Source organism: Lampris incognitus, chromosome 8, assembly GCF_029633865.1.
Source record: "Lampris incognitus isolate fLamInc1 chromosome 8, fLamInc1.hap2, whole genome shotgun sequence".
Classification (NCBI taxonomy): Eukaryota; Metazoa; Chordata; class Actinopteri; order Lampriformes; family Lampridae; genus Lampris; species Lampris incognitus.
This window is the reverse complement of record NC_079218.1, coordinates 43,130,084-43,201,970: the sequence shown is the minus strand read 5'-3', so window position 1 is coordinate 43,201,970 and position 71,887 is coordinate 43,130,084. Positions and strand designations below refer to the sequence as shown.

The following is a 71,887-nucleotide window of genomic DNA, read 5'->3' as shown; positions in this document are numbered from 1 at the left end:
ACCCTATTTTTCGGACAAGCTGCAGCGCTGGAATTTAATATGATAAGGCATGGATGAAATTAACAGCATTTCCCATGTTTTCACTTCAATGAATAATTTACCAGCCTAAAGCACAGACAAAGTTATGCTTGTCCCGAGGTGAAAGCCTGCCATTGTCTGTTTCTCTCAGGTTTCCTGCCATTAGACTGAACGGTGCATTTCTGATGTGGGTTTCAGCAAGAAGACCATCCCTGGGCCTGGTGCCCGAGCTCATCTGTGTGTACATGTGCAAGTGTATTTCAATGCATGCGGGTTTGTGCTGTTTATAGGTGAGAGTTAAAAGGGTTTGCAGAGTCAAGTCAAGTCAATTTTGTTTGTATAGCCCATTATCACGTGCACGTGTGTGTGTTTGCATGCATTTTTTTCAGATGTTTGCTGGCATCAAGTGTGGTATTGACCTCATCATTCCACTTACTAAAGAGAGCATTTGTAATTGTAGTTGCTGCAGTGGACACACACACACATACATATAGTATATACATATAGTATATACATATTATATATATATATATATATATATATATATATATATATATACACTACCGTTCAAAAGTTTGGGATCACCCAAACAATTTCGTGTTTTCCATGAAAAGTCACACTTATTCACCACCATATGTTGTGAAATGAATAGAAAATAGAGTCAAGACATTGACAAGGTTAGAAATAATGATTTGTATTTGAAATAAGATTTTTTTTACATCAAACTTTGCTTTCGTCAAAGAATCCTCCATTTGCAGCAATTACAGCATTGCAGACCTTTGGCATTCTAGCTGTTAATTTGTTGAGGTAATCTGGAGAAATTGCACCCCACGCTTCCAGAAGCAGCTCCCACAAGTTGGATTGGTTGGATGGGCACTTCTTTGAGCAGATTGAGTTTCTGGAGCATCACATTTGTGGGGTCAATTAAACGCTCAAAATGGCCAGAAAAAGAGAACTTTCATCTGAAACTCGACAGTCTATTCTTGTTCTTAGAAATGAAGGCTATTCCATGCGAGAAATTGCTAAGAAATTGAAGATTTCCTACACCGGTGTGTACTACTCCCTTCAGAGGACAGCACAAACAGGCTCTAACAGGTACTATTTAATGAAGATGCCAGTTGGGGACCTGTGAGGCGTCTGTTTCTCAAACTAGAGACTCTAATGTACTTATCTTCTTGCTCAGTTGTGCAACGCGGCCTCCCACTTCTTTTTCTACTCTGGTTAGAGCCTGTTTGTGCTGTCCTCTGAAGGGAGTAGTACACACCGGTGTAGGAAATCTTCAATTTCTTAGCAATTTCTCGCATGGAATAGCCTTCATTTCTAAGAACAAGAATAGACTGTCGAGTTTCAGATGAAAGTTCTCTTTTTCTGGCCATTTTGAGCGTTTAATTGACCCCACAAATGTGATGCTCCAGAAACTCAATCTGCTCAAAGAAGTGCCCATCCAACCAATCCAACTTGTGGGAGCTGCTTCTGGAAGCGTGGGGTGCAATTTCTCCAGATTACCTCAACAAATTAACAGCTAGAATGCCAAAGGTCTGCAATGCTGTAATTGCTGCAAATGGAGGATTCTTTGACGAAAGCAAAGTTTGATGTAAAAAAAATCTTAATTCAAATACAAATCATTATTTCTAACCTTGTCAATGTCTTGACTCTATTTTCTATTCATTTCACAACATATGGTGGTGAATAAGTGTGACTTTTCATGGAAAACACAAAATTGTTTGGGTGATCCCAAACTTTTGAACGGTAGTGTATATATATATATATATATACTATATGTGCACCCATCCCATCATGGAAATTAGGCTGTCTAGTTTGCCGCTTCTGGCGTGGGAAGATGGTGGGGTGAATTCACGTTTGCAGAGGCCTCACTCAGCACCGGTGTTGGAAAATGATGGCATGAACTTGCATTTGCAGCGGTCTCACCCAGTGCCATCCATGCGGTGTCTGTCCATGTCTGCGTCTACGTTTGTTTTGTCTTTGTTTGATGGCTGGGAGAGCTTGGTCTGCTGCCACCTGTGGGCCCAGGGACCACGGCCCTGACCAGAGCTGGGGCGGTCTGATGGGACGCAGAAGCGGGGCAGGCTAAGCTAACTGCTAGCCCATGCAGATCGGCACTTCCAATAACACCGAGGGCGGTCTGGTGGCTGCCTCGCCTAGCCTTGACTGTGTTTTTAGTGTCGTCGTGTGGAGTGCGGGGAGGTGTGTCGAAAGTGTTTGGCTGGAGGAGCTGGCGTTGGATCGGGAGCCTGGTCTGATGTGTCCGGTGGGCCCAAGGACCACGGCCCTGCCGGAGCTGCGCCCTAGGAGGAAACACCAAGGGCGGTGTGACAGGACAGGCTAAGCTAACTGCTAGCCCATGCAGACCGGCAGTTCCGACAGTCATCCTGGCCGGCATTCGTTCTCTGGACAGTAGAATTTTTTTGGACTGTGTTGCACTGGGTAGACTGTGTTGTTAATTGTTTGTGTGTGTGTTTTGTTTTGTTTTTTTTGCTTTGTTCTCTCTGTTTTGTATGTTTTTTGGTGGTGTCAATTTTGGGAATTTTGGATGTGTGTTTTTGTCTTTTGTGTCCGCACTGCTGTGGGCTGCGGGAAACGACGTTTTGGTTCTTTTGTGTATACATGAAATTAACGTCAATAAATTGTCCCAGATTCCTGATTCCTGCCCTCGTATCCGTAATCACACCTCCGACATCACAGAGGAATGAGCCTATGATTTATTCTGACTCCGCTGGCTTGTTGAAAATTACGTGTGAATTTGTCATTCAGGTTCACTCACTTTCCACCTCTTGCTTAGGGGAGTTCTTTTTAAGTGTCTGGGAGCAACCAAGACTTCCTTTGCAGTCCCCTCACACTCCCAGACCCCCTCTCTCACCTCTCCCACTCACAAACACACACACACACACACGCAGAGGCAAACAAAACACAGGGAAATAAATGACATGCACGCGTGTACGTACTACGTGTGTACACATGTGCATACATACATGCACACATCATTTGGACTCCTGATTTCTCCCTTTCTTCCTGATGGCACCAAGCCAACGGTTTCCCTCATCCTTCACTTCTCTTTGTTCCCCCTGCTGAACAGTTTGATGGACGGCCCTCGCTGTACTGTACAGTACTGTACTGTTTATTTAGGGTCCCGCTCTTGTTTTGGTGTTATTTCGGCCCCCTGGGAGGACGAGCCTCACCCCTCCGGCCCTTTGGCCGTTATGAGTCATGGGAAGGGGCCCACTAGTAACAGGCTCCATCACACCGCATAACTTATCTGATGTCACTCTGCTCAAGCTGGGTTCTGTGATACAGTGTGTGTGTGTACATGTGCATGCTTTTGTCATTTGTCATTTGTCATTGCATGCAGTATGTGTGTGTGTGTGTGTGTGTGTGTGTATGTGTGTGTGGATGCATGCTTTTTTTCATTTTTGCATTCAGTGTGTGTGTGTGTGTATGTGTACATGCTTTGGTAATTTTTGCATTGTGTGTATGTGTGTGTGTGTGTGTGTGTGAATGCTTTTGTCATTTTTGCATGACGTGTGTGTGTGTGTGTTTGCATGTATGTGTGTGTATGTATGCTTTTGTCATTTTTGCATGCAGTGTATGTGTGTGTTTGCGTTTTGTGTGTGTTTGTGTGTGTGTGTGTGTGTGTGTGTGTGTGTGTGTGTGTGTGTGTGCGCACGTGGTGTGTGTGTGTGTGTGAGAGAGCGAGTCTCTCAGTCTCTCATGAGGGTTGTGTTTGCTCACTGCTATAATGGAATTCCAGTGCTGCTTCATGAATTAATTGAGCCACTTAGCCAAATAGCTATGGCCACTCTAAACGTTCAGTCACAGATAGATTTAGCGGTGTGATGGAGGAATCCTATAAAGTATCCTCGGAGAGAAGAGGAGCAATGGGGCAGAGTGCAAAACAGACTTATGTGTACTGTAACGGTGTAATATATAGGGTAGGAAGGCAGAAGGATTAATAACGTTCTATGTAGTAATTTATAATACCATAATATGATAATACTATGTTATTTCCATTCACTTTTTGATAATCAGTTTTCTTTTCTTACGGCACATCCCACAGCTACATATATAGTTTGTGTGTGCAGGCTTTCCCAGACTGTGTGATCAGTGTTGTTGCAGCGGTAGGGAGTCAGACAAAGGGGCAGTTCTCACATACTATATCCCCCATGGCAGCATGGTAACTCTGCTCGCAGGATGGCCTGTGTTAGCAGACCTCATTTGACGGCCCAGTTAAGGATGCAACAGGATGGCTGACAGTAGACACTAGAACAGGTTGGGTGGTGTTTGGGAGGGGGGGGCAGTGGGCCAGAGGGCAATTAACAAATATTGGTTTGTTCATTGTTGGTGTGTCGAAGGTGTCTGGCAGGGAGGGCTGGCGTTGGATCGGCTGAGGGAGCTTGGTCTGCTGCGTCCTGTGGGCCTAGGGACCACGGCCCTGACCGGAGCTGCGCCCGAACAGGAAACACCGAGACCAACAGCTGCTAGCCCATGCAGACCAGCGGTTCCGACGGTCAACCTGGCTGACGTTTGTTGGGCAGTGATTTTATTTTATTTTGTTTTTTGTTTAGTTTAGATATATGTGTTAGTTTAGATATATGTGTTCTTGTAGTTTTTGGATATATGTGTTTTTGTCTTTGTGTTGCACTGCTGTGGGTGGGGGGGAAATGATGTTTCATTTCGTTTCATGTGCGCAAGTGCATTAAATGAAACGACAAATAAAGGGGTTCTGGTTCTGATTCTGATTCTGGTTGCCATTCAGACCAATAGGAGGATGATTACCTGTTGGATGTGTTTCGCGTCATCATCAAGTGGTGCACAATAGTTTTCACCACAACCTTTATTCTCACAGCTGCACCTGCCTGATGGGGGCGAGGGGTAGATGTAGGACGTGTGTGTGTGTGTGTGGGGGGGTGTTAGTAGAAGTGTTTGGGGTTTAGTCTGGGCGCTTGCCGTTTGAAGTGTAGGTGTAACGCCTTGGCACAAATTAGCGATAAAAGGCGATCCTACCCAGACCTCCAGCTTGACGTAGACCAGCACCGAGGCAGCTTTATCAAGCCCAGCAAGTATTCGTCTGAATATGGATTCCTGTCTGTCCGTCTGTCTGTCCTCTATGCTACTTGTCTACCTGTCCGGTAGCCGGGGTCTCTCTCTCTCTCTCCATCACCCAGGGCGGTAATTTGACAGCCTGGAGGGGGGTAAACTGCCACCAAGTTCACACACACACACACAGACACACACACACCCATATATAGGCAGCAGACATTAGGTAAACGCTAGGTAGACATTAGGTAAACTCAAAACAAGCACGACTCCGTCAGCAACTTTACTCATAACACCGATACGCTTCTGTGAGCTGGCATGGTGCTGGGCACGGGTCACCAGGCAGGGGGCTGTGTGTGCGTGGGGGTGGGAATTGAATGGCAGGTGCATTAGAAACTCTCTGTTGGTCCATCTTGCGTTAGCATTGATATTTGCAGTTATGTTGCAACGGCGGGATATGTGATTCAGACTATTTAATCACGTGCACGCGCATGTGGTTGAATTTAATTTTTTGCACGTGTGTCTGGTTCTTTTTCTGTGCAGGTGTGTGTGTGTGTGTGTGTGTGTGTGTGTGTGCACAATTTACATGTGTGCGTACGTGTGGTTGTAATCTTGGACAGGTTTGCATTAACAGGTTAGGGTAGGGTCTTTCGGGGTCTCTCTCTCTCTCTCTCTCTCTCTCTCTCTCTCTCTCTCTCTCTCTCAGAAAGACAATCCACTAATCCACTACACAGTACATATTTCATACGCACGTTGGCTCTATTTTGACAAGAATAAGAATCAGAAGGACCCAAAAAGAGAAGGATCTGGTCCGAGATAGCAGGGTTGCACACGTGGTCGCTGAGATGGACGTTAAAAAACCATCTGTGGACGCAGAGAGCATGAGTTATTAATGGAAGTTTTTCTCATATGCAACAGTTTGTTATAGCGTGTCTTGGCCCTTGTGGACGGGCACATTATGCTGGATCTTAATGTTAGGTCACCGAGCTGTCCAAACTGGCTCTGCAGTCTGACAAATAAATCACCCTGTTGCCGGTTCCCTTTATGCTATGTTTAGTCTCTGTGTCTCTCACCTTTACTGCATGCCTGCATTCATCACTCCGAGACTGAAAAATGCATGTGGCTCAAAGCGTATAGTTTTCTGTTTTTGTCTCTCCCCCCCCCCGCCTTCACTGTTATTTCACTGCATAACTATGTAGTTTAATCAAACCCATACACTAAGATTGGTGCGTTTGACAAAAGAGCTATAAAGCAAGGATTTATAAGACCAATTATGGATGATCAGGTGGCATTTACCCTTTCTCTCTGACACACACACACACATGCCCACATGCACATGTGCACGCACACTTGCACAAATCAGACACATAGACGTGCGATACATCTTTTGCTCACGTTGTTTCGGGGCAGAACTCGGAGCTAACAGTGTCCAGATGATCACATCTAAGGCATATTTGCAACACTGCAGACAGATCAAGCAAATGCTTCTGTTTCAGCCTGTCAAGAAGTCCTTGGTTACTGAGAAACAGGTTAACTTAATGATGAAGTGAGGCGCACTGGCCTCTGCTGTCCTGACAGCACCGTCTGGGTTAACCACATGGCCGCCGACTGTAGCTCACCGGGTTACGGCAGCAGGTGAAACCGACATACGGAATAATTTGTTTGACCCGAGCCTTGACGCGCTGCGATTCTCCCCTCCCGGCCAGCAAATTACTTGTCTAATTTCCATTCATCAACTGTGGCGCTCGATGCCTCCTGCCAGAGGGTGAGCTTATCGCTTTCTATTATTAGGTTCAGAATATATCTCGCTCTCTTCCTTTGTGTTTAGGTGCAACCGTCTCTTTGGCTCATTCACCCCCAGACGCGGAAAGCGTTCCAGCACCACAGCCAGACACGGGCCCTCTGGAAGTGGAGCTGGACCAGCCGGCCCAAACAAGGAGAAAAAGACTTGAATCAACACTTATACCGATGGAATTAAAAAAAATGCTTTCCAAGAAACACCCTTTGTATGCTTTTATATAAACTGAAGGAAAATGAGGGAAAGCAGGACTCTAAATATGACTGTGCATGTGAGGCTTTGCTGATGAGCGCCATTCGTGTCATGGGGACTGGCACCGTTTTTGGATCTCTGTATGTGGCTGCATGGTATCGCTGCCAGGGTTAAAGGTGTCACTTTAACAGGGTCACCGCTACTTAATAATCCATGGACCTTTGTAATACTTTGGGTAAAAGTGTGCCCTAAATTATTCTAAAGGAGCCCTCAATGTTTTGCAGCTATTTATTGTTTGTTGGTGTTGTTGCAACTGCTGCTGCTCTCCATCATCAGAAATCAGAAAGAAAGAAATCAATAACACTTTAGCATCGTTTCCCCCAGCAGTGCAACACAAAGACAGAAACACATATATGTAAACTAAAAAAAAAAAAAAATCACTGTCCAGGAGAACGAACCCCAGCCAGGGTGGCTGTTGGAACTGCCGGTCTGCGTAGGCTAGCGGTTAGCTTAGCCTATCCCGTTCCGCGTCCTGTCAGACCGCCCTCAGCCGATCCAACGCCAGCTCTCCCAGCCAGACACCTCCGACACACCTCCCGCAGTCCACACGACACTAAAAGCACAGTCAAGGCTAGGCGAGGCCGCCGCCAGACCGCCCTCGGTGTTATCGGAACTGCCGGTCTGCATGGGCTAGCGGTTAGCTTAGCCTGCCCCGCTTCCGCTTCGGTAGAGGCTAGTTCCCATCGATGCAGTGAACGGAAATGGAGTAGAGAACGGTCAACTGAGCATGCGCGAAATGCCTCTACCACGCCTCCACACGCCCCGCGTAGCATCCAGGCGCTTGGATTCTAGGAAGACCCACCCCTACTCTGCGTCTGATTAGCTAACTTTAACCCTAACCCTAAACTTAACCTACCCAAACAACGGAGGCGACGAGTACTTGCGCATGCTCAGTTGACCGTTCTCTGCATCGATGGGAACTAGCCTCTACCCTTTCCGCATCCTGGCAGACCGCCCTCGGTCTTACCTCTTTCGGGCACAGCTCCAGGAAGGGCCGTGGTCCCTGGGCCCACAGGACACAGCAGACCAAGCTCTCCCAGCCGATCCAGCGCCAGCTCTCCCAGCCATCAAACGAAGACGAGCTTAGACGCAGACGTGGACTAAGATACTGCATGGACGGTACTGGGTGAGGCCACCGCAAACGTGAATTCACGCCGACATCTTCCCACACCGGTATTGGGTGAGGCCGCTGCCGACGTGAAATTGCGCCGCCGCCATCATCATCATCATCATCATCATCATCATCATCATCATCATCATCATCATCACACACCAAAACAACATAATTCATTTTAATTGGCAGGATGTCCTCTGCAACTTTACCGTTAGACCAGCCATGTCTGCCACATTAGATTTTAAACTATTAAGACTATTTCTACTTTTGTTTTTTTAAATGAAAAAAAAATTGCACTGATTTTGTATTTTGTTTGTTTTGTCTTGCCCCCCCCCCGAAGCGCTTTATCAGCTTTTCATGTAATAACACCATAATTGGTATACAAACTAAAATAGTTTACCTTCATCTTACATTTCCAATCTTTTTCATATTTATCTCTTTCTAAATTTGGGAGCAACAACAAATAACAAGTGTATTGCACTGGATGCAGTGTGAGTAAATCTTGTGAATGACAAATACATTTGGAACTTGAACTTGATAACTTATGTAGACAAGGAAAAACCACATGACAGGTGTTGATGCTGGATACCATTGCACACACATGCTTGCTGGACCTGAAGTCATCAAGGTCTCGGAGGTGAATCGGTTGCAGACAAAATTCATCTCCGCAAACTCCAAGTCGTAAACTAGCGCTGGGTCTGTCCATCCAGGTGGGCCACACAAACCACACCAGCATGGAAGAGGAGAGAATAGACACGAAAATAACTGTAGAATTGGGTGACTATGATCTTCCATCCATCTATCCATCTATCCATCCATCCATCCATCCATCCATCCATCTAGCCATCTATCCATCCATCAACTTGCTTAGACCACGTCAACTTGCCGGAGCTCTTCTGTCCATCAGAAGGGCCTCATCTTGGATTCACTATCTCATTTTTTTCAGGTGACTACTACCTGGCCGGAACAAAGATTGACCTGCAATCAAGAGTTTCACTTTGAGACCTCTTTGATTTTTGAGTTAAAGTTTTCCTTCCACTTGAGGTCTTTAAGCTAATCTGACTCTACCCACCAACTTTTAGTGGGAAGTTTTTTTTTTGTTTTGGCTTCTTTTCTCCTTTCCCCTGATCTGCTTCCTCAGACGTTCCCACAGCGAAGGTCAGAGGTGTTCATTTCTGTCTCGCTGATACACAGCAGATCCTTCAATCAGGCCGGTCTATGAATACCAGGTTTATGTTTCAGTTTCAATCCATGTCATTGACATGAATTCATGTTCTCTTGGAAGGGGCTCTGTGATGTGTGGACATCTGCCAACCCCCCCCTGCTCACACAGAGACATGCAACCAGTTAGATCGATAGATAGATAGATAGACACGTGCGTGCATGCACACACACACCATCCAAACTTTGTTGGGGTGTTGTACTGTAAATGGGTTTCTGTACGACATGATTATTTTTACTATGCATGTCAGAACTAACCACTGTAATTTACAAACTAGTCCTAGTCAAGCTCAGTTACGTCCTTCCCTGACTAATATAAATCCATAAGCCTTTCTGGCAGATTGTCCCAATTCTTTTCTTTTTGAGGCATGGTGCTTACAGGAGACGGAGAGCGGGAGGCCCCCCGATTTTCTGCAATCCCCCCCCCACTCTCTCTCTCTCCCTCCCTCTCTCGCTCTCTCTCTCTCAGTCATTGTGGGGGGTGTAGGACAAACCACTTCATCCAGTGAAGTGATCAGCTGAAAATCAAGTGTGGACTCTCTCTCCCTCCCTCCCTCTCTCTCTCTCTCTCTCTCTCTCTCTCTCTCTCTCTCTCTCTCTCTCTCTCTCTCTCTCTCTCTCTCTCTCTCTCTCTCTCTCTCTCTCTCTCTCTCTCTCTCTCTCTCTCTCTCTGTCTGTCTTATCCAATTACAAAGTGTCCTGTCTTGCACCCTGTTCCTTTTTTTTCCTCTTTTCTGTCTCACTCTTTTTATTCGCCCTCCTTCTTTTTCAGGGCCTGGTTGAGCCCTGATAGGCTTGCCGGGGATAAAACCTGGGGATCGGGAGAGGAAAGGGACATTTGGGAGAAAGATGGCAAGAGGGACGGTCGCCGCTTACCTACATGCAGTCCTTCTCTTGGTTCTGTGGAAGCCCTCTCTGCAAGGAGGTAGGCCCCCTTCCTCTGCATGCATGCCATGTGTGTAACAGCAAGGCACCTGTTGGCTCAGGTGTGTCCGTAGCAAGGTGAAACAAGAGGGGGGGGGGATCTCATCATTATTGTATTTTGTAGTGATGTGTTGTCTTTGTGATTTGGAAGTTTTTAGCCTGAGGTACAATTTGGTGCAGCTATGAACGATGAAACATGCCACGGGCGTTATAATGATAGATATGGAGATGCAGGTTACATGTATATGATGTATAACTATGTGTTTTGAAAAGTACTCATTCAAGTCAAATCATTTGCAGATAGAGTAATAAATAGTAATTGTATGATGATTGACGAACATTATCATTACCTGCAACCAGTGTGTGCCGAAATCGCCATATTTGCTGAAAGAATTTATCCCATCATGTAATTCAATTTTGTGTTCAGAGTTAAAAATTTGCAGAAATTGTTTTTTGTTTGTTTTGTTGGATAAGATATTCACCCCCTCCCCTGCTTGTGATGTCATATGTTCGGATTTCAAATGCAATTACATCGTGTGTTGCTGAAACGAAGCGGTGGTCCTTTGCAGAAAGCCAACTCGTAATCATAGCCATCATCACCGCCCCCCCCCCGCCCCCCCGTGCAGTTAGTTGTTTACCTGGACGTGTGTGAACGGCTTGGCGGGTAGAGTGTGTGAATGGTCTGGGTGTTGAGCCCACCCTGCTGTAGGCACCACGGCAAAGGGGGCATCCCCCTCCTCAGCTCGGGTGCCATGCCGAGGGTCAGACTGTAGGGATGCTGGCAGCAATAAGGGATCATATTGATTGACGGGCACATGTTCCTGTCTCTTCTTCTGCATCATTTGCCCTCTTGCTGAGTTTTGTCGAGACCGAAAGTGACGTATTTTAGAGGCCAGCATAACTCAGCCGTTCAGACTAAAACTGTAAATTCCACTTAAATTGTAAAAATATGGAGGCATGGAGCTGTATAGTCCTCGAATATACCGTAGTGTTTTTTAACGACCCAGTCAGCCAGCGGTGTTTTGGTTCACGTAAAGCTGTTACGGGCTGTTGTACGACTGGAAACCATCCAGCATTACGTCACTCTGTAACACACATAGCAGGGAGAGTTTCTCTGCTTTTACTTCAGTAGAAACGCACCGGCGGGATATTTCACCCATGCCTCGAGACGTTGCAGGGGTGTCGCAGGTATATATCGACGTGATTGGTGTAACTTCTCAGGTTACGCAAAAAAGGCACACATCCAAATTATCCAATAATTAAGGGGAAGCGTTGGTAACCACAACACTGTCTTGTGAAAACGACATTTCAGACTGTTTAGCTGTAGATTTACAGCTTTTTATGGCAGTTGTTGTGATTTTATTAGTTACTAACAGGGTTGTCATTTATTAGTTTCAGTCCCAAATGTGGGAATACACGCTTCAACAGAGTATAACCAAGTAGGAAACGATCGTCTTTAGAGGTTCGGAAATAAATTAAACTGGCCATGACTTGGAACTTTTCAGTCTTCATAACCATGCCATGCCTCTCTTTCTTTCTTTTTTGGTTCTTTTTGGGTTGCGTTTTTAAAAACGGCGCCCATCTAACCTTTACCATACAGCATGTGAACGGTTGTATTTTCAAGGTAAGAAAAAAAGGGATTTACTCCATGAAAAATTCAGAGTAATAGCAGTTTATTTAGATTGATATGGCGCACAGTCCATGGGTATTACTTGGAACGATACGAAAACTGTAAGCCCGGGTATCAGTGCAGGTCTGTGCTTTCCAGACGCCGGGCCCTGGATAATATCTAAAGCTCACCATGATTTACATTTGGATTCACGTCCGTGTCTGCCTGCCGTTTTATTTCATGTTGTGTAAGCCATCCCTGGCGGTAAGTATAGCTCTCGGACAATAGATTATTCTCGTGTTTCGGTGAAGATTCCTCTTCAGATCTACTAAATCCTGCAAGGGAAGAGGTAAAATACATGCAAAATCCACATGGTGGGGATGCATGACTAAACAGCTCAACTATTTACTGTGAATTTACTCTGGGATTACAAACTGCCGTTCTTTAGGAATCCCCTTGGACTTTTCCTTTTCACATATGGGTCACGGGATTTTAAACATCTTTCCTTTTATAGCTGTTCACGCTCCGAGTCTATTTTTGGCCATCTTGTCTCGTGAAACGTAACATAGGTGCAGAAAAGTGTGAGAATTACGACCGAACGAGCATGCCTTTCAGATGAATGAGTGTCTCTTATCAGCTGCAGAGGACCCTAGACCGAGCACATATGGTCTAATTCTCTCTCCCCCGCTCGCTCTCCCTCTCTCTCTCTCTCTCTCTCTCTCTCTCTCTCTCTCTCTCTCTCTCTCTCTCTCTCTCTCTCTCTCTCTCTCTCTCTCTCTCTCTCTCTCTCTCTCTCTCACACACACACACACACATACACACACACACACACAAACACACACACACACACACACAAGTTAACATACTCTCTCGCTCTCTCTCTTGCTCTCTCTCTCTCTCTCTCGCTCACACACACACACACATACACACATATGTTAACATGCTCTCTCTCTCTTGCTCTCTCTCTCCCACTCTCTCTTTCTCTCTCTATCACTCACTCTCTCTCACTCTCTCTCACACACACACACACATATGTTTCATACTCTCTCTCTTGCTCTCTCCCGCTCTCTCTATCACTCACTCTCTCTCACTCTCTCTCACACACACACACACACACACACACACACACACACACACACACACACACACACACACACACACACACACACACACACACACATGTTAAAATACTCTCTCTCTCACTCTCTCTCACACACACACATTAACATACTTTAATACATACACAAACTGACTTTTTGACAATCAGTCACAAACACAAGCACACACACACACAGTCAAAGTCAAAGGGGGGGGGTGGATGGATGGATGGATGCACGGATGGATGGATGGGTGGATGGATAGAAGAACATTCACTTTATCGCTTCAAGCAATCATGTATTTATTTAATTTTGCACATCGAGTGTGTGTTTTTGCCGCTGAAGTGGTAACCATGCTTTATTCCAGGTGTATACATACCTGCAGCAGGTGGAGCTGGATCTGGACTAGCAGGGGGTGCTGGTGCTGGTGCAGGGCCTGGAACAGGTTTTGGACCAGGCGGAGCAGGAACAGGGTTCGTCCCTGGTGGAGCCGGGACCGGCTTTGGGCCGGGAGGGGCAGGAACCGGGCTTGGGCCAGGAGCCGGAGTCACAACCGGTGCAGGCGCTGGTTTAGCAGGCTTCGGACCAGGAGGTGGTGGAGGTGGGTGCCTTTTGTGTGTGTTTTTTTTAATATGTAGCAAAGCACTCTGTTGGGATTTAATGTTTCATGCTTCATTTCAAGTTGATTAAATGACTGGAAAGAGCTTTACTCAGGAGAACATACTGAATTGTAGCATTACAACACTAAATTATAGCAATTATAGTCAAAAGCAGGCAGTGGTATTTCTTTCAGATGAATTCTTTATGCTTGGGAAAGCCGATCTTTACACTGTTAGAACTGTGTCATCACTCACCAAGTAGACAAACTTCTGTTTTTCAGTAAATTGGCTGAAATGACATCAGCTACTGGAAGGTTTCCAGGTAGCAATCGCGCCAAGGCATAAAATGTACTGTTCTTAATGTCTTACAGATGATGAATTCCTCATGTAGTTTTCTACCCCAGGAATCCTACCCCGCTATAAATATCAGAATGATGCATTAGTGCTCTCAGCCCATGTTTGGCCCATGTTCACCCACATGGATGTTTGTGTGCGTTTTGTACTGGTGTCCTCCTGACCGTTGTGTCTGACAGCAGGTTACGGGGGTCAGGGACCAGGGGGCTTTGGAACAGGTGGTGTTGGAGGTTTAAGACCAGGCACCTATGGGCCAGGTGGTGGACTGGGAGTTGGACCTGGAGGTGTCGGGGCTGGTAAGAGGAGGATGGCTGGTCGATATTCTCATTCAGTCTCCCAGTTATTCATACACCCCAACCCAGACTTCTACTGTGATGGTTAATCTAAGTTGTTGATGCTTTTGTTTTTCCCAACAGGGGCTGGGGGGAAGCCTCCTAAGACAGGTGAGACACTTGGTGACCAGAACCAGTTTATGTGGAGCCATGACTTTGCTGATCAATAATTAGAGTACTGATCTAAAACCCTGTGTCTGGATAAGGGCCCGCATTCATGAAGTGTTGTGAAACTTATCTGTTCTGATGCGATTGTACATCTTGAAAAATGAGGGAGTCACTGTCGTCATTTGACTCAGAAAGTGATGTTAGATTGAGAACTTTATGTATACACAGACCTGCAACCCCACACTTTGTCCAGTAGTTATAACAGTATGGAAACAATATCATTTAGTATCATTATTGTTTTGATCGCCAAGTTTTTCATACCTTTCAATGAAATTAATACGCTCGTCTCATGGTGTCTTCCTAGGTGTTGGCTATGGTGGTCATGGTGGAGGGCCTGGAGGCCTGGGCGCTGGACTGGGAACTGGCGGTCTGGGGACAGGAGGGCTGGGAACTGGAGGTCTAGGAGGTGGAGCACTGGGAACTGGAGGACTGGGACCTGGAGGTCTAGGAGGAGGAGGACTGGGAACAGGAGGAGCACAGCCTGGTGGTTTTGGACTGGGTGGTATTGGTCCCGGAGGATATGGAACCGGGCCTGGAGGTTTTGGCACTGGCAGCGCTGGTCCAGGTGGCCAGAAGACAGGTGGGGAGTTTTTCTTTTGGTTTTTATAACTCAAAAGCCCACAGTATAATAATGATAACAGTTTATTTTAATTTTAATAATTATATGATGAAAAAGTCTAGCTGGCTGGTAAAACTTTGAAAATGGCTTGCACATTTTCCCTTTATTAGACAGTGAAGAGAGCAGACAGGAAATGGGGCAGAAACAGAGGGGTATGACATGCAGCAAAGGTCGTCGGCTGGAATTGAACCGGTGATGGTTGTGACCACGTGGCCATGTGGAATATACTGTAACCATTCGGTGCCCAGTGGCTTGCAAGTTTTGCCCTTTTCTGCAACTGCCTATGAGCGTGATTAGCCTGTTTCATGACCCGGTCGTTCGCCGGGTCATGAATAACAGACGAGCTGCTCTGTTAATCTTCATCCATCGCCTGCCCCTCACAATGACTGGAAGTCCTCTTTGACCACCCTCGCTGGTCAAACCCCACACACCGTATGGAAAATATTGTTCCCCTGGCCAGCCAGCACAGCAGGATAAGGCTTGCATGCATTTACTGTTATTTTGTTTCCTCACTACTGTACGAACATATGTCACGGTCGAGGGGCCAAACCCAAACACACCTCCACATGCATGGTGATAATGGCTAAAGCAGTAAGGCGAGGCAGATCTCTGATAAAGAGTGGACGTCATCACGCCAGTCGGAGAGACTGATTCGCTTTGGGATTTGGTGCCTCTCTGTTTTTTCAAATCCCCTCAAACACAAAGCTTGCTCATAAAGAATGAGGAATGCTGGTGACATTATCCAAATGATTTTCAGAATGAGAATCAGAGGTTAAGCCCTGGCTTTGCGAAACCTTTTGAATCCGCTCCAGGCGGCTTTGAGGGTAGAAAGTGGGTCAGTGTAAGAACCCACACAGATGCACAGAAGACAAACCCACAGTTCACACTTTCCAGTTTTTTTAAAAAAAATTTTTAAATTTTCCCATTTTTCTCCCCAATTGTATCCGTCCAGTTATCCCACTCTTCCGAGCCGTCCCGGTCGCTGCTCCACCCCCTCTGCAAATCTGGGGAGGGCTGCAGACTACCAAATGCCTCCTCCGATACATGTGGAGTCCCCAGCTGCTTCTTTTCACCTGACAGTGAGGAGTTTCCTCACTGGGATGTAGCATGTGGGAGGCTCATGCTATCCCCCTAGTTCCTCCTCACCCTGAACAGGCAACCCGACCAACCAGAGGAGGCGCTAGTGCAGCGACCAGGACACATACCCACATCCAGCTTCCCACCTGCAGACACGACCAATTGTGTCTGTAGAGACGCCCAACCAAGCCGGAGGTAACGCAGGGATTCGAACAGGCGATCCCCGTGTTGGTAGGCAACGGAATAGACTGCCACGCTACCCGGACACCCCGGGAACATATTTTCAAATGCCATTATACTGAAAATTAGACAGACATTCGTGATAATGCATTACAATTATGAAGCTCTTTGTCCACTGTTCAATGTACCTCACATTTCCTTTCAGACATAGTTGACAGTCTTACCCAGAGACAAAAGTTCTTCAATGTGGATGAACTTTTAGGATTACCTTTCAGAGGAAAAAAGATTCACGAGGTTGGAATTGATGAACAAACTACTGTGAAATATTCAAGACAAGCTTAAAAACTCAAACTGAGCCAGTAAAACATCTTAAATTTCAACTATAACTCCCCGTGTGTATCGAGTGAACCGAACAGTGAGATTCATTGGTTGATACTTAAATAGTCATTTATTTGACAGGAATTGGCGCCCTGACCTCCACTGGTTCCCTAAGTCTTCTTCCTGGGCAGGATTTGGTTCCATCTCTCTGGTCCTGTAAATGTTCACCGACCCCCCTCCACAGCCCTATACCCTTCAAGAGTTTTAAGATGTTTTAACGTCAGACATCCACACTTCTAATGTGCTCGCAAAATCTTTGCGGGGAACAAGTTAATCCTTGTGAGGTAGCTTTTTGGCAGCAGGCATAGATCTATAACATTTCTAAAGGGAAGAGACACAGAGGGACAGTCTGAACTCATCAAGGTATGATGGTATTATAATCACCACATTGAGGAAAAGAAGTACTAGGCACTGTTTCTTTCCTGTTTTCTCATTAGGGTATGGAGGCCTTGGTGGAGGAGGCTTGGCTGGAGGCGTACTAGGAGCAGGTGGCCCAGTCACTGGACGAGCCGGGACTGGATACGGACCAGGAGGTTGGTACCTTGTGAACTGAAAATTTACATGACACTTAATTTTGATCAGCATCAGTACATAGATCTATTCTGTTTACAGTCAAACAACATCACATAAATATACTTCACATTTTCTTTTAACAGCCCCAAAGCAGTTTTTTTCTTAAAAACTTTTGAGGGCTGTGGGATGGTAACGATTAAGCATAGCTGTGTCCTGTCCCAGGTGGTTATGGAGGCTATGGAGGGGGTTATGGTCCAGGTGGTGGCCAGTACCCAGGAGCCGGTGGACCCAAACCCCCTAAGTCAGGTATCTGCTATAGTACTGTGTCTTTTTCACTGTGATTACTTAGTAAAACAGTGCAATTCAGTTAATGTTCTTTTCACCCCAGGTGGGGCTGGAACAGCACTTGGAGGAACAGGATATGGGCCTGGAGGTGCGGGAGTTGGGCCTGGTGGTGCAGGAGGATTTGGACCTGGTGGTGCAGGGAGATTTGGACCTGGTGGCGCTGGAGTTGGGCCTGGTGGAGCAGGTGGATTTGGACCTGGTGGCGCTGGAGTTGGGCCTGGTGGAGCAGGTGGATTTGGACCTGGTGGCGCTGGAGTTGGGCCTGGTGGTGCAGGAGGATTTGGGCCTGGTGGTGCAGGAGTTAGGCCTGGTGGTGCAGGAGGATTTGGGCCTGGTGGAGCAGGAGGAGTTATCCCTATTGGTGCTGGAGGTTTTGGTCCAGGAGGAGCTGCTGGGCCAGCAGGGAGTGAGTAAAACCACTGTACACTACATATAGGACAAAGAGTACATGTTACAGATAAAAAAATTCCATTTAGAATAAAATATAGAGAACTTTATTATTATCTGTGAATATTGATGTCTATATAGTTTAAATGCAGTTATGAATGTCGTATTGTGACTTATTTCTATGTGCAAAGCAGATGCGGTTTGTGAAAGAGTAACTGAACATTAGGCCTTTGTAGTGAGTTTGCTGACATCTACACGTTAAAAAACATGTAAAGGTTAAAAATATGTCAGGCTGGTCTTGGTAGTCTGTGACGTAAGCATAGCAGGATGAAAACGCCACTGCAGATAATAACATTAATAATGACTATTTGATTGAGGCCTGCCAAAAATCGAGCATTGACAGACAGACAGACAGACAGACAGACAGACAGACTCAGCACTAACAATTTTCAATAGTACTGTCAATGCTGCTTCTTTGGCAGGTCTATCATATCAGGCGTTATAACCTTTATATGGGTTTAAACACGTAGATGTCAGCTAACTCACTAAATGGTCCAGGGTTTAGTTACTCTTCAAGGACATAGAAAAATATGGAAAGACTGAGATGTAATTTTTCCTGGCTGAAAGCTCATCGTGAATATTAAACATGCATGTAGAACTATTATGAAATTTATGTATAGCTTAGTTTGCGGTCTACATTTCTTGAGTTATGTAGTTTCAAAAAGCAAATTTCAACAATTATATTCTGTAGATAGATCGAAATTTTGAAATGTGAGATTTTTGCCACTTTAGTAGGTTTCACAAATGTGAGGTTTGGATCAAAGCCTACTTTGAGTTTTCTATTTGTTTATCTAACATTTTTATATACTCAAGAGACTCAATATATTTCCTATTTCAGCACCAGTGCTGCCACAGACTGGAGTTCCTGGCGGAGGAACCGGGGGAAAGAGTGGTAGTAAAGCATCTAAACAAGTGCCAGGTAAACTGCACAAGATGTCAACACATCAGTCACTAAAAGAGACATAAAAATTCAAGTAGTAGTTCATTACAGATCAGTATGTTTGACCTTTATGTTGATCTCGTTTCATTCATGTAGGTATTGGGTTGCCAGGACTCTACCAGGGTGGGCTTGTGCCGGGTCAAGGTATTAAAAAAAGTGAACTCATTCTGAGGCTTTTTTCATTACACCCATGTTCCTTTTACTGTCTAATTCTTTTACCTAATTCTTTTATTCTTTTACCTTTTATATTAAGTGATACTTCACGTTATACATTTAACATACCAAACAACACATTGTGCAATACAGCGTGTAGCGTGTAGTCTTACAAATGGTGGCTCATTCATTTCTTCCCCTATCACATATTGTCTTCTGGTTAGGTTTTGGAGGTCGAGGTGTTCTCCCTGGTGTTGCTACAGGATCTGGACTTGCGCCTCAGACTGGTGGGTCGATCACTGTTTTGATAAAGGAATCATCACATTCTTGTTAATATCTCTTGTACTTCCCTTACAATCAATCTGTTGCCCTCTTTCTCACAGGAAATGGCGTTTTAGGCCAGGGCGGCACTGGGCCTGGTGTTGGCAGTGAGTATTAAACATTTAGGAACTGAGATACTGAATCTCACATTACAAGTAATCTCAGGGCGTCCGGGTGGCGTAGCGGTCTATTCCGTTGCCTACCAACATGGGGATCGTCGGTTCGAATCCCCATGTTACCCCCGGCTTGGTCGGGCGTCCCAACAGACACAGTTGGCCGGTTCTGCGGGTGGGAAGCTGGATGTGAGTATATGTGCCCTGGTTGCTGCACTAGCGCCTCCTCTGGTCGGTCGAGGCGCCTGTCAGGTGAAAAGAAGCAGCTGGCGACACCACATGGTAACAGAGGAGACATGTGGTAGTCTGCAGCCCTCCCCAGACGGCTCGAAAGAGTGGGGTAATTGGCCGGATACAACTGGGGCGAAAAAGGCGGACGGGGGGGATAATGTAATCTCAACATCGATCTGAAAAGTTAATTTATCCGACACAGTTGGGTAAATTTACACACTGGTCTGCAGTGAGGCTTTTTTCTGATGTGCATCTTCCTCATCAGCTGGTAACGGAGGTTTTGGGGGACAGCAGTTGCCTGGAGTGTTCCGTGGTTACCCTCTAATTTCACCCAAATCAGGTACACAGCAAATAGCCAAGCAATTTGCTCAGTAGTCTTTTCAAGATGCAGATACAGCAATGAAGGAAAAAAGACAGTAAACACTGCAAGGTTTTTTTTGTTATTTTTCAGGAGCTGGCAAATCCAAGAACCCAGCCAAAGCTGCAGCTAAATATGGTAAGAGCATGTAAGCCAAGGTGTCTGCTTTATGTGGCTCTCCTTCTCTGGGTGGCGCAACTTCAAAAACTAACAAGGTGTTTAGAAGTAAGAAGGTCTGCGAGAAAAAATAGCTCCAGCATCTCTTGCTGTTAAATTGAGAACAGAAACCTTTTCCAAGAACAAACTTTATTTCTGCATATGATCCTTCATCAGGGTCATCGTGTGCTTTATGTTGTGTGATGTAATATTGTGAGTTGATAAATCTAATTAGTAATGATGACATAGTACAGGAACTCTTACATTTTCTGTAGTTTTGACCACTTGTGTGGTCTACAATGTGTTCACTCTGCCAGGCAGGGCTGGAGCTGGAACTGGAGGAGGTGTACTTGGTCAAGGAGGGTTGGCTGGCACAGGCGGGGGTGGAGCAGGAGGACTTCCTGGAGGAGGGGCCGGAGGAGTACCTGGATTTGGAGTTGGGGCCGGGATAGGAGGTGTGCCTGGTGGCGTGCCTGGATTTGGAGGAATAGGAGGTGGGCCTGGAGGAAGTGTAGGTGGAGTACCAGGAATAACCAGCGGGATACCTGGCTCAGGCAAGTGTGAATACCAAAGTGGGCAAACCTTTTTTTCTAAGGGACTGGCCAAAGACAGGTGATTTGGAATGAAAATTAAATGAATGAAAATTAAAACAAAAACAGGAAAATCTAAATAAAGATACAATACTGAATTTGGGCGGCACGGCGGCTTAGTGTTTAACACTGTCACGTTACAGAACGAGGGTCCTTGGGTTTGATCCCTGCCCATCTGAATGGAGTTTGCATGTTCACCCCATGTTTGTGTGGGTTTCCTCCCACAGTCCAAAGACATGCATGCTATATTACTTGGGGTCTATAAACTGTGCATAGGTGTACATTTTGTGTGTGGGTCCAGCACCCCATGACCCTGAATTGGACTGATAATTGGATTATTTTGCATCTTCACCATAGTAATCAAATGCGGTAGAAGAGGGCAGTTGGAGGCGAGTTTGAATAAAAAGGGGAAATGTTTTGGCTTGTATTTGCCCTTATTTTCAAGTTGCATATTGTCTTATCATCTCTGTTGTTCCTCATGTTTGTTTCCACCACTTGTATCCTTGTGTGTACAGAATATTTGAAATATTTCACGTACAGCATGGTTATACCGGTTGAGATGTTGTTTTGTGTTATAGGTTATGGTCCTGGCTCAGCCAAAGCACGCAAATATGGTGAGTATTTACTCGTACATCCTTAATATATATAGCAAGCAACACAAGAGTATTTACTGTGTGCTTTCCTAAATTCACTTTAACAGTTATTAAACACTGGAGCAAAAATGATGCTTTTTCTATCCCTCCAGGTCAGCCAGGTGGTGCAGGAACCGGTGTAGCTAGTGGGCAAGGAGGTGGAGTACTGGGAGGAGGAACTGGAATCGCCCAGGGAGGAGTACCTGCCTCTGGGGTTGGGAGTGGTGTGACAGGGGGTGGCTATGGGCCTGGGAGTGGTTTGGGACTGGGTGGGGTGGCTGGTGTTGGTCCTGGTGGCCTTGGATATGGACCTGGCAGCACAGGTTTTGGTCCAGGAGGAGCTGGCTCTGGGCCAGGTGGTCTTGGTTTTGGACCTGGTGGTGCTGGAACCGGTGGATTTAGAGGTAGTTATAGATCAATAAATTTAAGGATTGATGAAGTTTTATATGAATATATACGTCCATGTTAGTTTCATTCATGAAATTATGATACACTACTACTAAAGAAGCAAATGTTTACACTAAAAAAGCAAATTATTGTAATGTGATTTGTATTTTAGGGTATGATGCTAATGCCAAGGCTCGTAAATATGGTAAGTGTAGTTTTGTTTTTCAAGTGAGAAGCTACAATAACAGTTTAAGATGTTAGTAATGTATTGTCATTATTGCATAATTCCATTTATAATTCCATTTACAATTTGAGAAAATGCTCTGCCGATAGGTATGTTAAGTGGAGCGCTTGGAGGTCCAGGTGCAGGTGCTGGTGGAGTTGGGCCTGGTGGTACTGGCATTGGTTATGGAATTGGACCTGGTGGTACTGGTACTGGCTATGGACCAGTTGGAGGAGTTGGAACTGGTGGTACTGGCACTGGCTATGGACCAGGTGGTGGAGTTGGGCCTGGTGGTACTGGTACTGGTACTGGCTATGGACCTGGTGGTACTGGTACTGGCTATGGACCTGGTGGTGCTGGTATTGGCTATGGACCAGGTGGAGTTGGGCCTGGTGGTACTGGTACTGGCTATGGACCTGGTGGTGCTGGTATTGGCTATGGTCCTGGTGGTGGAGTTGGACCTGGTGGTATTGGTTATGGACCGGGAGGTAAGTTAAGACATATAAATAAAAAGGCATGTCTATGTTTATAATACACGGTATATCAAGTTATAGACTGTACATTAGTCTCAAATGTTCCTCTTATTGCATTTGACAGGGTATGCTGGTGCTAAAGCACGAAAATATGGTGAGAGGAAAAAACCTAAATTCATTTATCAAATGCTTTTAACTTTAGGGAGCTACTTCTTCAATTAGCGTTGCATCGTTTTATGCGCCTGCATTGACATGCAATTTGCTATCAACCAACTGTAAACATAAAGTGGAAATGATTAGTGTGATGCTGTATGCTAACTCCTCAGTTTATTAAGTTTATTTAGTTATTATTTCTAATGAAATTATACCCTCTGTAGGTCAGCCAGGTGGTGCAGGGGGTGCCTTGGGTACAGGAGGGCTGGGTGGCGGGCCAGGAGGAGCAGCAGGTGCTGGCTTCGGGCAGGGGGCAGGGCCTGGCTCTGGATTGGGGGTAGGAGTAGGGGTCCCTGGACGAGGTGTTGGGCTAGGAACCGGTGGTGGACTTGGACTTGGACAGGGGACAGGTGTAATACCTGGATCTGGAGTTGGAACTGGAACCGGTGCTTTTGGAGGTATTCGCCCACAACAGCACATTTAATGTACTTTTTCATGTCTCATATCATCTCAAAAATGGTTCTGATCATGAGGCAATTCTCTGACTTTTGCTGAACAGGATATCCTGGCGGGGCCAAGTCCCTTAAATATGGTATGTAAGTTGAAACATGCTTTAAAGAGCCAGTCCAATCAAAATCCTGCACCTCATTTTTTAGGTATTTTTTGACAGAGGTTTTGTAAATGTGGAATAACCCAAAATATTAGAACTGTTATTGTGAAAATATGACTAAAGCTCCTTGAGAAACTGTCTTCCTGATTGTCAACATAATTAAACCATTTGAGAAAGCCAGTCTACTTCTGGTAATAAATTGTATCATTTAATACTATGATTTGATTGGACAGACAATAAATTGACATCATCAGTCTGTCGGCCTTTTTGAATAGTTGTCTTTCAACATGTTACAAATTAGCATGCTAGCTAGCTAGCAACAGTCTTGCGAACTCAACCTTCTGACAATTGTTGTTAAGAGAGGAGCTGCTAAAACAGTTACAACAAGTCAAATGATACTTTTGAAGCTAAAAAAATTACATTCCTAACATTAATGTTCTACAATAGAACTTGTCTGACTTACTTAAAATAATTGGACTTGATCTTTAAGCTTTGAATGGTGCATCTTATATAGTCCGATGTTAAGCACAAACATTATGTAAACTATGTACTGGAATATTAGTAGTGTATTGTACAGCAAAAAACAAAACACACAAAACTCACTGCTTTCCTATTTGATCCTACCCCAGGCTCTGCTGGAGGTGGGGGAGCTCCTGGATCTGGCCTGGGTGGCAGATTTGGTACCCCAGCAGCAGGTGCTGGTGGTGGCTATGTACCAGGGTCAGGGGGAAGCTTTGGCACTGGCGGAACAGGTTCCATCCCTGGTGCTGGCTATGGGCCTGGAAGTGGAGTTGGACTGGGGACTGTGCCAGGTTATGGCCCAGGAGGTGGCGCTGGAGGCATTGCACAACCAGGGGCTGGATATGGGCCTGGTTCAGGAGGTAAATCAGCAGAAATTGAAGTGAGGGCATGTCAGACCGGTCAAAGTGCTTGTGGAATCGATAAACCAAATGATTTATCTTTCAATTCTCTCTGACAGGTTATGGACCTGGATCAAAAGCTGCTAAATATGGTAAGAAAATTTTGACATTTTTTTCCATCAACATAATGATGGAAGTACTCTTTAAAACTCAGCATGGGTCTATTTAATTTTATCTATATCTGATCCTGGTACAGCCCAAGGTGTGGCAGGTGCTGGTGGGGTGCTTGGAGGTGGAGCAGGACGGGGAGGTGAGTCTGATGCATGTATTTTGGAGTCACATTGAAAAGTACATCAATCGCAACCAGGTGAAGAATTACACAACTTAAATTATTGTTATTTTGTGCTAATGTTGTTTTTGTTCCCCCTCTTAGCTGGAACTGGACCGGGTGGGTATGGTGCAGGGCAAAGTAAGATGACACTTTCTTCAGTGATAGACTTACACATTACTATTGATGTGCCTCTTTTGTGTCTCAAATAGGTGATAAAACAGTCAGAAAGGGATTTTAAAAGGTTGTTTCTTTAATAGGTGGTTATGGACCAGGCAGTTATATACCAGCAGGAGGCTTTGGACCAGGAGTGACAGGTGGGCTTCCAGGAGGACTGTGGAGATTCTCTAGCCTAGAGAAACCTCAGATGAAATTCTGAGGGTTGGAGGGTTGGTCGCAGAAGTTGCCAGTGTTCAGATACAGATAGGTGACAAATTAAAGGAAAAACCTGAATGCTTGACCCCTTCAGGGAGGGGGTCCGGGGGCTCTGCTATGCTGTGGGAGCATTTTCCTGGCATGGTTTGTCTCCACTTGGTCCCTTAGAGGGAAGAGTCCCTGCAGATCAATACAAGGTTATTCTGAGTGATCATCTTTAACCTGTGATAAGACATTTCTATCCTGAGGGGAGTGGTCTCTTCCAGGATAACAACGCCCCCATCCACAGGGCACGAGGGGTCACTGAATGGTTTGATGAGGATGAAAATGATGTAAATCATATGCTATGGCCTTCACAGTCACCAGATCTCAACCCATATGAACAAATATGGGAGAATTTGGACTGACATGTTAGGCAGCACCCTCCACCACCATCATCAAAACACCAGATGGAATATCTTTTGGAAGAATGGTGTCCATCCCTCCAGCAGAGTTCAAAGACTTGTAGAATCTATGACAAGGAGCACTGAAGCTGTTCTGGAGGCTTGTGGTGGACCAACACCTTACTAAGACACTTTATGCTGTGTTTCTCTTTAATTTGTCACCTGTCTATACACAATTTACAATATAAACCTCCTGCAATTTGTATTTTAATGTGAAGGTGTATTTTATTTCATCCGTCGAAATTTGTCATTAAGTTATTGTGATTTTTATCATTGTAGGTAAGGGCAGTATTTTTATCCATTCAGTTCTGTTTTATCACTGTCCAATATGTCCACTGAAACTAAACTAAACTAAACTAAACTAACCTAATATAAAAAATATTAGTTAATCTTTATACTGTGTTTGAGGGATGGGAATGTGATAAGACTAAGTTCGGTATATTGTATTGTCTCTGTGTCTGTGATGTAACTGTTTGTCTTCTTGGTATCTAACACCAGGCACAGGAGCTGCATCCAAAGCTGCTAAATATGGTAGGAATGGGTGTAGTTTGAAATTATTTCATGTTTCATGTTCAGTTTTACGTCATTTTATATTGATACTATGAGAATGAATTTCAAGTTAAATACAAAGACTAGATGAGCTTATCGCCCTGTTTTTCCATCTGTGTCTTTGAACTATGGGACAACCCACTGGATCAGGACCAGGAACTGGTGCTGAAACTGGATCAGCTAGTGCGGTGCCTGGTAGAGAAGCTGGAACTGGGACTGGAACCAGTGGTAAGATTCAGTTTGGGCAGGTATGGCAATGGGTCGATTACATGTAACGACAAATGCTCCAGTTTTAAGTTTAAGGGTGTTCCACACTTTGCTCTTAAAAAGACAGTTTCGCAATATGCAACGCCAGATTCATGACGCCACCGGAGCCCTGCCACTTTTGTATATTGCAGTCTGGACCAGGTCAGACTGGAACTACTCTGAAGTTCTAGAGTTGGTGTTGAGGCTCATGAAGCACCACAAGAGTAGCTTTTATCAAACTGAGACCTTTAAATTTTGACCGGAGTCAAATTCCATGTTTGTGCAAACCTACATGGCCGGTAAACATGATTCTGATTCTGATTCTGAAAAGTTTACTAAGTTGGTATTCAATTTCCTTGCAGTCTTGTCACCTCAGACAAATAGTGTGTGTCTCGAACTAGTAATGTAATAGCAGGAATGCACACAAAAAAAGCTGAAACTCAAAAGATCTTTTTTTTTGTGGGAGCAACAGTTGTGTAATTTGTGGAAAGTGAGGATTTCTAATATGAGACAATAATATACATTACAGCTGTACCTTGCAGATGAATGTGCATTGTTGGTGCTTGTGTGTCTGTTCTATCTGAACAGAGCACTAAAGACTTGGTGCAAACTGACGTTTTCATCCTGACATCTTTGACAAAATCTCAGTATTAACACTGCAGAAGAAGTTTTGACCAAAAGAAAAAAATAAATAGCATTTTTTATGTATATTATATATATAGGGTCACTATTCGTTACTTAGAGAAGAGAGAGTGATAATTATAACAATAGTCATGAGCAAGGGAGGGATGATATGCAGAACGGTAAAAGAGAAATAGAAGAAGAATAAAACCTACTTGACTTGAATGAAGATTAATCTGAATTTGTCTTCTTCTTCTTCTTCTTCTTCTTCTTCTTCTTCTTCTTCTTCTTCTTCTTCTTCTCCTCTTCCTCCTCTTGTGGAACTAAAGGAGGGGGAGGACTTGCAGCAGCAGGAGCGACAGCAGCTCCGGGATCAGCAGGAGGTTCCAGGACAGGCACGGCAGCAGGAGGTAGGCAAGGTTGGCTCTGTGTTTTAACACTTTTTAACATTCTGCAGTATTCTATTCTTTTTTTTTTAATGAAATATGTGGCTAGTATTTGCCAACATTCACAGTATGTTCACACTTAGCTTTTTAGGCATTTAACTGACACAGGTATCAATGGGTTGAAACCATTACAATATGCATATGAGCTGCATGTTGCAGATCTCCTCTGATGCATTTTCGGTACGTTGGTTTTCATGTATGGGTGGTCTTCATTTTGTACGTGTCCTCCTATTCATTGGTGTTAGCAGCTGGATAGCTCAGTAGGTAAGAATGCTGGCTTTCTCACTGGAGATTGGGGTTCAAACCCTGGTTGGGACAAGTCTCCAGTACGAGTCTGTGGCTTAGACTCCTAATGCTTTGCAAGTTAGCTACCTGTCCCTTTGGATAAAAGCGTCTGCTAAATGAAACTAAACTGATGTCCAGGTAGTCCTTCTGGAGCCGGAGTCAGTAAGGATGGAAAAGATGGTGATGGAGCTGGTATACCAGGTAAGTGACCATGTTAAAGCTCACAACAGGAAACCCAGCTTACAGTCCCGATCTGTGATTTATTCGCCCATCTAAGATTGAGGTATACTTATACATAACTAAATAGAGGCGGCACGGGCATGGTAGCACCGTGGTTAGCGTGGTTGCCTCACAGAAAAAAGGTCCTGGTTCGAACCCCAAGCTTGTCCAATCTTGGGGGTCACCCCAGGTCATCCTCTGTGTGGAGTTTGCATGTTCTCCCTGTATCTACGTGGGTTTCCTCCGGGTGCTCCGGTTTCCTTCCAAAGACATGTAGGTCAGGTGACTCAGCTGCACTAAATTGTCCCTAGGTGTGTGTGTATGTGTGTGTGTGTGTGTGTGTGTCTGCCCTGTGATGGACTGGCGGCCTGTCCAGGGTGTCTCCCCACCTGCTGCCCAATGACTGCTGAGATAGGCTCCAGCATCCCGCACCCCGACTTCGGATAAGCGGCTTGGATAATGGATGGATGGATAACTGAACAGTTTGAGTCATAGATGGAAAATAAAAATTTCGTGTCCGTCTCAGCTGATCATGTGGGCCTGTTTGTAATGCTTACATATATTACCAGTGTAAACAGACCTTTTAGAGCATCACAAAACATTAGAACTTCAGATGTAGTTGTTTGTTGTTAATCCTTGTATTAAGACCTCCGTCAATCAGTTTGCAAGTGATAACAGGTTCCAAACCTGTTTTGTATTTATTTTGGCAGCAGGGATACCCTTTTGCTTACATTGTAATTTAGGATTGTAGCTTTAAATAAACAAAACTTTGTGTTGTTGTACTTGGCTCATATGGGCAACCTGGCCCCCGACTTGACAATGGTTTCTTTACTTTTGCACAGAGCTGTTTGTGGTTTTTCAGTGTTTCTGATTGCGGACTACCATATTGCAGTGTTTTTTTGTGTTTATGATATGCCTGATGATAGACTAGTTATGATTTTTCATGTTCCTCACCTTTTCCCTGTCCGATCTTTTCCAAAGTTCATATTCTGGATTCCAACAGGTGAGCCTGGAGCTGGCAGTGTCCTGGAAGGGTCTGGAAGCCCCACAGGTGATGGTGGGTGATAAATCCTCCATGTTATATACATGTTATACTGTATATCCAAAACTCTCTGGCGGAGGACAGACTCTCCTGCCATCTGGTCTTACCTCGAGATGGCACGTAGCTTAACAAAACGTGCTACATGCTGAACAAATGTAGCAGCTGACCCACGGGAATGCCGGAAGTTTTATTTGATCTGATTTGAAGCGTGTGTGAATTCAGATCTTAAAACTCCAATTGGGTGTTCGGGTAGCATAGCAGTCTATTCGGTTGCCTACCAACACGTGGCTCACTGGTTCGAATCCCTGTGTTACCTCTGGTTTGGTCGGGCATCCCTACAGACACAATTGGCCGTGTCTGCGAGTGGGAAGCCGGATGTGGTTGTGTATCCTGGTCACTGCACTAGCGCTCCCTCTGGTCGGTCGCGGGGCCTGTTCGGAGGGGAGGGGGAACTGGGGGGAATAGCATGATCCTCTCATGCGCTACGTCCCCCTGGCAAAACTCCTCACTGTCAGGTGAAAAGAAGTGGCTGGCGACCCCACATGTATCGGAGGAGGCATATGGCAGTCTGCAGCCCTCCCTGGATTGGTAGAGGGGGTGCAGCAGCATCCGGGACGGCTCGGAAGAGTGGGGTAATTGGCCAAGTACAATTGGGGAGAAAAAGGGGGGGGTCTTAAACTCCAGTGATCAGAATAATGATGATGGTCTGCAGACTTAGAATAGGATTCAAAAACTAAAAAATGACCAACAGTTTTCTTGATCAGAGTATCATCTTTTTCCTGCCTATCAGAAGAACTGGATTATTTTACTTAATATTTTAGTGTGTGACAGAATTCAGCTGATATGTAGGTCTACCTAAGTGACCATTGTTCTGCCACCAATGTTGTTACAGGAGGCACTGGTATCTCTGGTAGACCGGTAGGAACAGGAGGCGATGGCGACGGCCTGAGTGGGACAGGGATTCCTATCATTGGTGCAAAGCCGGGTAAGAGTGACTGTAACATGCTTTGTCGTCAGGCTGATCCAGGTGAAACAACTCTACATCTCAGTAATTAACACTGGATGAATAGTAGATATTCATGGTTTTAAAATACAGGTTGGCATGCGAAGTACACAGTGTCATTCACAATGCATCATTAGCATTTTTATCCATGTTCATATTTTGATTCTGTCTCTCAATCCCCTTAGTGCGTTGTCTATTCTGACTTTGTGCCTCTTGTGAGCCCCATTCATAAGCTTTGTTATTCACAAACAGTCGCCATCTTTTACCTATTTTCTTTTTCTTATACAAAACAGGACTCGGTGGGACTCCAGTTCCTGGTGAGGATTCATTTTTATAGCTGTAGTCTTTCCATGTTTGCCCACAGACAGTGACCTATAGTATTATCACTTCTGCTTTCCCATGGTTCTGGCTGTCACAGTACAACTGAGCAGACCTCAGGTGGTCCTGGGTTCGAACCCCGGGGTTGTCCAACCTTGGGGGTCATCCCGGGTCATTCTCTGTGTGAAGTTCGCATGTTCTCCCCGTGTCCACGTGGGTTTCCTCCGGGTGCTCCAGTTTCCTCCCACAGTCCAAAGACATGTAGGTCAGGTGAATTGGCCGTACTAAATTGTCCCGTGGTGTGAATGTATCAGCCCTGTGATGGACTGGCGGCCTATCCAGGGTGTCTCCCTGCCTGCTGCCCAATGACTGCTTGGATAGGCTCCAGCATCCCGTGACCCTGATTGGGATAAGCGGCTTGAATAATGAATGGATGGAACTGAGCAGAGCTGTTTGATTTGCTGCATTCTGTTAAAATTCAGTGATTCTCAGTTACTGACCTTGGCTGTCTCTCTCATTGGGGAGCACTGCACCTGTAACTAGTGGCACAGTCCCTTATGTACTCAGCAGACAGTGCTATTCTACACTCTGCACCTTCTCCTCTCGCCTCCTACCGCTCCTCTGAGCACACCATCTCGGCCTCATCTCCTCCTCTCCCTACCAAGCCACTTGTTCAATTCCATCATGCCTGCCATCTTTGTTCTCTGCAATTTATAGGAAACGCCTTTACATGGCCTCTTTGATTTGAGTAAATGAGACACAATCTCCTTTTTTTGCACCCCACAGGCTCCACAGGTGCATCCCCCGGTAGGTTTTCCTACAACCTAAATATCATACTACACTGAGTACATGGCTCACTAAGATATCGTTTGATAGGAATATATTCAGTAGCTTGATAGAAAATGAGGCTCACTTGAGGCTGTTTACTTATACTTATGCAGGCATGCAATTCCACAAATGTATACACTGTAGATTTAGGCTACGCACAACAAAATATGCCTGAGAGTATACAATGGCTTGTCACACTGTCACGATACCTGTTATTTTCATGCAAATCACCAAATATCTCTACTTAAATGCTTTTGCAGTTATCACTGGTTTACCTGTGCAAGAAAGTGAGTGTTTCTCTGGCACCTCTCACCACAAACTATCGGCACAACATTCTGCAGGCCCACTGCATGCTTCTCTAAAATTAGCTCGCTAGATGGCTTTAAACACGCTTTTCAATTTGCCACCTTCTTTGTAGCATAGTCTTCTTTTTTTTAATGTGTTTTTCACTGACAATTGATAATGTCATTTGTGTTTATTTTACGATCACAGTTGGTGGTGGAGCTGTTCAGCCAAGCGGTAAGTGAACGTCAAGATGCTGTCCAGGGAGCTTCTGATATAACGTCCATGCTTAGTTTAAAATCTGACTTTTTTTTTTAAAACTTTTTTTCCATCTTTTCTTCTTTCAAACAGATAGAACAGGTGTGGGTGAGTGTTTGCTCTTCACACATTACACGTTGACACATAAAACAACTACAGGGGGCTGGGGTTGCATTCACACTTGAAAGCTTTTGACCTGGTCTCTCTCTCTCTCTCTCTCTCTCTCTCTCTCTCTCTCTCTCTCTCTCTCTCTCTCTCTCTCTCTCTCTCTCTCTCTCTCTCTCTCTCTCTCTCTCTCTCTCTGCCTCTCTATCATTCCCTCTCTATCATTCTCTCTCTCTATCATTCTGTCTCTATCATTATTCTCTCTCATTTTCTCTCTATCACCCTCTCTCTCTATCATTCCCTCTCTGTTCTCACTCTCTCACTCTATCATTCGCTCTATCATCCTCTTTCTATCATTCGTTCTATCATTCTCTCTATCATTCTCGCTCTCTTGCTCTGTCATTCTCTTGCTCTGTCATCCTCTCTCTATCATTCGCTCTATCATGCTCTCTCTCTATTATTCTCTCTCATTTTCTCTCTATCACCCCCTCTCTCTATCATTCTCTCTCTGTCATTCTCTCTATCATTCTCGCTCTCTTGCTCTGTCATTCTCTCGCTCTGTCATCCTCTCTCTATCATTCGCTCTATCATGCTCTCTCTCTATTATTCTCTCTCATTTTCTCTCTATCACCCCCTCTCTCTATCATTGTCTCTCTATCATTCCCTCTCTATCACCCTCTGTCTCTCTATCATTCTCGCTCTCTTGCTCTATCATTCTCTCTCTCTATCATCCTCTCCACCATTCACTCTATCATTCTCGTAATATAATTCTCTTTCATTCACTCTCTCTCTCTGTCTCTCTCTCTCTGTCTCTCTCTCTCTCGTTCTGTTCCTCAGCTGGCACAGGACTGCCCTCTGGAGGTAAAGTTTACATACCCTTGCATCTGACTAGATCAGAGGGTGTTTTGTCTGTCTGAAACTTCTTTTGCTTGTTGGAGTTGTAAGGCCTCAGTGGTGTGACGTATATACGTATGCATTATGTACACATAGATATGAAAAACTAATTCATTACAAGCACATCTGTGACAAGTGCACAACGTATGCAGCATTGTGATGAAGTTGAGTATAAGTGATTATATAAAGATGGAAATGCACAGCTGTTGCAGAGTAAAACACATCAGCGTCAAAGAAACAGTGTGCACCGTTGGCCCAAAGTATTTCTAAAGAGAGGCTAATGGTTGGCCGTTCATGAATGTGATGGTATGTGGAAGGAAACTGTTCTGGTGTCTGGTCATTTTGGCAGGAGGTTTCACTGTACAATTATTTCAAAAGAACATGAAAAAAAAAACCCAACAAATTATCTTTAATAAACAAATGAAAAAAGAGTTCATGATACATTTGATATAATTAAAAAAAACAACAAAAAGACAAATCAATAAACAAAAACAAATAAACAAAACAATGTAAAACAAGTAACATCAAAATGACTCATGAAATCAAAATGTTGGCTTGGGTTCGATCATAGCATTTTTAATGACCTTCCACTTTCCTCCGTGCTATAGTCTGCTGCTAAATCAGAACAACTCAAACTGGAGAACCAGGTTATGGTTTCATGGTGATGATGATGATGATGATGACGATGATGACAGTAAACATGATTATGATGATTAGGAATATTTCAGGGGCAAGCCTCTCAACACAGTACATCTAAATACCAGCTTGTGTTTCGGTATACAGTCAAGATAAGGCGGTTAGACTCACTCAGTTGAAACGTTCAACAGTGTGGAAACCGTCTCTTTCTGCATTCTGTTATTTCACTGACTTGCAGGTACGGGTGGAGATGCCACAGGTGGGGCACTACCTGGAGCCAAACCTCTCAAACCCCCAGGTGACCTAAACAGCCAGATTAAAATTCTGTTGTTCAAATGATTACAGACCAGGAATGGCATTTATCAGGTAGCATTTCTATTATGTCTACTGATGATGAGGTGATAATCTGTTAGTGAGACATGTTAGCTGCAACACATATGTGGATTCAGGACTTAAAGGATTGTGTTTCCCTGAATTTAGTTGAACTGACATTCCTCCACATGTCTCCAGGCATCCCCAGAGGAGATACACCGGGTGAGGGAGATGGTCACATTGGTTTTGATGGAGATGGAGCTAGCACAGGGGTTACAGCTGGAAGACCAGGAGGGGTAGCAGGAGGCCCGGGTGGTGTAGCAGGACGAGGAGATGGAGTTGGAGCTGGTTCAGGTGGTGCAGCTGTTGGAGTGGGTGGGACGAGCAAACCACCCAAAGGTGCCTATTTTCACGAGATTTTCTATTTTGCTGAGTGTACAGTATTATACGTAGCTGCATCAGAATCTCACTTGTTAAAATGTGAGACTTCCAAAGTATTCATGCACAAGTTGGCCAGTGAAATATGCATAAATATGGGATATATATATATATATATATATATATATATATATATATATATATATATATATATATATATATATATATATATATAATGCATGAGATGGTAGGGGTTTCCCTGTTTGTACCAATGCTAACAAGTTTTTCAGCTGGAAATTTCTCTGTACATTACTACAAGCACAGACATGTGTCAAGACACTATTTTGGTGCATTTTATTCATCTGAAAATCCCCAAATAAACGTTTATGATTAGTGAGGTCTTATTTTACTTTCAGAATTGTATGATCATGATGATGTTTGTACCAAAGTCCCTGCTCACCTAAGATCTTTTTCTATTTCGTGATCCGTTTACAGGCTATGGACCTGGTGGAACCATAACTGGAGATTTAAGTGGGGGGCCTGGTGGAGTAGGGGGGGTCCCATCAGGAGTAGGAACTGGTCCAGGAGGGGTAGGAGGAGGTCCTGGAGGGGTAGGAGGAGGTCCTGGAGGAGTAGGAGTGGGTACCGGAGGAGTAAGAGGTGGTACCGGAGGAGTAGGAGGTGGTCCTGGAGGAGTAGGAGGAACTGGAGGAACAGGTGGAGTTGGAACAGGGACTGCTAAACCAGGAAAAAGTGAGCTATTGGGTTTTTTTGATCTCCTACCTATCTTTTTATTCTCCTAGAGCTTCTAGTCCATGTAATCTGTAGTCCCACCATAGAGTGTCTTTTAATAGGTTTTGTGTATTATCTGTCATAGGCTATGGTATTGGTGGAGCTGGTGGAGTTTTACCAGGTGGAGGTATGCTAACTGCCTGAGATTAACCTGCCCAAGTTGCAGCAAACATACCTGTTATACAGATCCTATCATTCAATGACATTTGTCTTCTTTACTTTTCAGGTATACGTTATCCAACTGGAGCTGGAGCTGGACAAGGACCAGGAAAGCCAGGGAAAGGTACCTCACACCGCCACACTATTGGCATTTCTCTATTCAAAAGATTCGATTTGGCTTAGAAGATGACAGCTCCTACATGGTTCCTATTTCTATTCTTCCTTGCAGTTTCGTATATTCACCAGTTGTGGCAGCTCTAAAGATTTCTTAATCAAATGGACAGATATTTGGTATTTGGCAGAATAGAAAACCAGCAGTACTGGGATTATTGATGAGTTTGTCTTTTCTCCAGGATATGGGACTCTGGGAGCAGGCGGGGCCGGGCCTGGAGGTTATGGCCTTGGTCCTGGGGGCTATGGTGCAGGACCAGGAGGCTATGGTGCTGGGCCTGGTGGTTTTGGCGCAGGACCCGGAGGTTACGGAGCTGTACCAGGTGGCATTGGTGGCCCAGGTGGATTTGGAGGGGTTGGAACTGGGCCTGGAGGAGTGGGTGGAGGCCTTGGAGGGGGTGTAGGTGGAGGTCCCGGTGGGGTTGGTGGGGGACTGGGGGGATACGGTGGTGGAGTAGGACCTGGTGGTGAGTTGACTCTCTTGTCCCTTTAACTGAATAATCAAATACACCAAAAAACAAGATTAAGTGAGACTGCAAAAGATGTGTCACCAAACATTGCGCTGGTTGAATATTGTTCAGCTACTGTTTTTGTTATGCTTCAGGTTCCATATATCCATCAGGTGCAGGATCAGGCACCAGCAAACCGTCTAAAAGTATGAAAAACATACAGACTTTGACTACAGCCACAGTCAGTGATATGCAAAATACATTTTGCATATCACACAAATTGCATCTTCCTTTCTACCTGTTTTCAGGTTATGGTGGAGTAGCTGGTGGTGGTGTGGGATTTGGACCTGGTGGCTATGGAACTAGACCAGGAACTGGTGCTGGACCAGGAGGATACATACCAGGTAGCTATGGGCCTGGTGGTACTGGTGCTGGACTAGGGGGGGCCGGAGCTGGACCTGGTGGCTATGGTCCTGGAGGCACTGGATTAGGTGGATATGGGCCAGGTAGTGCTGGTACAGTTGGTGTCAGAAGCAGGCCAGGAGGTTTTGGACCAGGTGGTGCTGGTACTGGACCAGGTGGCTATGGACCTGGTGGCGTAGGGATCACTCCTGGTGGCTACACTACTGGTGGTCAAGGACTGGGAGCAAGAAAGCCTCCCAAATCAGGTGAGGTTGTTGTTTGTTGTAACAAATTAAGGCTGGGTTCAAACAGAATCGAGTAATGTGGTGCCTTGCCACAGCAGCTTGTGGCAGTGTGGGTGTGTCACTACATGGGCCATTGCGATCGGTGATTGCCGCAATGGGCCATTGCAGTGATCATGGCCCACGCGGGCATCTTCAGTATGATTGCTGGCTTACATGATTGGCCAATGTAGCGTGACATCTCGTTGTTTTGCAGCAAAAGTTGAATCTGGCTCAACTTTCTTGCCAGATGCTGCTGTATTTTTTTGCAGAACCCCTTGCGGCAAGCACTGCCACACCGTAAATGCACTACCCTCATTCAAAATGAATGGGAGGACTGGGTTTTTGATGCATTGCCTGATTCTGTCTGAATTCAGCCTATGGGGAGATGGGGTTGTATTGAAATGTGTTTGAGCACAGTCTAATGATTAAATCCTCTTTACAGGGTATGGCTTATCCTCACTGGGTGCTGGCGGGTATGGACCAGGTGAGACAGGCTAGACCATTGCTTCATGAATACACCCCAACTTACTAATCACTTCAACCATCTTCTCTCTTCATGTTTTTGGTTATGGTTATTTTATGCTAGGTTCCTCAGTATTTAGGGTGTTTGAATTACATCAGCAAGTTCAGCAGTGCTGTAACACATCTGTGCCTAATCCCCAGGTGGAGCAGGTACTGGGCCCAGCAGTATAGGGCCTGGTGGTTTTGGGCAAACAGGTGTTGGACCAGGTGGTGCTGGAACAGGAGCAGGTGGCATTGGACCAGGTGGTGTTGGTACAGGCACAGGTAGCTTTGGACCAGGTGGCCAAGGACTAAGTCGAAAGGCACCTAAATTGGGTCAGTAATAATCTGTATTTAAGCATATAGAATGGAAATGTCCTCAGTACCAATGGAGACATTTGTTGTGCTCCATGTTACATGAGAAACGTGACTAGTTATAAATTGTCTGACTTCAATGTCCATCATTTGACAGGTTATAATAGAATAGCATTCCTTTATTGTCATTGCACAGAGTACAATGAAATTGAGTAGCGATCTTCACAGTGCATTCACAAATAACAAACAGCAATTGAAAATAGAAGAGTTCAAACAAGCTAAATATATAAAAATGAAATATATATATTTGCTGTACCCTATAAAACAATATGATAAAAAAGGAAAAATTATTAGCTGCTGTGATATTGCTCTTCAGGATATTGCACTTTCGCTGAACTGCAGTGGCCTAATAGCCCTTGGCCCTATGGCCCTTCAGGAATATATACATGCAAAGGTGCAGTTAGAATGCAGACATCTGTGCAGTGTTCTATAAATGTAACTGTAAGTATTGTAGTACTAATAGTGTTCAGTTCTCGTATGGCTCTGTGGTAGAAGCTGTTCTTAAGTCTGTTCATGAGTTGATGGACCCGAAGCGTCCACCAGAGGGCAGCAGGTCAAACAGATGATGTCCTTGGTGGGATGGGTCTTTCGGTATGTTGGCTGCTCTACTGAGGCAGTGAGAGCTGAGTAAGTCTTCCAAAGAGGGCAGTGAGCAGCCGATGATCTTCTGGGTGGTACTGATGACCCTCTGAAGGGCTCTCTTGTCCGCTGCTGAGCAGCTGACATACCACGCAGAGATACAATATGCCAGCACACTCTCGATGGAGCAGTAGTAGGAGGACACCAACAGCTTCTCCTACAGGTTAGTTATATTGAGGATCCCCAGGAAGTGGAATCGCTGCTGTGCCTTCTTCATTACCTTGGTGGTGTTGGTAGTCCAGGAGAGATCTTCAGCATGTATGTACCCAGGAACCTGAAAACAGGAACTCTTTCCATATAGTCCCTGTTGATGTTTAGTGGATCAGGGTCTGCACTGTTCTTCCAAAAGTCTATTATGAGTTCTTTTGTTTTTCAGGAGTTCAGGACAAGATTATTCTCTAAACACCACACTTTCAGTCTTTGGACTTCATCCCTATCTTGTCTCCTACTGAGATAAGCCCAACCACAGTCGTGTCGTCCATGAACTTGATGATGGTGTTGGTGGAATGGGTGGGGGCACAGTCATGAGAGTAGAGGGCATAGAGAATGGGGCTCAACACACAGCCCTGTGGGGAGCCAGTACTGAGGGCAAGGGTGGAGGAGAGGTGGGGGTATAGTCTAGCAGTTTGGAGTGGTTGGTCAGAAAGTCCTTGATCCAGTGGCAGGTGGACTGGGAAAATCCTAAGCCAGTAAGTTTAGTGACCAGTCTGCTCAGGACGATGGTGTTAAAGGCAGCAGTGAAGTCTATGAAACGCGTCCTCACGTAGCTCTCCTCGTGTTCAAGGTGGGTCAGTGCAATGTGAAGAGCAGTAGCGATGACATCCTCTGTACACCTGTTCACTCTGTAGGCAAACTGGTGTGGGTCAAAGGTGATGACCGGTGTGAGTGCGACTGCACTGTAGTCGTTTAGGCCACTGATGACAGTCTTTTTGGCAGTGGAAAGATTGTGGCAGACTTAAGGCAAAGTGGGATGATGGATATAGACAGGGACATGTTGAAGATCTTTGAGTCTTCCTTTTTGGAGGGAGCAGGCTATACACCAGGTGATATTTCTCTCTGAGAGATTTTAGTGTCTTTGGTTAAAAAATAAAGTTTTATGTGGTATACTGTTACATGTTAACATTTACATACTGTACCTGTTTTCCAGGAGGGGGACTGGGAGGCCGTGCTGGAACTGGTCCAGGGGGAATTGGGACTGGAACAGGTGGATATTGGCCTGGTGGAATTGGAACCAGCCCAGGTGGTTATGGACCTGGAGGTGTTGGACCAGGGGGCTTTGTGCCAGGCGGTGCAGGAACTGGGCCAGGGGGCACTGGAGTTGGACCAGGGGGCTTTGTGCCAGGCGGTGCAGGAACTGGGCCAGGGAGCACTGGAGTTGGACCAGGGGGCTTTGCTCCTGGTGGTACTGGTGGATATGGACCTGCTGGTCAAGGCTTGGGGGCAAGGAAGCCTCCTAAATCGGGTTATGGGTCAACGCTGGGTGGAACTGGCTACGGACCAGGTAACACTCCAGTGGTTCTTTTACATTTTCTAACAAAAGGAAAAAATATAGTTTATATTGGAACTGTATAGTAGTAGTCTGTGAAACCCATGTCAGTTGAAGTGGCTTCTCCAGGAAAAATGTTCAAATTCATCTAATTTATTTCACATGTAAAAGTTGATCATAGTCCACAATTCCTTGCAAATATTGTAAGAATGGTTACTATTTAAGAAGTCATTCTGTGACTTCTGTGAAAGGAAATTTGACATATAAATAACTTTTCAATAACATTTATAAAAATGTTACTGATTGCTTTATCACATTACTTCATTGATAATGAAATATTTAACTTTTTATATCATTTACCGAATCACATCTGTAAATAAAGATGACATCACATCTATGGACATCATACACATAAATGAAGCTGACTTAAAGTGAATTAACATCTTTACTTTAATGAATTAACATCATTACGGCTTTACGAGTCTAACAAAGCACAAATCATATTAACAGAGGACTTGCAGGATTTTTCTTGTTACTCCACTGTAAAAAGTAATGTGCTGTATGTGCATAATCAAATGTATGCCAATCTGTTAAGGAGGCGGTGTAGGAGGGATTCCTGGAGCAGGAGCAGCAGGAGGTGTGGGTGGAAGCCAAGGAGGGGTCCCAGGTGGGTTTTCATCCCTCAAGGGGTCAAAAGGCATTGGTTTTTATATTTATGCAGTAGTTCCCGAACCGTGTGCTGGTGAGGCCCATGTGTGACCAGGGTTTTGTTCTAACCACACAAATACAGTTGGGAGCCACTGCAAAAATGTTTGTTTTGAATCTGCTCTCTTTCCAGGTGTGTTTGGTGGCGCTGGCTACAGACCAGGTGAGAGGGGTCCCAAACCTGCTCTCTGGTTGTCTCCAGCACATTGCTATAGTCGTGGGAAAATCTTATATCTCCAAAATAACATTAGGAATAAAACAATATAATTTTAAATGGACAACTATTCCTTTTGGGCGGCACGGTGGCACAGTGGTTAGCGCGGTCGCCTCACAGCAAGAAGGTCCTGGGTTCGAACCCTGGGGTTATCCATCCTTGGGGGTCGTACCGGGGTGTCCTCTGTGTGGAGTTTGCATGTTCTCCCCGTGTCTGCGTGGGTTTCCCCCGGGTGCTCCAGTTTCCCCCTACAGTCCAAAGACATGTAGGTCAGGTGACTCGGCCATACTAAATTGTCCCTAGGTGTGAATGTCTGTGTGTATGTGTTGGCCTTGTGATGGCCTGGTGGCCTGTCCAGGGTGTCTCCTCACCTGTCACCCAATGACTGCTGGGATAGGCTCCAGCGTCCCCGTGACCTTGATTGGGATAAGCGGCTTGGAGAATGGATGGATGGAGCTATTTCTTTTAGAACTAATTCAAATGTGTTATAAATGGCTTCATAAGCCCAATTAACACTTGGTGTACTAGAATAATATGGAGTCATGCTATGCTCAATGTAAAAAAAAAAAAAAAGAAAAGAAAAAGAAAACAAAAAGAAGAGTATTGGAGTTATGCGATTTTCACCTGACAACAGCCGTATTTATGCTAACACTAACACACATCCACATGGCTGTAAAAGCCAAAGCATCCAAATCACTCCTGTCTGACAGAGGATGAAAAACACATCAAATTCATCACTTTTCACCCCCCTGCCTGCTTCTGAGTATGCTGCCATGCTACTTAACATGTGATTTCTATACGTAAGAGAAAATATTCTCATTTTGTGAAATTGTTAGTTTTTCACTGTCTCAATCCCTTTATATCCATGCCAACATAGATATCCATAGACATGTTGATGTTCTTCGATTCGTAGGTCCCGCTTTCTCGACATTCTCTGAGATGTTCTGAATAAGCGCATTGTGTTATGTACAGACTTATTTGAAAACTAAAGCAGTTTTTGGAGGATTGTGAGCCTTCAGTTTGCTCAAATGAGACAAGTCCTCGGTTGTGACCAGTAGCACTCCTAATGTTGTGAGTTCTCTGTTTGATTTCCAAACCTGTACCTGTCCAGGTGGCGGAGTAGGAGGGGCAGGAACAGGCGTGGGGGGAGTAGGAGCTGGACAAGGTGCATTACCAGGTCAGTTCAAACAAGTAGTATACCAATACAACACAGACTATGAGCAAGATGTTTTGCTTTTCCTGAAATGAACCAGATTTTGACTGTAGTGTGTAAATTCTCTCTACCCCCACACGTTTATAGAGATTTCTGTTGATTGGAGAGCTAATTAAAATCATTATGTCCAAAATGATGTAGAACTGCAGGGGAACGGCAGGGCTCATACAGTCAGGCAGGTGCCCATCAGTGTCCAGCGCAGGCTGTGATGTGTCTGTTTTACCCTACAGGGGGCGCTGGCCTGGGCTATGGGGGTGGTGGTGTCGCTGGTGGGGGCTATCCAGGTAAGAGCTAACCTCTAATCTCTGATATTTTTCTCTCTCTTACTCTATCTCTCTCTTTTCATGCTACTTCTACACACAACAGTGTAAAATATTTGAAAGAAAACCCAACATGCATGCATGGGTGAATGTAGTACGTACCCATGCAACACAGGATGTGTCAAAAAAATTATCAAATTGTCCTTCAGGTCACCATGATTTGAGGTCTTATTTTGGTGATTGCTGCTTTGACCTGTTTGCAGTCATTTCTTTACAACGATAACAAAAGAGTGAAGGAAAATGGACATTGTGGAGATTATCAGGTGTTTATTATGACTGATCTGCCTGTTTCCTGTTATTGTTCCCTAGGATATGCTGGGGCCGGGCAGAAATGTAAGAAAACTCTCTGTCCTCCGGATTAAACATGTTTCAAATAATAACAAGCTCTTTAACCACGTGGCATGCATGCACATATACAGCCATATACAGTGCACAGCGTTGGCACATTTTTATCCTGTTGAGAAAATATATTCCAGCTCTCCTTGTTTCTGGGTCAGTTTTTTTTTTTTTTTTGCATTTTGAATAAGCTTTACAGAAAGAGAACAATGGTAATAACTGTTAGATTAAAAAAAAAAAGCTCTTTAGTAGTCAGACCAGGCGGCACAGTGGCACAGTGGTTAGCATGGTTGCCTCACAGCAAGAAGGTCCTGGGTTCGAACCCCGGGGTAGTCCAACCTTGGGGTCATCCCGAGTCGTCCTCTGTGTAGAGTTTGCATGTTGTCTGCGTGGGTTTCCTCCGGGTGCGCCGGTTTCCTCACACAGTCCAAAGACATGTAGGTTAGGTGAATTGGCCATACAAAATTGTCTGTGTGTGTGTGTGTGTGTGTGTGTGTGTGTGTGTGTGTGTTTGTGTGCGCGCGCCCGCCCTGTGATGGACTGGCGGCCTGTCCAGGGTGTCTCCCTGCCTGCCGCCCAATGACTACTGGGATAGGCTCCAGCATCCTTCGACCCTGAGAGCAGGATAAGCGGTTTGGATAATGGATGGATGGATAGATGTCAGATCCTCAAGAAAATGATTTAAGCAGTATCATCATCCTGACATAAGGCTGGGAAAGAGCAAGTCGTGTATGCATGCATTTCTTCCAGGTCTTGTTGTTACAGTAGTCTGTGTGATGGTTTTTGTGGTTCAGATGTGTAAAATACCTGCACGCTAACTGTCCTCCACTTCCTTGTTCTCCAGCTAAAGCACAGAAGGCAGCCAAGTATGCAGCCATGCAGGCCTTACTGGGGACTGGTGGTTACAGAGGTATGTATAAACGCAGGCATAATCCAAATATACTGCCAATCAGATCTACAAGTTGCAACCATACAGCACAAAACGGTTAAGAACATATTGTCTTGATGCATGCTCAATAATCCAGGTAAGAATATAAAAGAAGGTTGAATCAGTTCATCTGGATACAATGTTTATTGACATTTGTAAGTCAATTAAACATTGTATCCAGATGAAATGATTCAACCTTCTCAAAGGAATCAGTTCATCTGGATACAATGTTTATTGAAATATGTATGTCAATAAACATTGTATCCAGATGAACTGATTCAACCCTCTTTGATTAAGAACATCTTCTTCCCTCAATGTACGTGGTGTAAGCATAAAAGTCGTAGGTAGTTTGTTGTTGTGGTTTTTCATTATTGCAAGCAATCTGGAACGTGGACGGTACGATTGCCATTCATTCTGACAGAATGTAAAAGAGTGTCATGGGTCAAGCGACCAATGTTTTTTGCATCTCTAATTGATCATCAGGCGCTGGATGCCAGGGTAAATACTGTGGCAGAAGAAGGAAGTGAGAGTCCAACTGAAAGGAACTGACCTCATTAAAGACAGTGGTGCTATTGAGTGATTCAAGAATGTACCGTTTTTGGTTTGTTTTGGTTTGCTACCCACCATAGTGGTATTGATGTTTCTTCACATTTCACGGCGGGGGGGGGGGGGGTCTCTTTCAACTTGAAGAGCAAGAATTAAGAAAGGAAGAATGTGGTGGATACTAAGCTAAAGAGTTTGACTCTACTGTAATACACCTTTCATTTTATCGTTTCACAACATCATTTGTGTGTGTGTGTGTGTGTGTGTGTGTGTGTGTTTTTCGTGCAACAATCAGCCACAACCATGAATCGCGCTGGTGAACACTGATACCCAGGACTCCCACAGGACAGCTGCTTTACACCCATCTGCATGCTTACACACACATTGGCGGGGGGGGGGGCTTCTTCAAGGCCACACTTTGCCCGACTGGGCTGAATTTTTTCCACGAGTCGGTAGCATGTGCAGTTGTGCAGCGCCTGGTCATAGCTAACATTTTAAGGGAACGCAACTCGGAGAATCTGTCCGGTGGCATCTGCAAGGGACGGAGAGGAGGGAAAGATTGACCACTGCTTTTCAGGGCAACTGTGAAAGACAGAGAATCCGTGAGGCGGGGGCAGGGGTGGGGGGCGTTTCTGTGCAGATCAGCCACCATTCTCTGATCCCTGTACGGAAGCATCCTGGCTTTGCTTGTGTTTTATATTTCCACCTGGCCTGAGCATCCTGCAAACCTCCTCAGACGTCAGCACTTGGTTTTTGTAGGTTCACCTGTCTACGTTAATGGCACTCGTCTATGGCTTCCTGCAGTAACACAAATTGGTGTGGGCTGATGTTAGTAGGGATGCCTGAGACCTTTGTTTTGTTGGGATAATTTTTTTTCATTCAACAGCACTGTGTACTTGCAATGAAGACATGGTTTGGTTTTGCATCTGGCATGTGCATTTGCTGTTCATGAACATTTTCGACAATCTTAATGTGAGTTAGTATAATTATGATACTAGGATATTGTGAGTTAAATTTACTTGCTCTGATAAGCATTGTATTACTGTGTTGTTGTTTTTATTTTTTAATATTTTTTTTTGGATGTACCTCCTTTAAACACTGATGCAAATTTGTTCACGTTTTCTCAGCTTTTGTAAATTATGTTGTTCATTTATATTGAAAGCAGGAAAAAAAGCTTTAGTTATTTGGTTTCATTGTAGGAGTGTAAGTGCATTGAGACAACTTTAATTATATCTGTTGATTTGTGTAGTGCGTGTGTGGGGAAGGGGGGGGTGTCCTCGTTAACCTGGTCTGCTACTCTTGTTAAGTGATATCTAGTGCTTTATTTTCTACATTTTGCCTTGAATATGGCCGGACACGATGGTGATCTGTGATGATCTGAGATATAAACCATGTTTAACTGTAACTGAACGATATATTTCATTTGAGCTTCTGTGTTTACATCAGTTTGGCCAAGTTGTGTTTTTAACAGCTTCCCCTTGTTATCTGGCCCATGAAGAAAATGATGCACTTTTGCACACAATACTCTATTTCACAACATTTTCTAAAATAAAATGAAGGAAACAAAGCCTGATGAACATCTTTGAGACATCTTTTTTTGAGTGTCATTTATTCATAGTTATCATTGTCATTATTTTTTATTAACATCAGTAAATACACTCACCGGCCACTTTATTAGGCACACCTGTCCAACTGCTCGTTAACGCAAATTTCTAATCAGCCAATCACATGGCAGCAACTCAATGCATTTAGGTATGTAGACTAGGTCAAGACGATCTGCTGCAGTTCAAACCGAGCATCAGAATGGGGAAGAAAGGTGATTTAAGTGACTTTGAACGTGGCATGGTTGTTGGTGCCAGACGGGCTGGTCTGAGTATTTCAGAAACTGCTGATCTACTGGGATTTTCACGCACAACCATCTCTAGGGTTTACAGAGAATGGTCCGAAAAAGAGAAAATATCCAGTGAGCGGCAGTTCTGTGGGCGAAAATGCCTTGTTGATGCCAGAGGTCAGAGGAGAATGGCCAGACTGGTTCGAGCTGATAGAAAGGCAACAGTAACTCAAATAACCACTCATTACAACCGAGGTATGCAGAAGAGCATCTCTGAACGCACAACACATCGAACCTTGAGGCAGATGGGCTACAGCAGCAGAAGACCACACCGGGTGCCACACCTGTCAGCTAAGAACAGGAAACTGAGGCTACAATTCGCACAGGCTCACCAAAATTGGACAATAGAAGATTGGAAAAACGTTGCCTGGTCTGATGAGTCTCGATTTCTGCTGCGACACTCGGATGGTAGGTTCAGAATTTGGCGTCAACAACATGCAAGCATGGATCCATCCTGCCTTGTATCAACAGTTCAGGCTGGTGGTGGTGGTGTAATGGTGTGGGGGATATTTTCTTGGCACACTTTGGGCCCCTTAGTACCAATTGAGCATCGTGTCAACGCCACAGCCTACCTGAGTATTGTTGCTGACCATGTCCATCCCTTTATGACCACAGTGTTCCCATCTTCTGATGGCTACTTCCAGCAGGATAACGCGCCATGTCATAAAGCTCGAATCATCTCAGACTGGTTTCTTGAACATGACAATGAGTTCACTGTACTCAAATGGCCTCCACAGTCACCAGATCTCAATCCAATAGAGCACCTTTGGGATGTGGTGGACCGGGAGATTCGCATCATGGATGTGCAGCCGACAAATCTGCAGCAACTGCGTGATGCTATCATGTCAATATGGACCAAACTCTCTGAGGAATGTTTCCAGTACCTTGTTGAATCTATGCCACGAGGGATTAAGGCAGTTCTGAACGCAAAAGGGGGTCCAACCCGGTACTAGCAAGGTGTACCTAATAAAGTGGCCAGTGAGTGTACGTGTGTGGGTCCATTTCCTTCTAAGCAGGGTGATAATACAGACAATCTTTCTCGCTTTCTCTCTCTCTCGTTCTCTCGCTCTCTCTCCTCTCTCTCTCGCTCTGTCTTTCTTCTCTCTCCTCTCTGTCTCTCTCTCTCTCTTGCTCTCTTTTTTCTCACTTCTGTCGCTCATCTCTCTCTCTGTCTCCCTCTCTTTCTTCTCTCCTCTCTCTCTCTCTCTTTCTCCCCGGCTGTCTCTCTCTTCTCTCTGTCTCTCTGTCTTTCTTTCTTCTCACTTCTGTCGCTCATCTCTCTGTCCCCCCTTTTTCTTCTCTCCTCTCTTTCTCTCTCTCTTTTTCCCCAGCTGTCTCTCTCTCTCTCTCTCTCTCCTCTCTGTCTCTCTTGCTCTCTTTCTTCTCACTTCTGTCGCTCATATCGCTCTCTGTCTCCCTCTCTTTCTTCTCTCCCCTCTCTCTCTCTCTGTCTCTCTTGCTCTCTTTCTTCTCACTTCTGTTGCTCATCTCTCTCTCTCTCCATCTCTTTCTTCTCTCCTCTCTCTCTTTCTCCCCGGCTGTCTCTCTTTTCTCTCTCTCTCCTCTCTGTCTCTCTTGCTCTCTTTCTTCTCACTTCTGTCGCTCATCTCTCTGTCTCCCTCTCTTTCTTCTCTCCTCTCTCTCTCTCTTGCTCTTTCTCCCCGGCTGTCTGTCTCTTCTCTCTCTCCCCCGCTGTCTCTCTCTCTTTCTTCTCTCTCACTCTCTTTCTCTCTCCCCTCCTGCTCTCTCTCTCTCTCTCTCTCTCTCTCTCTCTCTGTCTCCCTCTCTCTCAATCACCCTGTCTCGCCAACGACCCTCTGGCTCTCAGGTTGCCATGCCAGCAATGTGCAATACCAGAAGTTCATCTGGTGACAGGGCGTCCCACTCCCACAAATTACAGTCTGGTGCTATTCATAGATTTATTGGGCAACGCGTGAACTAATTCTGGAAAATGCCGTTGAGCCACAGCACACACTTATAAGAAATCTTGACACCTTCCACTGTGAGCACGTTAGCCTTCTCGCTGGTCATGTGACCGCCTCTTCTCTCTGGTCTGGTTTCTCACTCTGTCTGAAATGAAATAACCGGGCAGCACAGGCTCGCCCACGTACACAACGACGAGGCATCGACTGCACACAGTCTGCTTCCAGTCATCCGTGGCTGCACGGTGGATGTCGTCAATGGTCTTCAGTTGTCCAAGTGGGAGCTGTTTCCCATAATCCTTTGTTAAACCCCAGTTTTTCTTGAATTTCCCTCATTGTGCCTCAGGCGGGATGAATAGAGTGCGTTGGGATCAGGACTCGGGGACAGTGCAGTAATTGGGGCATTCCTAAAGCGATTACGCCTGTGCTGATTGGGACATAACGGATATCTGTTTTGTTGCCTGGCTTTGCTTATATACACACATACGTGCACGCACACACACACACACACACACACACACACACACACACACACACACACACACACACACACACACATGCACTGCAGCAGAGGTGCCACGCTTTCACATGCCTTAATCTTTGTACCCAGAAAACGACACTCTTCACAACCCCCTGGACACGGTGCAGAGGAGTGTAACCTTATCTGCCGCTTGTAGAGGTCTGTACATGCTAGAGGTGACGGGAGGAGGAAGAAGGGAGGGGGAGGAAGTAAGAGCTTCTATATCGGGGTAGGTCTGTTTGACGGCAGCCAGCGGAGGGAGGCTGGTCGGTTAGCTGGTGTCACTGGGTCAGAGTTTCTCTCTCGCACATGCTGCACAGAGGCGAAGGGGAGCTCTTCTGCACAGGAAGCGTCTGCATGCACTGAGGAAAAACCCAAAACGCAGACCCCCCCACCGCCTGCTACCTGGCATACGTGTGTGTGTGATTTCGAGAGGACTCACGACTACAGATACCACGGACCGCTCTTTACTGGACGTTTTCTTCCTGAATGCGGAGAGGGTGGAGTCGTTTTGACAGGGGGCAGCTCTCCGTTGGCCAGCCGAGGGGAGAAAATGTCACGCAGGGACCAGCGGTTCAGGAGAGGAATGAAGGGGAGGTGAGTGACTGTTGTCAGCTGTCAAAGTGTGCGACTGTATGAGTGTGTGATGTGTGTGTTTATGTGTGTGTGTGTTTACGTGCACATGTATTTCAGAAAGACAGAAAAAGGGGAGAGAGAAAAACGAGAACATATTTACACAACATCTACAGTGGTTCCTGGAACAGGAAGAGGTGTTGCCTCAGATGTAGTGTGAGCCCTACTGTAGGTGTTGTAGTATTCTCTCTAAGTTCGGGTGAAGTATGGGAGCCAGCACACTGCAGCCAGTCTAAGGCTGACAGCGGTGTTAGTTGTAATAGTGTCACAGTACAGTCTGCGACGATTGTTTTGAAAAGGAAGTCCAGCGGGGAGGTCGCCGCCGAACTGGGAGGTGACCACGGATGGAGAATGCCGTCATTAGAACCTGACCTTTGACCCAGGCTGTGACATCATCGCACACGCCTTCTCGCTTTTTTTCCTTTGGAAGAGCAAGTTGCATTGTGTGCGCCGCGCTTGTCAGGGTCACCGGAAGAGGGGTTCGAGAGAAGGGTTTGAGGAAGGGTTTGGGTTTGGAAAGAGTGAGAGGTTACCGTCTAACGTCTCATTGTCCTGGTGAGCTCCAGCGTTTGCGCTGGTCCAGATGTTTCAGAGGGATCACAGATGCGGAGCTGACAGGGGCCTCCACATCCGTCGCCAGAGGCATGGAAACAAAGACCGTGGGACAGAAATAAACCGGCAGCTGTCCCTGACCTATCCTCTTATTCCATTGTCGCTTCCTCGGCAAATGAATGAAAGGCAGGAATCGTTCGTTTTGCGCAATAGGAGCACACTCAGGACTACAACACAACTCCCAGGAGCGGTTTCTGTTGAGATGTGAAGTAGATTAATTTGTACTTTGGTGATTAGCAGTATAGGCTGCTTACAGTAAAGCACGCCTCGGACCAAATACTGGCTAAAATGGAGCAATCACAACAAATGAGTTAAAGGCTCAGCTACAAGAAATAAAAAGTGAAAGCTCAACAAATGATAATTACGGAGCACGACCCCACCCCCTTCCACACACACACACATAAGCCCATTCTCCATTGTGTGTGTCACTTGGCATTTACAGTCAGTATGAGAGGAAGCATGGAGCTTTACCCCGTCCAGGAAATTACCTCCCACTCCGCCGGTAATGGCCGAGCGATAAGAAAGCAGGTTCTGACTCTGCATAACCCCCCCCCCCTGCAGTATTCTTGCCTTTGAAAGTTCTGAGGACTTTGGTGTGCACATTTCTCAGGGGACAGGAAGTGAACAAGCCAAGTGAACTGGAAGTATCAGTTAAGGACCCAGCGAAAGGGGCAACAGTCTTAATATTTGCCATCATTTATCTCCTCCTCCTCCTCCTCCTCTTAGTCCCACATTCGTGAAATGTCTTGGAAAGGGGACACCAGTCTGGAGCCAACGTTGCCCTCCAGCCACAGCATTTATTTAGTCATATGACCGTCCAGTGAGTCTTCATCAGTAGTCCTTTTGTTGGAAACTGCATTAGTGCGGAGGCTGACATGTTGAATCCAGCGTGGTAAATCGAGACAAAGGGCATTTTCCTCCTCGGGATGATAACAGCAAATCATGGCGACCTGCTTTCCCTTGGGCATGCCCTAAAAAAACACATCGGTGGAAGAATGGACGGTTTTGAATTGTAAGGGTTTTTTGAGGGTTTTTTTTTGTTTTTTTTCCACCCCCTTTTTCTCCCCAATTGTACCCAGCCAGCCGACCGACCCACTCTTCCAAGCCGTCCCGATTGCTGCTCCACCCCCTCTGCCGAGATGGGGAGGGCTGCAGACTACCACATGTCTCCTCCGATACATGTGGAGTCGCCAGCCGCTTCTTTTCACCTGACAGTGAGGGAGTTTTGCCGGGGCGACGTAGCGTGTGGGAGGATCATGCTATTCTCCCCAGTTCCCCCTCCCCCCAAACAGATCGACTAGAGGAGGCGCTAGTGCAGAGACCAGAGAACATACCCACATCCGGCTTCCCACCCGCAGACACGGCCATAATTGTATCTGTAGGGAAGCCAAACCAAGCTGGAGGCAACACAGGGATTCGAACCGGCGATCCCTGTGTTGGTAGGCAACTGAATAGACTGCTATGCTACCCGGACGCCCCCCACAGTGCACATTTTAAACAAGACTAAACTAAAGAGATAGTCTATGGTGAAGTCGACCTGGAAATGTCCCTCATGTGTGGCTCATTTTAACAGGTCGACTCGCCTTACGGGGTCTCGGGAACTCCATCACTGACTTGCCTCATGTCACTTCTCCATCACCAGGTGCTGTGACTGCGGATGCATCCTGTCTCATTGGTACTACGAGAGAGATGGACAGCTCTTCTGTAAAAAGCACTACTGGGCCCATTATGGCGAGCACTGCCACGGATGCAAGGAGGCCATCACAACGGGGCTCATCATGGTAAAACATGGTCATTACTTAAATGCAGAGAGGAAGAGACTGCACACCACGAATTACATGAGAGACACATAATGCATGAGTGTGTCGTGCAGATCTTACAGCAAATGTCCCCTACAGAGTCCACGTTTGCCTCCTGCCACCTTGTGCATCGACAGGTGTGCAGCTTTTGGCATTTGGCAGCCATGCTGCAATACACGTTTTTGACATGTTGTGTAGTGATGAAGTGTGGAAACCAGTCTTCTATGTCATTAGATTATCTCAGCGTAGAGACTGACCGTGTTCCTACTCATTCTATCAACAATTCACCTCCGTGCATTGCCAGACCAGATCACGGTTGTTGGTTTAATCCCTGGTGGAGAGGATCGCAGCCCTAGCCGACTCAGCAAACAACCTAGTATATAACAGAGGAAGTACCAGAAGCAGTAGCTGTGGTACTTTATTAGTCCAAAAAGGGGTAACTGCTTTAACACAGACACCATCACTAAAAATAGTGCATGCTAAACTTACAACACATATACTAACATATCTGTTTCCTCCTAGAGCTTTAATTACATGGCTGGGCCAGGCAGGAAAACATTAATATCAGCCCACAATCTCATCATACGAGGGACAAATTACTATTTGTACCCCTTAGTGGACACTGAAGAGAGCGAATCTGTTATTGAAACAGCTTCTATGAGTCATCGTCACATGGTGGAGAGGATGATTTGTCTCATCAGGAACATTTTGATATTTTCACATGGCTCTCTTATCAAACGCGGTGTCTAGTGAGTCCAGATTACATCCGGGTGTTGAGGTGGCATTTTCTGTTGATCTCTACCAGTCTAATACAGTCCTCCCTTGCTTGGTTTCGTGTCCAGCAGATAAGGGCACAGGGAATGCTGACAACTACATTGATAACACATCATCAACAACATCCTTTTACAGATTTTCAACCCCCCCAAGTTTCTTAAGGAAAAAGTCGTTGATCTGATACAAATGACGCATTTTACTGCAGACCATGACTGCAGATATGCCTCGCAAATCACAGAGCGAGTTTGCACAGCTAGATGATTGAAGAGAGTTGAATCAGATCATCTGGACACAACGTTTATAGACGGATACGTTTCATCACTCATCTAAGTGACCTCTTCAGTCTAAACTGACTGCAGGTATCCCCACCCCGTATAAATAATACAGTTACATAATGACTGAAACCAACCATAAGTTTCATATGCGAATATGGACGTGACCTTTAACTACAGTTTCAGTTGCTCCCTATCAAGGATGAGGAACCAGTGTTCCTAGTTTGAACGGGGAACTATTCCCCAATCTTCTGTGAATAGTACACATGGCCATTGTAACTCTAGTTAATGGGTCCATATTTGCATATGAAACTGGTCGTTGGTTTTGGTCATTATGCCACTGTATTGTTTATACGGGGTGGGGACACCAGCAGTCAGTTGAGGCTGAAGAGGTTAATTAGATGAGTGATGAAACGTTTCTGTCAATAAACGTTGTGTCCAGATGAACTGACTCAACCTTCTTTGATTTTCTTACCTGGATTATTGAGCATGCTTCAAGACAGCTAGACGATTGTTCATTATTGAAGTTCCTTTGTTGAATCATAAAATTACAGCAATCATCGTCCTGATGTGATGCCAACCACTAGGTCAAAAATATCCATAAATATCATAGGATGCTATAACATACCATATCATCCAACATTGTACCATACCATACCACGACATACCATAACATCCTGTACCATAGCGTAGCATACTGTACAACTCCGTGGTGGTTTCCATAGTGTAGTGGTTATCACGTTCGCCTCACACGTGAAAGGTCCCGGTTTGAAACCAGGTGGAAACAGGTGTTATAATACATTTAGGCAGCACAGTGGCCCAGTGGTTAGCGTTATCACCCCACAGCAAGAAGGTCCTGGGTTCGAACCCCAGGTTTGTCCAACCTTGGGGGGGTCATCCCAGGTCGTCCTCTATGTGGAGTTTGCATGTTCTCCCTGTGTCTGTGATGGGTTTTCTGTGGGTGCTCCGGTTTCCCCCTCCATCAAAAAGACATGCATGTTAGGGTTAATACTCCTGTCTGTGCCCCTGACCGAGGCATGGCAAGACGAACTGGAGTTGGTCCCCGGGCGCTGCACGGCGGCTGCCCACTGCTCCTAGCTACACAGCTAGGATGGGGTAAATGCAGAACAGAATTTCCCCACGGGGATCAATAAAGTATATCAAAATCAAAATCAAAAAAACAAAACATACAACACTATACAGACTATACCAATAGTATAGTGTGGCATAGTACAATATGGTGTGGTATAATTCAGGGTGGTATGGTACTACGCAGTATGGTGTATGTATGTATAATATAGTGTGATTTTTTATGGTATAGTATATGGTATGGTACATATGGTATGGTATGGTATGGTTTGGTACATATAGCATAGCATATCATATCATAGCATATTATAATATAGTATACCACACTATACTATACTATACTATACCATATGTTCAATATTAGATGTGTGCTATAGTGACATGCTGTTCAGTGGAACTTCACAAAATGAGCTGTAGGGCCCACTCAACATATACATGATATTGACAAAGCTTTCCTGAAATGTGTTTCATTCACTGTTGCCTGTCTTCTACGAATATGCTAAAAGTAAGCAGTTCAAATCTTGGAACAGTTGAATCTTGCTGGGGTTTTTTTTGGTGTGTGTGTGGTCACCCCAGCTAATTTTGTCAAGTTTTAAGCAGCGTGCACACTGATGCAGAGTGACGTGCTAACATATTGTAACTTGCATTACTCCTACTCTTACAACAAATGTAACTCATCCACGGGGGATCCTGAGTGTTAACAAACCACAAGCTGCAGAGGAAAGACTGGTTATCTGGAAACCTCTTGTCCCCTGCTGGCCAACAATGCTCCATAACCCCATCCTCTATAACTTACCCCAGAAACACATTCAGACTCAATGGCATAACTTTGAACCATCGCCGCATGAAGCTGTTTATCCCCATCACTGTCTGCCTGCTTACTGGGCCCATCACTTTTTCTATTCAACCAAGAAGAAATTGATCGAATCTACACAATCAAGAAGAATTGATCACTTTTTCTACTGAGACAAGAAGAAATTGATCGAATCTACACAACCAAGAAGAATTGATCACTCAACCAAGAAGAATTGATCACTTTTTCTACTCAACCAACAAGAAATTGATGGAATATCGGTCGGCCAGTTTAAAAATAACCACAGTTATTGATCATCCACAGCAGCCATTCATTTCAACTGGTTAAAGTGGCCATATGATGTTATAATGTTTACAGACGGGTGTAGGTCCACACTTCCTACAAGATCAAGCTTTGGATCACCGACGCCGTTACAGAGTGTTGTACTCCTAGCTTCCATGTCCTTCCTTCCTCTCCGTTTCCCCCTCATATCAAAGTAAATGCTGATTTTTCTAACTCTCACAGGAGAGGATATCCCCCCCTGTAAAAACTACCACACATTACAAACCTTGATGCCTAAACAAAGCGAACTCCCAGAGTTCAAAGCTGCGCTTGGCTCTGCCACACAGACTTACACAACTATACTTCCCTTAGGTAACACAGAATGTTTTGCAATCTTTTCAAAGTTTTTTTTCTCCTTTAAACCATTTCACATCGTGATCTGGCAAAACATCGTCCGCTTTTCTTGGTGCTCTCTGCTGTCGTTTATCACCCTTCCTCTGTGGCGTCTATAGGTGGCCGGAGAGGAGAAGTTTCACCCCGAGTGTTTCGCTTGCGTGAGCTGTGGGGCGTTTATTGGGATCGAAGAGATGTTCACGCTGGTGGAGCGCTCCAAACTCTACTGGTGGGTGTTCAGCCGGGTGCAGCAAGTTAAACATGCCCACACAACATAACCACACAAAGGGACCGGATGTGCACCAAAACTAAGAGACGGACATAAAGGGTGCTTTTCATACACTTCATGTTGGTGTATTTTTTTGTGTCCTCTGTCTGTTTCTGTCTGTGTATCTCCACTTGTGCGTCCATCTGCCGAGCAGTGGTCACTGTGCCTCCCAGGGCGTTACATCAGCTGTGAGACGGTCCGTCTCTCCGCTGACCAGGAGTCCACACATGGTGGCGCTGGTGTCCGTCCCTCCCTGTGCAGGTGGCAAACGAGGTCTTGCAGTCACCTCAGACCTCTGCCAAGACAGAAGACCTCATGTGACTGTGACAGAGTAAGTTTGTCTGCCTTGCCGCACGGAGACAGTTAAGTGTTCACGTCACCTTTAAAATCTGGCAAAAGCTGCAAAGTTGTCCCTTTAATTTCCTTTTCCTTCTTCTAACTTCCTCCCATTCGCCTCCTCTCCCAGACTCGACTCAGCCCTCCTCACCCCTGACCTGCAGTCCTCCATTCACACTGGGGATCGAGTGCTGGAGGTCAACGGCATCCCAGTCTGCAACATTTCCCTAGATGAGGTAAGCCTGAATCGCTCCACTAATTCAACAGTTGCTCCCTAAAATATTGAATTTGTTCATTCGCGTCTCTGTTAGCAACAACAAAGGTCAGCACAGAGGCAAGACTTACGCACGGCGGCCCGGTGGTTAGCACTGTTGCCTCACAGCAAGAAGGTCCCGGGTTCGAGTCCCAAGTCCTTTCCGTGTGGAGCTTGCATGTTCTCCCAGTGTCTGTGTGGGTTTCCTCCGGGTGCTCTGGTTTCCTCCCACCATCAAAAAGACATGCATTTTAGGGTTAGTACTCCTGTTTGTGCCCCTGAGCAAGGCGGTAGGAAGAAATAACTGGAGTTGGTCCCCGGGCGCTGCAGCTGCCCACTGCTCCTATACAATAGGATGGAATAAATGCAGAGAACAAATTCATTATAGCCTGTACAATGACAAAATAAAGTGGCTTTGGGTTAAATAGGAATACACATGGGAACAACTAGCAGGTCAAACAGCGAAGCAGTGCTGTGTATGACTGGAAAATATTCAGTACTCAGTCTTGTACTATGTTAGGTATTTTTTTGTTTGCTCAATACCAACTCTAAAATGGCACTTTTTCACACAAAAAATACATTTTGTGTTGGATCTTCACATGCATTGTGCTTTTCTATATAGAATCAGTCCATATTTGATTAATTTTCTCAATAAAACTTGGCCAATGCTAGCAGAACACCTGAAACGCCCCTTCAAGAATCCATGTGGTATGCCTTAAATATGACCCTGACAAAATGACCAAGAAACAAAACGATGAGTCAACCCAGCCCAGCAAGACAAGTCAAACTGACTTGAAGACATCAGCTACGTTCGCATGGAACCTTTGACTCCACTAATAATCAGAATAACAGTCCAGTCAGGAACAAAAATACCCCGTGCAACCACCTCTACCAGAATAAACTGGCCCATTCTGACAGAAATGTTATTCAGCTTGAGAGAGGTGGTATAAACCTTTTATAATCTGTTTGAAGAGCAAAATGTGTAAGCGCTTCTTCCGATTACTTGCTATACTTTGGGAATAGCTGTTCTCTTTCTGTGCTCGCTCGCCCACATGAGGTAGGTCAGGGTTACCTCTGGTATATCGTACATGGCAGAACTCTTCTTTCGGATTGCTTAGTGTGGAGTATACGAACAGCACCGCTGAGCCACCTGTTTTCTTAGTGTCCATGTAAACACTTCTGAGGGAATCGTCAGTTCTTGATTTCAAGGTTCATTGATTTAATTTGGAAAGAAAGAGGAAACTAGGCTTCCGGGTAGTGTAGCGGTCTATTCTATTGCCTACCAACACGGGGATCGCTGGTTCGAATCCCCATATTACCCCCGGCTTGGTCGGACGCCCCTACGGACACAACAGGCCGTGTCTGTAGGTGGGAAACCGGATGTCGGTGTGTGTCCTGGTCGCTGCACTAGCGCCTCCTCTGGTCAGTCGGGGTGCCTGTTCGGGGGAATGGGGAACTGGGGGAGAATAGCGTGATCCTCCCACGCACTACGTCCCCCTGATGAAACCCCTCACTGTCAGGTGAATAGAAGCGACTGGTGACTCCACATGTATGGGAGGAGGCATGTGGTAGTCTGCAGCCCTCGCCGGGTTGGCAGAGGGGATGGAGCAGCGACCGGGACGGCTCGGAAGAGTGGGGGTAATTGGCCAAGTGGGGAGGGGGGAGGGTCCAAAAAGAAAAAAAACTGGCTTATGTAACCAACAGCTAGTGTTACCCAGGGGCAACACTGGTCCCTGATTACTTAATGTCTACTGGGGCCATATCCTCAGCAAGTCCTTTCTCCCTCCAGATAAACCGGGTGATCCAGGACACCAACAGACCGCTGCAACTGACAATAGAGCACAACCCCCAGCCGCCTGAGAACCCCAACACCTCCGACAATACCCAGGACACCGTCAGCCATCTTGACGGCCGTGTCCGTGACAGCATCAGCGGAAACCATAAACTCCCCAGTCTAGAGGAGGAACCAAATCCGGAGGAGGAAACGGACGAACCAATCAGAATCAATGTCTCGTCCCCTCAGCAGCAAGGAGGCATGGGCATGCGTTCAAGGAACATCCTGTAAGATTACCTAACTCTTGTGTTTGGGCTTTAGCACACACACACACACACACACACACACACACACACACACACACACACACACACACACACGCACACAATATTTGGATCACCATAGCCACTACTTTGACCCCCCGCACTCTCTTTCTCTTTCTCAGACGTAGCTGTAGCATAGACAAGTGTCCCCTCCCTGCTGGTGCGATGGGTCTCCTGTCCCAACGGAGGGACATGGTTCGCTCCGAGTCCCTGCGTGTGGACCCCGGAGACAGGACCCACCGTATATTCAGACCTTCAGACCTCATCCATGGCGAGGTGCTGGGAAAGGGCTGCTTTGGACGGGCTGTGAAGGTACAGCACTTCATAACGTTCATTGCCTCACCCCTTTTCCTATATCAGTTTCTGGATCAAGCCCCTTCAGATGGCAGCGAACACATTTCTCACGGTTTTTTTAGCTGCTCTTATTAGTTCGAATCCCTGTGTTACCTCCAGGCTTGGTTGGGCGTCCCCGCAGGTGGGATGCCGGATGTGGGTATGTGTCCTGGTCACTGCACTAGCGCCTCCTCTGGTCGGTCGGGGTGCCTGGTCAAGGTGAGGGGGAACTAGGGGGAATAGCATGATCCTGCCACGCGCTACGTCCCCCTGGTGAAACCCCTCATTGTCAGGTGAAAAGAAGCAGCTGGCGACTACACATGTATCAGAGGAGGCGTGTGGTAGTCTGCAGCCCTCCCCGGATCGGCAGAGGAGGTGGAGCAGCGACCGGGACGGCTCGGAAGAGTGGGGTAATTGGCCAGATACATTTGGAGAGAAAAAAAGAGGGGGGGTCGCTTTCAACCATAGACGTGATGTGTAACATGCATAACGTGTACAAATATTATCAACTGATTGAGGACCTCAGCATTGTGACTGAATTGTTTTTGTCAAGGTAACGCACCAGGAAACAGGGGAGGTGATGGTCATGAAGGAGCTGATACGATTTGATGAAGAGACGCAGAAAACCTTTTTAAAAGAGGTAGGAGGTCAACAGGCAGAAGACGGGTTACATTTGAGGCTGCAAGTAGTTAGCTAAACCTAAACTTAGGTGGCTGCTCAACCACCTTCCCCTTTAATTGGAAAGTGTAGCAGTTTCTGTAGTGACGTGCATGGCAGAAAGTTAACCATACTTCCATCACTGCCGTTGCCTCTGTGTAGGTAAAGGTGATGCGGTGTCTTGACCATCCCAACGTGCTCAAGTTTATTGGACTTTTTTACAAAGACAAACGGTTAAACGTCATCTCCGAATACGTCCAGGGGGGGACTCTCAGAGAGACCATTGAAAATATGGTGAGGTATAAATAAGGCTGACCTTCTCCCACATGTACGTATACTGTCCAAGGAATTCGAAAGGTATTCAGAAACTGCTTTATTTCAATTGTATCATCCTTCTGTAGGATAAAGATTTCCCCTGGAATGTGAGAGTGAGTTTTGCCAAAGACATCGCAGCTGGAATGGTAAGAATTTGTAGTCAATACACTGAATACTCTCTTCCTCTGTCATTCAACGAAACTTCCCTTTCTTTCTGACTTTTATCTTCCTCTCATGAAAAGAAAATTGCATCGCGTTTTGACCAACAAAATCCATCCATCCATCCATCCATCCACCCCTTATCTATGTGTGCTTAATTCACTTCAGGGTGGCAGGGAATGGACAAAATGTGCTGTATTACAGAAATCAAAGCAAATGTCACTTACAGAGAATCTTTTTTTTCAGGCATATCTACACTCCATGAATGTCATCCACAGAGATCTAAACTCACACAACTGCCTGGTCAGAGAGGTAAGAAGGTCATGCCATCTGTTGCACACATCAGAATCAGAATCAGGTTTATTGGCCATGTTGGTTTGCACAAACATGGAATTTGACTCCAGCTTCGTGGCTCTCTCAGTGTACTTAACATGGAATAACACAACAATCTTCAGATATATACACAAGAATTGACTTATATGCAGGTGAAATAAGAGATGATATGGTGGATATGGTGCAGAGAATATATCAGAGATGCTGAAATAGATGTTAGCAGGTTACTTACATACATGCCTGAGGTAGATGAACATGACAGAGTGTACCAGTATACGTACAATGTACAGTACAGTACAGTACAGTATATACAACAAGGTTGGATCTATTTGACAGTGTTGAGTGTTCATTTGAATAAGAGCCCGTGGAAAGAAACTGTTTTTGTATCTGGTTGTTTTGGGGTACAGTGCTCTGTAACGTCTACCAGAGGGGAGGAGTTGGAACAGGTTGTGACCAGGGTGTGATGGGTCTGCAGTTTCCTGACTCTGGAGCTGTATAAGTCCTTTATGGAGGGCAGGTTGGCACCAATGGTTTTCTCTACAGATTTAACTGTTCGTTGTAGTCTGTCCCTGTCCTGTTTGGTGGCTGATCCAAACCAGACAGTGATGGATGTGCAGAGGACAGACTGGATTATTGCAGAGTAGAACTGAATCAGCAGTTCCTGAGGCAGGTTGAACTTCTTGAGCTAGTGGAGAAAGTACATCCTCTGCTGGGCCTTTTTTATGTTTGTGTCTATGTTGGATGCCCACCTTAGGTCCTGGGAGTTTGTGGAACCCAGAAATGTGTAGGTTTTTACTGGAGACACTGTGCTGTTGAATATGGTGAGGAGGAGGGGCAGTGTTGGGAGGCTCCTCCTGAAGTCCACTGTCATCTCCACTGTTTTGAGCATTTTCAGCTTCAGGTTATGGCTGTACTAGACGGCCAGCTGATCAAGCTCCCATCTATAGGCAGACTCATCACCATCCTGGATAAGGCCAATGATCAGGAATCAGAAACACTTTGTCACTTCACGTCATGCACTTGCGTACATGAAATGAAACGAAATGTCGTTTCCCCCAGCCCACAGCAGTACAACACAAAGACAAAAACACATCCAAAAACTACAAGAACACACATACCCAAATTAACACATATATCCAAACTAAACAAAAAAATCCCTGTTCAAGGGAATGAACACCAGCCAGGATGACTGTTGGAACCGCCGGTCTGCATGGGTTAGCAGTTAGCTTAGCCCACGGCATTTCCTCCTCGGGTGCAGCTCCAGGCAGGGGCCGTGGTCCCCAGGCCCACTGAACAAAGCAGAGCAAGCTCTCCCAGCAGATCCAGCACCAGCTCTCCCAGCCACACACCCTTGACACACCTCCTCACACTCCTCACGACCTCAAAAACACCACAGTCAATGCTAGGTGAGGCCACCGCCAGACCGCCCTCGATGTTATCAGAACTGCCGGTCTGCATGGGCTAGTAGTTAGCTTAGCCTGCCCAGCTCTCTCAGCTAATCCAGCGCCAGCTCTCCCAGCCATGAAATGAAGACAAAACTTAGACACAGACATGGACGGTACCGGGTGAGGCTGCCAGAAGTGTGAATTTGCACCGCCATCTTCCGACACTGGCACTGGGTGAGTCCACTGCAAACGCGAATTTGCGCAGTCATTTAATACATTAGCAGATGGGGGCTGGTACAGTGAGCCGGGCGAGTTTGGAGTGGAGTATATCTGGGACGATGGTGTAAAACGCTGGGTCCACAAACAGGACCCTTGCTTATGTCCCTGGGGAGTCAATATATTGGAAGATGTACTGCAATCCCATGTTGACTGCATCCTCCCCTGACCTGTTTGCTCGGTAGGCAAACTGCAGGATGTCGAGCAGGGAGCCTGTGATTTCCTTCAGGTGAGTCAACACCAGTCTCTCAAAGGATCTCATGACCACAGACGTTAGGGAAATGGGCCTGTAGTAATTTAATCCTTTGACACAGGGTTTCTTGGGGACCAGGATGATATTGGAGCTCTTGAAGCAGGAGGGGACTTCACACAGCTCCAGTGATCTGTTGAAGATCAGTCTGAAAATGGTGGCCAGCTGATCAGCACAGACTTTCAGACAGGAGGGGGACATGCCATTCGGGCCCAGAGCCATCCTGCCCCTCTGTCTGTGGAATAGCTGGCACATGTCCTCAACACAGATCTTGAGTGTGGGTGGGGGTTCGGTGGGGAGGGGAGAGTCGCTGATAGGGAGTGCAATTGGTTGTGTGTTGTGGCCAGAGAGGGTTAGGGGTGTGAAACTTTTCTTTTCAAACCTGCAGTAAAACTCATTTAGATCGTCAGCCAGTTGATGGTTCCCTGCAGTGTGGGGGGTTGGTCTCCTGTAGTTGGTAATGTCTTTCAAACCTCCAGACTGATTGATGCTGGGTTGTTGGTGGAAAACCTGCAGTTAAACTTTTCAGAGTAGCACCATTTTGCCACTCTCATCTCCTTTGTGAGTGTATTTCTGGCTTTGTTGTACTGGATCCTATCTCCACTGCTGGAGGCTTCCTCTTTGGCCTCACAAAGCTGCCGGAGTTTTGCTGTGAACCAGGGCTTATTGTTGTTGAAGGTGCAGAAAGATTTGGTGGGCACACACGTGTCCTCACAAAAGCTGATTGTTGTTGAAGGTGCAGAAAGTTTTGGTGGGCACACACGTGTCCTCACAAAAGCTGATGTAAGATGTCACAGTGTCAGTAAGTTCATCCAGGTCTGTAGCTGCAGCTTCAAAAACATTCCAGTCAGTGCAGCTGAGGTAGGCCTGGAGCTCCAGTTTTGACTCATTGGTCAATTTCTTCACAGTTTTAACCACAGGCTGTGCAGATTTTAGTTTCTACCTGTAGGTTGGGGTAAGATGAATCAGACAGTGATCAGAGAGGCCCAGGGCTGCATGGGGGGACAGAGTGATAACCATCCTTTAATGTTGTGTAGCAATGATCCAGAGTGTTTTTGTCTCTGGTGGGGCATTAAACATGCGGTCTGTATTTTGGCAGCTCGTGGCTGAGGTTTGCTCTGTTAAAATCCCCAATGATAATGAGGAAGGGAGTCTGGATATTTGCGCTCCATGTTTGTAATTTGATCAGCCAGGTGTTTTAATGCCTCTTTAACACAGGCCTGGGGTGGGATGTAGACACGGACCAGAATAAATGATGAAAATTCCTGCGGTGAATAGAATGGTGAATAGAATGGTTTACAGTCAATGAAAAAGTTGTCTAAGTGAGGGCTGCATGATTTCTTCAACACTGTGACATTCATACACCAACCTTTGTTTATGTAGAAGCATATGTCGCCACCCGGTAGCTCCGTTTCAGAGTCTGCCCAGAGGATTTGGAACTGCGGCAGATGAAGTATACTGTTATATGCTCACTAAGCCAGGTTTCAGTGAGACACAGGGCAGCAGATCTGGAAAAGTCTGAGTTTTTCTTCCATTTATGAATAGGAGGTCATCCATCTTGTTGGCCAGATAGCGGATATTCGCCAGGTGGATTGACAGGAGCGCGGTTCTAAATACCCGCTGCCGCAGTTTAGCGAGTGCTTCAGCTCGCTTACCCCTTCGGCGTCTTCAGCGTAGTCCACACAGGGCTATACCAATCAAGACCACATCGTATTAACTCAAGACAGAACACACACACACACACACCAGGGTGCCCCAGTGGCTCCCCTTTTAGACCGCGTACCACATAAGGCTGAGTTCTAACTGCAGTGGCCTGTGTTCGAATCTGGCTCAGGCCCTTTGCTGCGTGTCATCCCCTCTCTCTCCCCTGCCTTTCCTGTCTCTATCAACTATCACTATCTAATAAAGGTGGAAAATGCAAACAAAGGAAAAAACACACACACACACACTCACACACACACACACACACACACACACACACACACACACACACACACACACACAGCCATCTCATTTAATCCCGACATACCTCTCTCCTTGCCCAGAACCAGAGTGCGGTGGTGGCAGACTTTGGGTTGGCGAGGTTGGTGATGGAGGAGAGGAGACAGAATAGAGTACCCTCCATAGAGAGACCCATGAAAGGGAGACTGCCAGAGCTCCGCAGACCTGACCGGAGGAAGAGATACACAGTGGTAGGAAACCCCTACTGGATGGCACCTGAGATGATCCACGGTGAGAAAGCCATTCGGCTGTCTACCCCGCACAGTCTGTTCAAAAAGGACTGAACAAAACTGGACAAAATCCTCAGGGGCCCTTGACCCTTGCTGAGAAAGAAAGAAAGAAAGAAAAAAGAAATGGCATATAGTGACTTAAATTAGACCTAATAAAACCTTGGGTCAAAGAAGTGAGTAAGAAAGCAGTGATGAGGTTTACCATCTCCCTCTTTCCTCTTTACCTCCCAGGAAAGACATATGATGAACGGGTCGACATCTTCTCATTTGGCATCATGATGTGTGAGGTAAGGACTTTTGACATCCGGTATCGTTTGTTTAACCCGTAGCAGAGCAGAAAGATTCTCAAATTTGTTGCATTTTTTTTTAACACGTTTGTCTCAGTGAAGCTGCTTCTTACTGAGTCAGTTCAGACCTCTGTAAGAAGTTTAATGAACTTTAATGGGTATCTCATTCATTTATGAATGAATCATAAGAAAATCCATCAGTGCCAAAATAGAGTTCTTGTGTCTGTTAAGATAATAGGAAGAGTGAGTGCAGACCCTGACTACCTACCCCGCAACGCAAACTTTGGGCTCAATGTGCCTGGTTTCCTGGACCAATACCACCCTCCAGAATGCCCTTCTGCTTTCCTGCCCCTGGCTGCCCTCTGCTGTGACCTGGAGGCAGATACACGGTATTACAATAATAGAGATTAAAATTTTAATGAATGCTGCTGTTGAGATTTCTTCCCCCCCCCCACACCACTGAAGGTCTCAAGTTTGTGAAATAATCTCACACGTTACTCATGTTACCTCCTGCCTCTGTTAAAACTCGTTCTTTCTTTCTTTCTTTCTTTCTTTCTTTCTTTCTTTCTTTCTTTCTTTCTTTCTTTCTTTCTTTCTTTCTTTCTTTCTTTCTTTCTGTCTGTCAGTCCTGCCTTCGCAAAGTTAGACGAGTGGCTTGAAAACCTGTTGATGCATCTGGACATTGGTCTTCCTCTGCTGACCGAATTGGAGCAGCACCGCAGGGCCTTTTGGCAGAACCACAGCTCTCACAACCAGACCCTTTCACCCGGCAATAACCACTCTCCACAGACACAGAGACGCAGCCTTGACTCTCATGGTTATTCAGACATCATCAGCAACCACTTGCAGCCTGATCACCTAACTAACTCCTCTCAAAACAGCACTCACCACAGTCATACGGATACCACGCAGAACAAACCCAACCACAGAGACACAGGAAGTAACCACAGCCACTCCTGCTTCAACGAGGAACACGTGAACCGCTCACAACTCAACAAAAATGACATTTCTAAGAGGCAATATGAACACAACAACCACTCCGAGTATCTGAATCCACAGCACGAGCCTTCACAGCAGCAGGAGGGCCACAGGCCGCCGGCAGGCCAGTCCCACAGGCCCAGGAGGATATGCAGGGTCGTGTGGGACAGGACCACAGAGGACAGCTCATTTCTCTGACATCTTCACATCCCTGGCAGAACATAAACTACAGAGGGCATTTTAAATGAACACCAGCGATACTCTAGGGCAGCTGTGCCCAAATGTAGGAATCCTGTGGATCACTCAGAAATCAGGCAAAAAAACATCTGTGGCCCACCAGTCTATCTTATCACTGCTGTATGATCAATTATATCATATATCGTGCAGATGTGTATTCGATGTAGACATCCAAATCCATCACAAGTAGGCCTGTTTGACATTAAGGGATTATAATATAAGCTCGTGAAGTTGAAACGATTCACAACTTGAAAACTTGGAAAAACAACTTCTGGCTTGCACCTGCAAAACATTTTACGACCACCTGAGGGTCGCGTGCCACACTTTGGGAATCGCCTGTCTTTATTCATATAGGGGCTCAGCGGGCTCGCCGGCTTTCTTCTTCACGCCCGAGTTTGTCAAGTAGGCCACATTTCAAAACACGAAACGAAACTGGTCGAGTGCTGTGTGCCGCACCGTGGACAGAATGATAAAGATGAATGGATGGGGATAAATGAAGGGGGTTGTCTGTGATAATGGGCCTGACACGTTGATTTGCTTCATAAACTAGCATGCAGATTACTCTCTTTTGCCAGAAACTGTGAAACACCTGCACTTTATAAAGGTGTGTTGCCTCGGTAAACTACACCTTAAATACACGATGTTCCCAGATTTGGAGCAATGTCCGGCCCGGCGTTTTAAACTGTGAATGTTCTAATGGTGACGTTAAAGTTATACATTTGTTGATTAATAAAGCAAAATACGTGTAAACCAGTGAATTTATTATTCGAAATTAAATTGTTTGGTGTTCTTTCTTTTCTTCTTTCTTTTTGGTCCTCCCCAATTGTGTCGGGTCAGTTACCCCACTCTCCCGAGCCGTCCCGGTCACTGCTCCACCCCCCTCTGCCGAGCCGGGGAGGGCTGCAGACCACCACATGCCTCCTCTTTTATTTGCTTTTTCTGTTTTTGAAGGAATTGGCGCATTTACTGTACATGTCCAACTGATGCGCGCGAGGGGGGCTGTGATTAGACGATGACAGGCGATCATTCCCACCCGTCGTGATCAACACTGCTGCTCCTGCTGTTGTATCAGATTTGATACAGCTGCGAGGATGCCCTCTAGTGGTAGCTAGAGTTATTTCGATTAATATCGTTTCATTTGCAGTATCAATTGAACTACAGTAGGTAATAAAGGCAAATCGAATATGTGGAAGCTGGGGGAAAATTAGGGGGGGGTGAAACTATACGTTTCCAAAACACCAAAAATTATTTTAAGAGGTGCAGAATTTTTTTGTCATGTGGATGAACTGAAATGTAAAATCCATAAATGTCTTGGTCTGTGTAACATTTGTGCAGTAGTTAGAATGGTTACACTTGTAGGAGCCCTTGGGTGTTGGACCCAACCATGTTTGTTGGGTGTTTGGTTGCAGATGGCTGTGTGCCAGTTTATCCTGTAGAGTGGGGCATCTCCTAAAACTGTTCATTTATGGATTTTACATCCCAGAGGAAGTTCACCATTAATTATTTCATTAACTGTAAAGCTTCGTTTGTGAGCTGTAGGCTAGAATGTTCCAGTTGCAAACTCTAGACGAAAAAAGAAAAGACGTTGGCAGGACAGGTTAGCAGAACACAAATATGCCATCCGCACAGGAAATGTAAACTACCCTATGGTTAGACACTATCTGGACTTCCATAACAGAAACCCCTCTACTTTACTAGCCTTTGGCACTGACCATATCCCATCCAATGGGGGAAACTTTTTCGATCGACAAATTACAGGCTACTAAATACCCAGGCCTACACGAAGACCTGGATTTGAATGCTTTCTTGTAAACATTTGTTTCTTGTCAACATCTGTTTTTTGTGACCATTGCCATTGTTTGTATTCAATGTGTTGCTCTTTATTCAGCGGTGGCACGATGGCGCAGTGGTTAGCGCGTTCGCCTCACAGCAAGACTTAGACTGGTTTTATCTGTCATTGCCTTATATGCATGTCTCATACATACAAGGGAATGAAATTACGATTCACATGGACCACAGTGACACAAAAACAAATAACACGCAGCAAATATTAAAAGCAAAAAGTGCATTAAAAACAAAAATTACCTCACAGGCCTAAGCATCACAAGCACACCTGACACGGTCAGTGAGTAAGAAATTCAAAAAGTCATTTTATAGGACGTCCGGGTAGTGTAGCGGTCTATTCCGTTGCCTACCAACACGGGGATCTTCGGTTCAAATCCCTGTGTTACCTCCGGGTTGGTTGGGCGTCCCTGCAGACACAATTGGCTGTGTCTGTGCGTGGAAACCTGGATGTGGGTATGTGTCCTGGTCGCTGCACTAGCGCCTCCTCTGGTCAGTCGGGGCGCCTGTTCAGGTGGGAGGGGGAACTGGGGGGAATAGCGTGATCCTCCCACATGCTACACCCCCCTGGCGAAACTCCTCACTGTCAGGTGAAAAGAAGCAGCTGGCGACTCCACAGGTATTGGAGGAGGCTTTGGAGGAGGTCTGCAGCCCTCCCTGGATTGGCAGACGGGGTGGAGTAGCGACCAGGACGGCTCGGAAGAGTGGGGTAATTGGCCGGGTAGAATTACAGAGAAAAAGGGGGACAAATCCAACAACAAAAAAAGTCATTTTGTTGAGGGTCTAATTGTTCAGGCTGTTGAGGAACCTCACAGCCTGAGGAATGAAACTTGCATAGTCTGGTGGAGGCCGCACGGATGCTCCAGTAACTCCTGCCAGAGGGTAGGAGGGTGAAGTGGATGCGGGAAGGGTGGGTGGGGTCCTTCATGGTGCTGAGAGCCTTCTGAGTGCACCGTGCATCAAAGATGGCCTGGATGGATGGGAGAGCAGTTCCTATGATCTTTCCAGCTGTCTTCACTATCCGCTGGAGGGATTTGCGGTTGGAGGCCTTGCCGTTGCCATGCCAGACAGTGATGCAGCTGGTCAGAATGCTCTCTATGGTGCCTCTGTAGAATGTGATGAGGATGGGTGGGGGGAGACTCTCCTTCTTCAGACGCCGCAGGAAGTGAAGACACTGCTGGGCCTTCTTGGAGAGCACAGTGGCATGTGAGGACCAGGAGAGATCCTCTGTGATGTGAACTCCCAGGAACTTAACACTGCTGACTCTCTCCATGTCCATACCATTGATGGTCAGAGGGGTATGGTGGGTGCTGGTCTTTCTTAAGTCAATAATAACCTACTAATTTTTTCCTATATTTAGGGAGTGGTTGTTGTTTTTGTACCTTGCTGCCAGTTGATCCAACTCCGCTCTGTAGAAGGTCCTGCGTTTGAACCCCGGGTTAGTCCAACTTTGGGGGTCATCCCAGGTCATCCTCTGTGTGGAGTTTGCATGTTCTCCCTGTGTCTGCGTGGGTTTCCTCCGGGTGCTCTGGTTTCCTCCCACAGTCCAAAGACAGGTAGGTCAGGTGAATCGGCCATACTGTATTGTCCCTAGGTGTGAATGTGTTGGCCCTGTGATGGACTGGCAGCCTGTCCAGGGTGTCTCCCCGCCTGTCACCTAATGACTCCTGGGATAGGCTCCAACATCCTATGACCCTGACTGGGATAAGCGGCTTGGATAATGGATGGATTGATGTGCTCTTTATTTAGCTTTGATAAATATCGTGGGCCAAAACGTCGCTTGGTGGAAGATTCCTAGTGGTGGAATAACAGTAGAAAAGGGCCATTTGTTCTATGAGATCTGTTTGACTCCCTGACGCAGGCTTGATGCCGAAACGTGTCGGAGTTTGTTTTTATAGGTCTTGTATAACCATGCCATGACATTAAAGGCATTTTAGTCTTTAAAAGAGAGTGCTGTGGAGTCTTGTGATTTTTAATTGAACAAAAATGTTGCTAACTTGTGTTGCGAGAACCTCGGTCTCAGTGTTGGAAATGTATTTCCTTGTATTTTGGTTGTCTCATGGATCCATTTCACTGCTTAGGGGTTTGCTTTTGCTTTTGGCAGCACCGTGTTTCCTTTGCCGTTGCAGATAATCCATCAGATAGGTTGTATTTTGTGACACGGATAAGATTTCAGGGACAAAATTATGTTCCAACATACTTGTCTTCATTAGTTTAGCTAGGCTCCCAAGACGCGGTGGTGTCGAAACCACTCTGTGTGCACAACTCAGTAATCTGGCAGGTGTATTTAACTTTGGCATGCTAATTTAAGTAAAGTTTATATTACATCCATCCATCCATTATCCAAGCTGCCTTATCCAAATCTGGGTTGCGGTGATGCTGGAACCTAGCCCAGCAGTCTCTGGGCGGCAGGCGGGGAGATACCCTGGACAGGCCGCCAGTCCATCACAGGGCATAAAGAAGTAAAAACAAAGAAAAGAAAAAAGAGTGTACATATTGCACAATTTTCAATGAAATGGATCAAACAAGTTTGCACTAATGTCAAATCAAATCAAATGTCTTTATGTCAAACATGCAATATAAAAGGAAAAAAATGACCAAGCTTAAATTAAAAAAAAAATAAACAAAAAAATGATAAAAATAAAACCTGAAGAATTCAATAAAATAATTCTCAATGGAGAATCCAATAAATATTATATGTTCAAAAAGGAGCAGGAGGAAGTTGCTACTTATAATTCGCTGCCCCCTCTCTAATGCTCAATTAGTAAACCTAAATAATAAACTTAGTTTTTCACACACCAGAGTACGTCATTCTCAATATCGATCTCAGAATGACGCAATAAAAAAATAAAAACGATTAAAAAAACAAAGAAAACAATAATATTTACTTCCAAAAACAAAACAAAAAAACAACAATAACAGCATCCACCATGGGTGTCACGGTCATTAGAGAAGCAAAACTTCCTCCTCATCCTCTGCAAAACAATTTTTTGTACCTCTTTTTGAATTGATTTAAACTTGTGCTTTCAAACTACATGTATTTGAAATACACATACTTTGAACATGTAAAAAGATCGACCGCTCACTCCATCATCTTGACCCGGAAGTGAACAAGATGAATTAGGGGAGTTCTTCAAAAAGAGAAAAAAAAAATAGAAAAGCTGAATTCTACATTTTACATTTTTTATTATAGAGACACTCTATATCGCTTGAAAACAATAGTTTTTTCCAGTATCATACTCAGGCCAACATTCACGCCTGTTTTTCCGACATATTTCATTGAGCTGTAATTAATACTATGTTCACAATCCCCAAATAACTCCCAAACCGAAATAAGTTATGCAGGGCTCTTAACAGTTTAGAGATATACTATGAGTTGATACACAGATTTTCTTATCTGCGGTATGCACCCTAAAGCTGCTGCAAGTTATTCCCCCCAGTCAGTGTACAGCAGTAGGATGTATTATGATTTAATAACAGTAGAACAATGAGAGTTTTGTACTTTACAGAGCTTAATCTAAGCCCTCCTATCAGGGAAAGGACCCCTCAAACCAGAAACAGGATGAACAGGAGGCACATGCTGCTGGTTATGTCAAGGAGGCCAGCGGTGAGGCGTGGGAGCGAGAAAAGGAGTTGATCCTCCAGAGATGTCTCCAGGAGAGGGAGGCCTGCTACAGGGTGTGGCATGAGGAGAAGGACTCCCCCCTTATTCTTCAAGTGGAACTCCTGTGGCAGATTGATATCCTCCAGTCCGCTCTGCATAGCAGTGTAGATGACAGACATACGTAGGTATGATCACTGTTTATCTGCAGTCCTCCTTAACAAACAGAAGGGAGCAGCATGGTACGTTGTTTATTTATAAGGCTCTACTGCAAAAACTGCCTTGTTACCTCTGCTGTCTGGTTACATTTATTTAAACACAGTGATAATAACAATAATAATAATAATAACAATAATAATAGGGATATGATGCATGTTGGCACAGTGGTTAGCACGGTCGCCTCACAGCAAGAAGGTCCTGGGTTCGAGCCCCGGGGTAGTCCAACCTTGGTGGGTCATCCCGGGTCGTCCTCTGTGTGGAGTTTGCATGTTCTCCCCGAGTCTGCGTGGGTTTCCTCCCACAGTCCAAAGACATGTAGGTCAGGTGAATTGGCGGTACTAAATTGTCCCTAGGAATGAATGTGTGTGTGTGTGTGTGTGTGTGTGTGTGTGTGTGTGTGTGTGTGTGTGTGTGTGTGTGTGTGTGTGTGTGTGTGTGTGTGTGTGTGTGTGTGTGTGTGTGTTGGCCCTGTGATGGCCTGGCAGCCTGTCCATGGTGTCTCCCCTGCCTGCCACCCAATGACTGCTGGAATAGGCTCCAGCATCCCCGTGACCCTGAGAGCAGGATAAGCGGTTAAGACAATGGATGGATAATAATAATAATAATAATAATAATAATAATAATAATAATAAAGTGCTCACAATGTCAGGTCACAGGACATTTTAACATGAGTTGTCCCTCTTGTTCCCACTGAACTTGGAAGAAGTTGGTTCAAATACATACTTTGCTGCATACAAATGGAATGAGCTCCCCAAAAAACGAAGCTACATTCTTCATTTCACTGGGAAATTTTTAAAAGGTTGTACTTATGTATTTGCAATGAGACTTGGGAATGCTTTTCATAATTGTGTAATATTTATAATCCATGTATGTGAATTATCCGTGCTTCTGTCTATACTTAAACTGTATATGTTTATTTTTTTTTTGTATACAGGTCCCTTGAAAAAGAGATCTCCATCTCAATAAGACTATCTGTCTGAATCAAGGATTAGATTAATAAATAAACGGCATTGGAAGCCACCGGCTGAAAAGCAGTTTCCCTACTCCTGCTGCCAAAATTATTTCATTTGCAGCATCTCTTTCTCTTTCTTATATTCCGGTTTCACAGTCTCAAGCCTTTGGATGTGGCGTGTATGAAAGCCTTGCATGAAAAGGACAACACAGTTCCTGTGACAGGCGGAGCTGACAGTTTGACACAGAATGAGATTAGCTGGGGAAAAGGGCAAGGGCGAGAATGAATTTGACATTTCTCAAGGGAGTGAATATCAAAAAATTATACTTTTTCACCGGTGTCTATATTTATCAAAGGCATTCAAAACTATGAACAGAACACAAAGTTTCCAAAATGCGGAGGATTCGTGTGGTTTAACCTGTCCAAGAAAAGTTACGAAAAAGCATCAAAGCCAGAATTGGTGTCGAAAGATCATTTAACTGAACTCAACTGTTGATATGAAAGTGTGTTTTCCAA

General features: G+C 45.4%; 2 protein-coding genes and 1 non-coding gene across 3 annotated transcripts; all 3 read left to right on the top strand.

Moving 5' to 3' along the window:
- Positions 1–37,675: 37,675 nt before the first annotated feature.
- On the top strand, positions 37,676–43,734 carry LOC130117318 (acanthoscurrin-1-like). Its single transcript, XM_056285530.1, has 8 exons — positions 37,676–37,800; positions 38,785–39,138; positions 39,719–39,790; positions 41,154–41,219; positions 41,486–41,539; positions 41,885–41,908; positions 42,756–42,821; positions 43,323–43,734. Exons 1-8 carry the CDS (start codon positions 37,743–37,745, stop codon positions 43,364–43,366), a joined length of 738 nt encoding a protein of 245 aa, XP_056141505.1. The 5' UTR covers positions 37,676–37,742; the 3' UTR covers positions 43,367–43,734.
- A 4,224-nt stretch (positions 43,735–47,958) lies between these two features.
- On the top strand, positions 47,959–65,635 carry LOC130116774 (LIM domain kinase 1-like). Its single transcript, XM_056284813.1, has 15 exons — positions 47,959–48,312; positions 50,603–50,741; positions 54,482–54,591; positions 54,785–54,961; positions 55,097–55,202; positions 57,009–57,280; positions 57,439–57,628; positions 58,203–58,289; positions 58,469–58,600; positions 58,708–58,767; positions 59,027–59,092; positions 63,070–63,256; positions 63,487–63,542; positions 63,774–63,931; positions 64,169–65,635. Exons 1-15 carry the CDS (start codon positions 48,269–48,271, stop codon positions 64,716–64,718), a joined length of 2,334 nt encoding a protein of 777 aa, XP_056140788.1. The 5' UTR covers positions 47,959–48,268; the 3' UTR covers positions 64,719–65,635.
- On the top strand, positions 52,521–52,592 carry trnav-cac (transfer RNA valine (anticodon CAC)). The gene has a single exon. It is a non-coding gene; the product is annotated as a tRNA-Val (tRNA).
- Positions 65,636–71,887: the final 6,252 nt, after the last annotated feature.

Coding starts and splice junctions, on each gene's coding strand:
- LOC130116774 (XM_056284813.1), top strand. CDS start 48,269: ATGTCACGCAGGGACCAGCGGTTCAGGAGAGGAATGAAGGGGAG. Junction 57,629..58,202: donor GCTTTGGACGGGCTGTGAAG/GTACAGCACTTC, acceptor GTTTTTGTCAAG/GTAACGCACCAGGAAACAGG. Junction 59,093..63,069: donor ACAACTGCCTGGTCAGAGAG/GTAAGAAGGTCA, acceptor CTCCTTGCCCAG/AACCAGAGTGCGGTGGTGGC.
- LOC130117318 (XM_056285530.1), top strand. CDS start 37,743: ATGCCAGCACACTCTCGATGGAGCAGTAGTAGGAGGACACCAACAGCT. Junction 41,909..42,755: donor TGCTGGGGCCGGGCAGAAAT/GTAAGAAAACTC, acceptor CTTGTTCTCCAG/CTAAAGCACAGAAGGCAGCC. Junction 42,822..43,322: donor GGGGACTGGTGGTTACAGAG/GTATGTATAAAC, acceptor ATTGATCATCAG/GCGCTGGATGCCAGGGTAAA.